General features: G+C 40.1%; 1 protein-coding gene and 1 non-coding gene across 9 annotated transcripts; both read right to left on the bottom strand.

Moving 5' to 3' along the window:
- Nucleotides 1-17657: 17657 nt before the first annotated feature.
- On the bottom strand, nt 17658-17806 carry LOC144700344 (small nucleolar RNA snoR77). Its single transcript, XR_013580718.1, has one exon. It is a non-coding gene; the product is annotated as a small nucleolar RNA snoR77 (small nucleolar RNA).
- An 11551-nt stretch (nt 17807-29357) lies between these two features.
- LOC144716534 (DUF3754 family protein, putative (DUF3754)) lies at nt 29358-60860 on the bottom strand. Of its 8 annotated transcripts, none has more exons than XM_078591671.1 (17): nt 60393-60860; nt 59606-59881; nt 58222-58398; nt 57934-58069; nt 46462-46796; nt 45581-45710; nt 36515-36640; nt 36317-36361; nt 35609-35688; nt 34630-34726; nt 33138-33227; nt 32943-32996; nt 31955-32020; nt 31708-31881; nt 29909-30013; nt 29734-29810; nt 29358-29578 (listed from the first exon to the last, which is right to left on the bottom strand). In XM_078591671.1, the coding sequence occupies exons 1-14, from the start codon at nt 60782-60784 to the stop codon at nt 31729-31731; spliced, it is 2157 nt and encodes a 718-aa protein (XP_078447797.1). In that variant the 5' UTR covers nt 60785-60860; the 3' UTR covers nt 29358-29578; nt 29734-29810; nt 29909-30013; nt 31708-31728. The 8 variants fall into 8 exon arrangements, with proteins under 8 accessions (XP_078447797.1, XP_078447796.1, XP_078447800.1 ...); XM_078591670.1 differs by having other exon boundaries at nt 29358-29566; XM_078591674.1 differs by having other exon boundaries at nt 29358-29566; nt 29734-29806.
- Between the last annotated feature and the right edge of the window lie 11229 nt (nt 60861-72089).

Raw genomic sequence — 72089 nt, 5'->3', positions numbered from 1 at the left:
TCATCAGATGAACTCAAGAACTGGATAAAAATTTGACTTCAAAAGCTTGTGTCCTTCCTAACCAACTAAGGTTGGGAAAAGTTTGAAGTAGTTTTTGCCCTGTTCCGGACATTGTTTTACAAACCCCTCTGTGGATGGAAGGAGAAGGAAAAGATAAACCACCCTCAAAATTTCTGGTCGACCCCACTGTCAGATCTTAAGATATCAAGGTTTGAATTTCCTGAATCATGGCCATCCGATTCCTTTATTTTCTCTCTCCTCCACTTGTCACCAGATCATCTTGCCTTCTACGTTAGGAAAGGAATCTCTTTGTAAATCTGGTGTGGAAAAATGTGAGAAAATTGGAAACATCCAGAAAAATTAGGAAACACCATGAGTAATTTCACTAAATTAGTCTTTTCCTTTCAAAATTAATTTTGTCATGAAAATCTATAAAAATCATAAATTCACACGAAAGGCAATTTTAATCAGTTTAAAGAATGATGACATGCAAATATGGACATTTAGATGTAGATATTTATGATTATGTATGATACCTCTTCAGTAATATGCATGTTAACAAATGTTGTGAACAAACTCACCCATGCCAGAATAGTTCAGCTGCCTTCCCCTTCTTCTCCCTTCTCGCCATAGCTCTAGTCCAATCCTAATGTGATTGGAACGGTGTAACAATGACGATGGAGTAGGAGTGGAGCTCGTCAAGATGAAAGAGTAGACTCCACATGATGAGGATTGTGTTGATGCATCTGAAGTTAGCACACATGAACAGCTCCACTTGACTTGCTTAAGGATCGAAGGAATCACGGATGCAACTCATGCCAGGTGATTCCTTTTATGGTTTTTGTTAATTCCTTTGTGGTTCTGTTTAGGTCTTATACTTTGAATAGTTCTTAGGTTTCATCCAGATCAAGGCCCTTAGAACACAACACAAACACTTGCAGCTAATCTTCAAGGAGTGGCTGATTGTGGGTTGAGTAGTGAAGGGCATGGTATGAATAGTTCGGATGCATACGGTGGAATAGGTACGCTTTTGAATGGAAAATACCATGTAAATCTCAGAACATCCAATGGGAGAGGTGACATAAACCTTATTCTCATGCCATTACTAGCTTAAGTCATGTACTACTCCATAACCCTTGATCAGTCTCAAGAAAACTCCTCCAAGGCTCTTTAAAACATTATGTATCATATCAAATGGTTCTACCCAATGCTAGCCAACTCTAGGGGAAAATCCAAATATATTTACATAATTAATAATAATTAAAATAAAGTCTTTCAACTCCTCCTAATTGCTCATGGTTTCATCACTTAAGAATGGATTATAAGGATGTTTCCTTCTGCTATATTGAACACCCTCACTTGGTGAAGATATGAAAACTAGGTACCAAATCTGATTTAGACCAGTTCCACTAATGTAGAAGTATTTTTACCAAGGCATGGAGACCTGGTCGTTGAATCTTGGCCGGATCCAGAAAATGTAAACTATTTTGACCAAGGCATGGGCATCTAGTTAATAAAGTTAGGACAGATCAACCAAATGTGGAACTATTTTGATCAAGGCATGGGTGCATAGTGCATCATGGTTTGGGCCTTGAATATTCTTTTCTCAAGCATGAGCTTAAACTCCTGAATTGTTAATTATCTTAAATTGATTCCATAAATGCTCACTCAACTCAACTTCTTCTACCATTACAACATCATCTAAAATTTTAGATGCATATTTCATCATCCCAGTCTGCGACTCGTCCCTCCTTTTTCTCAAGTATTGACCCATTGCAAACCTCTCAACCTTCTTCTTCTATTATTGACTCGGAGGCACGTAACCAAATGTCTGTTATATACACTACATAGTGAAATTTCCCATCTAATCAGAGACCCTCATCAATAACCATTATTGATTTTCTTTTTTTAGGCTTTTGATTTATATAAGAGTATTTTAAAATGTTCAATATTAGCATAGATAAGTGTCAAATCCACACGGAGGAAGTGTTCAATAAATGAATTTTAACTTTAATTTCTACTTTTTAGGATTGTATCTCTATTTGAAGGAATTTAAATATAACTTTATTATTAGGAAACTATATAAAATTAATTTTAAAAATATAGTAAACAGAGGGGGAAAACTTCCTAATGAACCTAAATTATCTAAATAAATACAGTAATGTTGGGAATTTTCTAGTGAGAAAAACTAATTGATTACCTTAGCTGGTACTTTAATAACAACATATGACAGTTGATACCAATGTCATGAATGAAGGGGAGCCTTTGAAGAATGTACCACCAGTAATTTTGAGGTAGGTGCATATACATGCTAACGAGTGATGAAGTGGGGGTAAGTAAAAACCTATGCTATTCGACATGATACCCTTGGAAAAAGGATGAGGACATGAGTTTAAAAAAGACAAATATCATAATAAAATCATCATCATGTGGCCAACATGAGGAGTTTTATTTTCTGTTCATGAGTCCTCATCAGAAATTCATTCATTCAATCCTTTATCTTGAAATTTCATTATTGCACGCATACATGATGATATTTTACTCTTGTCATATGTTTTCTGATATTTATATCCATCCTTCTAAGAAAGTTTTCATTCTTCTAGATACATTCATTCAAAAAGTGATAATTGATCCTGAACTTTCTCTAACTGGATAGATACTATGTTTTTGCCCTCTTAAATAGAAATTATGGATTATGACACAGCGTGTGATGTGGTTGTGGATTATGGTTTCGTACACCACAAGAGTAGTGCTTTTCCCATGGTCGAATGAATTTTGATGTGACTGTGTGGTTCACTGCCAATTTCAAACTGCACATCGCGCACCATCTACAGGAACCGCACCATCACAATGTTATTTTTAGCATTAAAAATATACGTCTTAGAAATTATATACATCATTTAATTAATTTTATCTTTATTTTACAATAAATTCCCCTTCCTTGCATTAATTATTGAAAATCTTCAACACGACCATTTCTTCTCACCAAAATTATATCTAGCACTTGAAGGTCATTTTTTATCTCATTTAGAAAAAAATTTGGAATTATTATGGCATTAAATCAAGAAAAAAATGAAAACAAGAATAACAAAAAAGGTTTTAAGTGGCCAGCTAAAGGAGGAGCAGGCAGCACTCAAGCCAGCCACCAGCTAGTGAGCACAGAGCACTCAAGCTAGCCAGCAGGTGGCGAGCACCATGGCATAAGTACCCCAGACTGCTGGCCCACACGAAGGCCCACACAGAAGCCCATAGCAGGCCCACAAAGGCCCATTGAGAGGTATGGGCATGCACAGGAGAGATGTTAAGTAATTTCATAAGTTAGAGAAACATGACATTTATATAGTACATCTTATTTTTATTTCTCTGATACGGGATCAATGATATTGTTTCAGTTTCAGCTCTGTGCTGGGCTGGACCAAGAAATAACAATAGAAACAATAGAAGAGTTTCTGACTAGGCTTCAAGCCGACGCGGCCCAAAGCCCGTGTCATTTTGAGTCATTTTAAGTAAACGGACACGATCTGAACCATCCAATCTTCTTAAGGAACATTGGACGGTGAGCTTCGTTTGTAATATTTAATCACTTTTATTTCTTTTTTCCAACCTTCTGATTGGATGCAGCTAATGATGTGGATAGCGGGCCAAGTGTGGAGTGAATCATATGGAAAGGGTCTGGGCAGCTGACAGGGCCTAACGTGGAAAAAAAAGGGGTACACCATAATAACGGGTCCATGACTGCAATTTTTCGCAGCCCTTGAACCCATTAAAAAGGGGATTAGACGAGGGTAACCCATCCTTCTCTACCCTGCCCTTGGCGTCCTCGTCAGTCGGCTGATGTAGGCCAGAGACGAGGGGACCACAACCTGCTCCAATGGCCCTTGGAGATATATTGGATCCAATCTGATCCCTTGGAGGATTGAGAGAACCTCATTCAACCCCTTAAAGGAAGAATTTGAACGCCAAGATTGCATCTCTCGTGGTAGGAAGAAATTACGATGGCGGAGGTCCCTTTAAAAGTTTGGAGTGCTCGTTAGCATCATGACAGCTCCATCGGTGTACAGACATCTCATGGAGGCCTTAGGGAAGGTCGAGGAAGTGAGGAATGTGCACCAACAATAAAGAGAGGAAGGGGGGAAACAGCACACCAGAGTTAGGGGGTGTTGATTGGCCTCCCACCCCCATTCCTCAATTCAGAGTGGATCTGGTAAGTTCTTGAGCTCCACCTGAATGAGAATCATTCAGTTAGCATCATACATTACTCAAATTCGATTTTATTTAGAAAAGGCACTTTGTGGATCGTATTCTTGGCTTTTGGCTTCATTGAGACATTCTGTCGAACATCTGAAATATGTATGTATTTCCTGAGATTTTTTTCTATTAAAAAATACTATAAAACATATTTCCTAGATATATTTGCTATCTAGACTATATAACTATCTACCTAGGATAATTATAAATAAAAAATTGTAAAAACACCTTAATATCCCTTTCTCTTACATCTTAATCTTTCTACATTTTTCTCCCTTTGTATCTACCTATCTAATTAACACTTTAAGTCTCTTCTGAATTAGATAACCCTTCCTATTTCTCTCTCCTCTTATTATTTTATTCTTTTACATATGTTCTTATAAAGTCAAACAAGAATTTAATGTCTCTACGTATTTAGTCAAATATCTTACACATTCTTCTTCTTTATCTACTTAACTCTCTTACCGATCAAATAATACATATACCTCTTCTCATTTACTCCAATCCATCACTTAACTTATAATAGTCTCTTTCCCCATCTTTATAATACTTCTTCTCTCTATTTTATTCTTCTTCCTACCTCTTACTAAACTAAATATCTCTTTGAATTAACTACTTACATCTTATTAATATAACATCTTATTCCCTATCTAACTAAAATCTTAATATCATTATTTTTATACCCTCATTTTATTTTTGATATAGCTTACCACTAATTAATAAAATAACCTCCTACCCTTTTCATAGTATCTTACTATTGTGTATATCTTATCAATCTTATCTACTTCTTCCACTATCTGCATTAACATTACCCCTAATTATAATATTATTACTTCTTTTCAATTATCTTTCTTATTTATTACCTCTAGTATCTATAAAAAGATATAAATAATATATTATATTTATCCCATCAATTACAATTCATTAGTATTTAATATTATCTTAAATTCTCTAATTCATTAGATACTATTCCCTACCTACTAATTACTTATATTCTAATATATTCATTATCTTTATTATTATTACCCCTTAAATAGTCAACTATTAAATGCACCTCTAAATGCCATTCCCTGTGGAGACGACCGTTCTCCCACAATACATTTGTGTGAGCTTCCATTTTATCAAATTTATTTGGTTTTACGCAAACTAAAATTACAACGACATTAAAAATTAATACGCAATTTGCCTACATCACAGCGCACTTTACAAAGCCCTTTTTACGGTGTGGATGTGCAAACGTGTGTGAATCGTTTTAATTGAACGACGGGCAGCGGCATTTGAGGGATGCTTTTGGCAGCGGCAGTGAGATTAATGTCAGCGGCATTCCAACATTCGGCAGACTCACCAGCATCCTGGCATTTAGTGGTATTCAGTGGCATTTTGGCACTCAAAGGTGCATCGGTCATTTCAAACCTAGATTCGGGTTTATTCTTTGGCATTGTTTTTACATTTTCCAGTAAATCAAACGATCTATGGCTCTCAGTCATAAAAACAATTGATTAACTTTCCTTTGAATTAGTCCATATATCTTTGACACTCTATTTGTAATTTCCTTTTCAATTACCTAATCTCGATATCTTCATTTCTTCCTCTTACTCTACCTCTCTTCTTTTCTTCTCTCAGTCCCCCTCTCTTTTTTCCCATCTCTCCCTCGCTGTGAATCTATTAGTTTTCTTTTCACCATCCCCTGATAATCTGTCTCTATGTTCCTCATTCTCATGATTTCTTCTCCTACCTCTGTCACTCTCTTTCTCAATTTCCTTCCAAATTTCTCAATCTCAACATCTTCATTTATTCCTCTCACTCTACCTTTCTCTTCTTTCCTTCTCTCACTCCTGCTCAGGATTTATCAATCTCTATCTTTTGATTTAAAATTTTATTTATTTTTTTAATAAATTTGAATCATTTTAATTCTTAAATCATGTGGTGGCAGAATAACCCTGGAAAAGTAATGGATCTCTGTACGCAATTTATAACAAAAGATGCATTTATTTGGCTGACATGTATTCTGACATCTATGTACGCCCTAAACTGAATCTCTGTATTGATACCCTAGTCTTTGGCATTGCCTTAAGTGAATAAGCTGACTCTTTTCAAGCCGCCCCATTTCAATTTATTGTCAGACTTACCTGGTGAAAAGAGACGCTGATTTCTCCCTCTCACATTATTAGTTATGTCACACAAAGATTTTATGGTCTTTTTTTATTTACAAGTGTACAAATGGAGCATCGTTTGAAAACCCTTCAAGAGTCCTACACTTTTCACATTCTCTAATAAACTACTTATAAAGCACCTAAACGGTATACCATTCATCTTTATTCCCTTTGTCCTTCCTCTTTTAGCGCTACCCTTTGATAAGAGCCCCACCCCCAAATAGTAACCTTCTTTTTGAACCCCATTGGGCTCATTTTAATCAGTTTTCATCAAAGGTGTATTCCTTTCAAAGAGGGCATCTGATGTGAAATACTTACCATTTCCCTCTTTCTATCCGTTCTCTCACCCTCTTAACTTCCGAATTGACTTTTTTCCAACCTCTCTCCCTTACCTTTCCCCACAACTTCCTCTACATGATTCATCAATCTCTCGACTAGTTTCTCTTAAAACTGTGGACGGTGTATTTATTTGTAACTTCATGTTTTCTTTTCCTTTAAAAGGGCTATGAGCCTACTTGTATGGACATTTTTTCTTGAGAATTAATGTGAAGTTGTTTGTGAGCAAAGAGTGATTCCTTGGTGATTTTGTGGTGATAATGGCAGCCAAATGGCTACGGCAGCTTCTCTTCTTCAACATCGTCAACTCCTCTTGGGTTCCTCCTTTCCCTTTCTCCATACCTTATCATCTCCATCATTTTCCTATCATCTTATCCCACATCATCCTCATCATTGAACACAACCCTTCATCTCACCCCATTATCTCTATCTAGTTCTCATTGTCTCCATTCTTCCTAACTTCATCAATTCCCATGCATTCTCCCATTCAATTTGTAAATCATTTTCCATACTTCATCTCCACCCCTTTCACATTACACATGAACATCTTCTTGTGCCAATCAAATCTCACACTCCCTTTTATCCGCTTCCCCACCTTTCTCTTCTCATTATCCACATCTGCTTGTGGAGCTGCAAACCAACATCAATCAAGGCCATTCAACATCAGAACATTCAAGCTATTGGCTCGCATCTATGAGGTACCTTAGGACACCTTAACTTTGAGATAATTGTGGTTCATGATAATGGTTAATTTTCTCCGAGTGATTGATTAGTTTAGAATTTTTGTGTGCTAAACTTTGGTCATTCATTTCAAATCTCCTATTTCCATTAAGTTAGGAATATCATAAGTATTACCAAAGTGTCTTTGTTAAATCCTTGCTCCAATGACTTAGTCCCCTTCTATAGGATTAAACCAAATTTGGATCACCCTCAAGGAACATGTGATTAACAATATATTTGTATTAATTCATTAATTTCATGAATTCCATTTTCGTGTCCCACATCAGCATCCCTTCAATATAGGGGCAGGAAACAATCAAGAACTTAGGATTTTTATCAGTTAGCTTCTCTTATTAGCAATTATTTTAGATTTGGTACTTCTCTTTCGTCCAATTCCTCTCAAGACTCCCTAATCCTCTTATGGTAGCTCGGAGAGCCCTATCACCCTAATCTTCTTATGGTCTCTTAATTTTTTGATATTCTACTGTATCACCTATCCTGACACTCGATTCATTTTGTCAAACTGAAATTTTGTAGGATGGAAGATGGTGCATCTTCACATGGACCGAATATTACAGAAATGTATACAGAAGATGAATTGCATGACAATAGAACAAACATCAGACAGGAAAAAAACTCGCCTTAATGCATGTGATGCGTTCAAATGCAACTTGTGTGGTATCATTGTAGGCCGTAACAAATATTAATGCAGTACTCCAACGTGGAGACATTTGGAAAGGTTCCTACATAAAGCCTTTGTTACCTCGAAGGCAAAAGTGGGTCGAGTTCTAAAAGAGAGGTCAATAGCAGACTTGTTTGATACAGTAGATAGTATGAAACAGTATTATACCAGTCGTACAACATAGAAGACTAAAGAATAACCGGTGCGCTTCATATATCTTTCCTATTCGTCGTGGGCTATTGTTAGGAAGTACTTTATAAGACTTCTCCATACATTGTACAAGAAGAAATATCAGTCCCATCATTGAGGACTTTCAAGTCAAAAGTGCATTCAATCTACAAAGATATGAAGAAGAGCATACGCAAAAAATTGGTCGAGGCTGCTCGCGTGTCATTAACACTTGAAGTATGGACTTCGGAAAACAAAATTGCATTCTTAGATCTGATTTGCATTGGGTAACTCTGAATGGGAATTGGGTGAGCGTGTATTGGGCATAGCCCACTTGACAGGCCCCCACACTAGGGAAAACATGATTGCGCACATCTTTCAAATTTTGGAGTTTGAGTCAATGTCCAAGGTAAGTGTGACTTCGTTATGAATGATATCACTAATTTTTTCTATGAAAAATTTATCAATATGAAAATTTTAATATGAAAATTTTATGCAGGTCTGAACAGTGACTGCAGACAATGGATCAAATGACAAAAAGATGATAAGTGTTCTAGATGATAAATTGATGTCAGTGAACCCTCAATGTAGTGCAAGAAAATATGTCCTTTGCTTGCGCACATCATCAACCTTGTAGTCCAGGCCAGGCTGAGCTCCCTACGTGTGACAGAGGCACCATCAGATACACTCATTATAGACGATGATGATATGGTTGGGTTGACTGATAGTGAACAACACAATGTATGTTTGATGACTTTGGTACATCTACATTGGGTGATGACATGCTTCTACTCAAAGAGATAGTCATTGCAATATGTGGTTCAACACAAAGTGAAGACCACTCTGTAGTGTTATGCAAACAGTTTGGCCTACTTGACCAAAGAAAGTTCCCTTGAACTGCCCAACAAGGTGGAATTCTACGTACGCCATGCTGATAGCTTGCGTTGACAAGAGGGATGTTCTATAAATCATTTCATTGAAGGTGTTAAAGAAACAAGTCTTAGTAGATGAAGAATGGGAAATGATTAAGGATTTTTCAGGTATAATGCAACCCCTTGATATGACTACGCCCTTGCATCCCAATCAAAGGTGTCAACACCAAATGAAGTCATTTTCATCATCAAAGCAATAACAAGACATTTAGATAGTGTCATGTGCGGTATCAGAGATGTAAGGATGTTTTGATTCATCAGCGTTATATTGACTCGACAATAGAGATCCATCTACAAGGCTTGTGAGGCAATGAAGACCAACATGACAAAATATGCACAAATCCTCACTCATGACCAGGCCTTCACCGTTGGTTCACTCATTGATCCCTCCATGAAGCTATGGTTAGTTGACCATGACCACCTGGATGAAGTAATAGCATATGTGCAAACCTTATTACATATGCTTTAAGTCACCAATGATGCAAGCATAATTTGTACAGTTTCTTCTAGATGTTTTCGACCAGCATGGACACTTCCAGCTTTCTTTAGTGAAGCACTGGATGAGTTATTACCAAACAGTGAGCAGACACCAACCATTGATCCAAGGCACGAGCTAGATGTGTACATTTGCTCACCTCCTCTTAAGGGGATAGAAACATTGCACCGGTGGAGAGTAATAGGTGAACACTAATATCCAAGGTTAGCAATGGTTGCAAAGTAATTCCTATAGATCTCAATGATGAGTGCACCCTTTGAAAGACTCTTCTTTTCCAATTGTGTCGCAATCAACTACAAGCGATCCATATTAACAGCAGAGAGCATCGAGTTACTAATGACACTCTAGTGTTGGTGGCGAGCAGAAGACGATGTCAAATATAATACAAGCAAAAAAACAAAGATAAGGATGAAGACCCCAGTGTTGATTAGGTTCATTTCTTTTTGCTTCAACCTGCTGAACCATTTAGACATTTGTTTATGAATTGATACTAGTTGTGGCATTCCATATTTTTTTATATTTCATCAATATCTTAACATATTTGTTTAAGCTAATTAGTTAAATTATGAGGCTATCATCCACCGTTCTTGTAAAATGTATAAGAAACTTGTTGTCTAAGGACTGCCTAACTTAAAAGTTCATTTTAAAATTTTAATGTTAATTTCATACTTATAAATAATCTACAGCAACAAAAATGTCGACTAGATATCTAATGATGATAAACTATTATAATTATGTAATTGATTAAATTTTAATTTCATACTTATAACTAATTTATTCAAATGAATGTCGACTAGATATCTAATGATGATAAACTATTATTATTACGTAGTTACTTAAATGTTATTTTCATACATATAGCTAATTTGTTCGTAATGAATGTCTACTAGATATCTAATAAAAATAAACTATTGCGCTAAAACTTTAATGTTCTCTATGGTGAGAACGTAAAATATTTAATGTAAAAAACAAAAATGTCTAATGATATGTGTGAAGTTGTACAAGGTGTGATGCAAATTCCCGCACAAATTTGCACTGAACATCATACATAGGGGTTTGTGTGAAAGAAAATTTGCACAAGCGGTGCAAATTTTTGCACCGCACCGCACGACCTACATGCAGTGCCACACTACATTATGTACCACATAATGTACACCCTATAGACCACACTACCCAATGGCTTGTCCAGTGTGTGTGATGGGTGTGCCAAATCGAGTCAGGAAACATCTACCTCATATATTTCCAAACTCTACAATCATTCTCACACTCATATTCCTGCCTACTACTGATTTTAGGATTCTCATGCGTTTGGCATTTGGTTAACAATTATGCTTACCTTTAATGGTCAGAATTTTTTTTACTTCACCCTCTACTAATCCCAAAAAGGATTCCCCACCATTTTTTAAAAATCCCTAGTTTTGGCATTCATTCAAGTGTAAATGATTAGTACGTCTTCCCTTATTTTGTCACATTCTTTAAGTGTTTTCTTCCTATTCACTTTGATGGATGTATTCCTCTTTCAAACATATGTTAAGGTGTCTAATGCACACCATTTTCCTAGGGGAGTTCTCTAAAAACATTATTGACTCTTTCCTTTGATGTCAAGTGTCTTGATCCAACAACTTCATTAAATATTGTGATGTCTCTATCTTGGTTTTTTTCTCTCCTGTTTATTTTCTCAATTTTCTGCCATTTTAACAGTACCCCACCTTTCTCTCTCACTCACCTGTTGCACTAGTTTTCCGCTTTATTTCTTTATCTACTGTCCATCTCTTTTCTCGCTCTTTGGTTAAAATCTTATTTCTAAATTTACTCTCAAAATTTTCATCTACCACTCACCTGTGAATATATTTTCTTTGTCTCTATCTTTCTCATTATTCCCCACTCTTCTTTTAGTATGTCTTTCACTTCCTTATCGATCTCATTCTAACAATGTTCTTTCAATCTCCTTGTGTCTGCGAGCTAATTAAGGTCACCAGCTCACTATAATATTTCTCCTTCACTCCATTGAATTAGTTGAATGAGAGGGATGAAATGATTAACAAAGAGATGAATAAGCAACCCTTGTTTCAATTCATAGAGATATGAACTCTAGTGTATCGCTTCTTGAAATAATGATCACTCGACTCATAGTCCAAATAAGTTGGACTCATTGTACAATGCCAAGGAGATTGTTCACTCAGAAAATGTTTGTTTACATTAATTATGATCTGCGAACTCTAAAGTGATGGATCACTTCTTCAAAAGTAGCACAAATATATCTTCAAGAAGAATAAACATATATTGAGAAGTATATCTGAAATGAAAAATATGGTATGTACGAAATGTGGCACAGATATAGCATCAAGAAGAAAAAACTTGCAAGCACCATGTCCTTCTAGAGACGTGTAAATAACTGACATCCTATATTTTACAAATAGTTGGATTTCATATACACTATCCACGGATCAATGGATAAATTTTGAAAGGCTTCTAAATATTGAATATTATTAAGGAATAAATTATTTATTTACATCTTACTTAAGAATATCGTGGAAAAAATTATTTCATTTGATTATTGGGATAAACTAGGAAAAAGGGCATTAACTTGCCCACTTTGAATATGCTGAGAAAAAAATAATTAGACATTTGTTATCTCGTAAAATTGACTCAATGACAGCTGAAATGATGTCATTTTTGGCTTAAAATCTCATTAGATTGATAGACACTCAACTATCATATTCCTTACATTTAATATTATGTATGTTCATTCTTTTGTAGTTGTGTGTAAAAATAATGAAAAATATTTCAAACTCTAAGATCAATATACTACACTGCACTAAAAACATTGAGGATGTCAACCCCAATTCAGCAAATAATCCCATGAGATTGCTTCTCATATACCACCAACTTAGTTTTTATGGCACAATTAAAAAAGCTTCATGTGATGCACCTACCATACATTATGAACTTAGTTGTAAATGAAATTGAACCCGTAGAGATATGCATTACCCTTTTATTACATTTCGTAACACAATGCATTATTTTGAGGAAGAATCATTGCCTGAAGTAGGATACTTATCACTTTCATCCAAGGTGAGGAAAGTGATCTGAGATCTACATTTACATTTGCAAGTTGTCCAAGTTTTTGTCTAGCAAGAAGTTGTGGGACTGCACAACATGGTGAAACTCCACGTGAGCCATGGTTGCTTCTTGAATGAAATGAGAGAAGTTAAGATGTAGTATCCAGTGAAATTTGGGAAATTATAGATTTTTACTTCACTTAATGAGTGGTAAATTTTGGAGGAATTTTGAATGATCTTATGACAAATCCACACAGGTATCAGCTTTGGTTGAAATTAAAAGTATACTTGGTGCCTGGGCTTATTACAATGGTGAAAGTAACAAAAGTGAAGGTTCATTCTATGATCAGCCGACAAGGGCCTGATATAGACATATTTTACAATGTATTTTGTATTGCAATTACGATGAGGATGATAAATTCTTCCTTGCTTCTCAGTGACCAAATTAAATGCATACAATTAATAGTAATTATTTAAAAGTATCATATATTATTTCTAGATAGAGTTAACTTATACCTTTTTAAGAATTAGCATCCATGCGTGAATTAGTTATATTTGTCTTTTTTTATAAAATGAGAATTTTTTGTCTTTTCATTAATATTCCATCCTTTGCTTCCCTGGAAAATTCAAACATATATATAACTTACCTTTTTCATAAGTCTCATTAATTTTAGGAATAAAAAAAGGAAACAGGTTTTTGAAGGAGTAAAAGAAGAGGGAAGAACAAAAAGTATATTATGTAAGCATGAAGAAGTCAAGCAACAGCAGTTGGTGTCCCTCTCCCTTTGTCAACAAAATAAGGGTACTCTAGCCTCTTCTAAACTTCTTATGGTTGAAATATATTTGTCATTTTACTTGATTGAGATCAAGTTATCCTGTACAAAATTTGAGCTGAAGAATTAAGATAGAATAATTGAGGCATCTATTCAAACACCTTGTAGTTAATCTGGAATTATAAGATTTATTTCATAATTTATCCTTAATTTTATATTTAAAATACCATAAATAGCTCCAACATTTAAATCCATCCACATTCTCACTTTTTTCAAATAATTACCCATCTTTTGCCATTAGTCACATCATTGTTCTTTTAAATTTCTCTTATTACTCATCATTTCTAATCCTCTATTATTTTACCTTATTCTTATAAAAATTATATTCTTCTTTGTAATTTTTACTTATTCTTATCAAAATTAAAAACACATATTCAACGTAGGAATCTATTTGGATGGACTTCATCACCCGTGTGGATGGGCATGATGCTATTTTGGTGGTCGTAGATTGTTTTTCCAACTTCGCAACCTTCATCCCTACCACGGAGGCAATGCACGCTAATGGTGTTGCCCGGCTTTTCATGTTGCATGTGGTGAAGCATTGGGGGCTTCCACTCAACATCATTTGCAACTGTGATACAAGATTCACGGGCTGTTTCTGGGAGTCATTGTTCAAATACAAGCTCAAAATCTCAATGAGCTTCCACCCCCAGATCGATGGTCAAACAAAATGTGTGCACATAATGGTTGAAGAATATTTGCGACACTACATCTCGGCCAAACCAAGAGAACTGGGTGGAACTGATGGATGCAACCCAATTTGCACACAACATCGATATGAGCTTAGCTACAAGGCATTTGTCGTTCAATATTGCAACGGGAAGGCAGCTGTTAACCCCTCTAGAAGTGGTGAAGATAAAAGGGAATGGTCATTTCCCTATGACTTTCTACTTTGGGTTCGATTATCACGCCCGCATTAAGGAAGCGAGCAAGGCGCTGGGGCGCGCAGTTCAGCTCATGAGGAAGAGTGTGGATCGACACTAGCGAAATGTAGAATTTCAGTTAGGTGATCTAGTCTTATTGAAGACAAACACCTAGATCTTGAAGACATAGCGGGCGAAGCAGCGACACAAAGGACTTGTATTGCGTTATGATGGTCTATTTGAGGTGGTAGCACGAGTCTAATGAGTTACCTAACGGCTCAACATATCATGACGGATGGATGTTCATCCAGTCTTTCATGTCTTGGTCATTAAGAAGTAAGAACTAGACCCTGCATGTGTTATTAATGTGCGGGCATAGTTCAACCAGGAGGCAGAGGTGATCCTAGCGAAAAGGAAAATCGACCGGGGAGGACACCACGACTGCTACCACAAGATTGAGTACCTAATGCAGTGGAAGAACTGGCCAGTGGAAGCAATGACATAGGAGTGTGATTCTGACCGGTGGCATTCGAGCACTTGTTGTGGTCTAATAAGGTGCAACAGGCGTCAACAAGGGCGTCGACAAGTTCATGTGGTTGATGTGTGTAAGGCCCCAAAGCATGTGACATTTCCTACAGAGAGGCACGCGTGTCTATTGTGAGGAGATGTCCATGTACTTGGACTCAGAATAGGGAACCAAGTCCTTAAAGGTGAACACCACACACGTCTACAGTGGTGACAACGCTCGATAGGTGTTCGTGCTTGTCGGCGTGCAAGCACAGCAGATCAGGGCAGGCTACCACGAGTATGCTTGTGTGTGGGGCACACACAGTCTGGGGCATGGTCTGCGAGAACTGCGCATGTGCAGGCATTGAACAACACACGCACTGCATGTGTGCAGCACGAGTCGGAGGACATCCTGCCTGGAGACAAGGGCGGTAGCGCACAGAGAGTGTACAGACGACGGTGGGGAGTGTGGGGTCCCTCCAAGTAGTGCTAGGCGCGCAGCACCTAGCTTGAGGCACCGTGCACAGTAACTTCTATGTGGTACACGCGCATGGTCTCAGCACGAGTGCTGGTAATGCGTGGACTGTGAAGGATGGGATAAACTGGCAGGTGGGGCATGTATGTAGCTGCAGTGTATGCAGGCATGCAGGCGGGGCTCCAAGCATAAAGGCATAGGAGCTTTACGATATTTCTATTAAAATATATATCTTTCTCATAATCCTAGAACTATTTCTTCCCTCCATAAACCATCTACATAGCCTAAAGATATTTATCCTATTATTCTCTATAAATTTTGACCTGTCGCTAAAAACCACACCCTAAGGAGAAAACCTTACTGGCCAGTAAACATCCCAAATCAGCTTTAAAAAATAAGTTATTACTGATTAAGCGTATTGAAATCACAAGGGCAAAATTATTCACCTTAATTTTCTCAATCACTTGTGCACACAAGATCTGTCCAGTTGCATTTGCGTCAGATCGAATGATGTAGATCATAAAATGACCCAGTTGAATTTTTCAGTGCTTTTATAATTTGAAGTAGCATGCACTATCTGCTTTAAATTAGAAAGCACTTGGGAGCAAGTGAAGGTTGAGTTTAAGAGGGAGGGGGGGGGGGGACAGCACTTGGGAGCGAGGTTACGAAGTCAATGAAAACCTAGGGTACTATATTATTTGTTAGCTAGTCCATCTAACATAAAGAAGGATGATGCAAACATAAAGGATAATAATCATGGAAACATAAAGAATGACTAGAAAAATTACAAAGAAAAGGAAACGCAAAGAATGGGTCACAGAAAAGGTAACAAAAAGAACAAGTTTTGCGGAAAAGAGGTAGATAGAGGGGTATACTTATACCTACTGGACCAACTTCATAGAGGATTGCTAATTGAGACACAGAATGAATTAATCAAAGAAATCTGGGGATAGAAAAAGGAAGAGCAGAAGAGAGAAACCCACAATGAATTGATCGTGAGACTAATTGACAGTTTGACGTCCAAAATGAGTAGGGTTGTGAGAGAAATAGAAAGGTGGAAAAAAAGCAAGTTATATGGAAGAACTGCAGATCGGGGGGTGTAATTAATCATGTTTATAGAAGACGGATAATAATCATGTTCACTGGACTGGATTCATTGAATAAGAAGAATGATAATCATGTTCATAAAAATCTGAGGACAGATCAATGCGGAATAGAAGGAGACACGGAAAAACAATATCATTGCATCGACATGGAGACCATATGTATAGATTCTTAAGAAGAAAGTGAGTGGGTCGCGGAAATATAATGACAAATGAAAAAAAACAAGATCATAATTTGGAAGAATGGCAGATGGGTGTGAACTTAACCTGCTGGAACAACTTTAATTAAAAGAAAGCTAATTTAATTAACTTGTCCAAATAAATCTGAGTATAGAACAATGGGGAGCGGGATAGGGAGTCCGAGGAAAAACCCAGAATACCACGGAAAATTACAAATACGGAGATGAATAGACAGTTTTACGTTGAAAGTAAAATGGATCGTGGAGAAGTGGACAGAAAAATGTAAAAGCAAGAATGTTGGGGAAAGGAAGGTAGATCGGTGGTGTACTTACGTCTACTGGATCGGCTTCGTTGAAGAAGAATGAAGATTAAAAAGGAGTCAAAGGAAAAAACCCAGAACAGCGTGGAGATTACTTGGTCATGGAGATTAAAATGACAGTTTTTACGTAGAAGAATGAATGGCTCGTGCAGAAATGGACAGAAAAACTGGGAAAAAAAAAGTTTGGCGGAAAAGTGGTAGATCGGTGGTGTACTGACGCCTACCGGACCGGCTTCATAGAATAAATCTTAAGATAGAATAGGGAACAGAAAAGGGAGACCCAGAGAAAAACCCTGAATGGCTAGAAAGGTAACGAAGACAAGAAGATAAAAAGACAGATTCTACGTAGAAAAATGAAATGGGGGTGGAGAAATAGGGATGATTAACCAGTTCAAATAAATCTTAAGACAGAATAGAGAACAGAAAAGGGAGACCCAGAGAAAAACCCTGAATGGCTAGAAAGGTAACAAAGACAAGAAGATAAAAAGACAGATTCCACGTAGAAAAATGAAATGGGCGTGGAGAAATGGACAGAAAAATCAAAAAAAAAGAAAGTTTGCCGGTAAAGTGGTAGATCGGTGGTGTACTGACGCCTACTGGACCGGCTTCATAGAAGAAGAAGGTTGATAAACCTCCAAAATCTCAGCGAATCTGAAGAGCGCAAGCTGGTTCTTTGATATTCGAGCGAAGCAACGCCTCCGATGCAAGATAGAGGCAAGGAGGCTGCCTGAAATTTCGCTCAAAAAAGCTGAAAGATTTGATGTCAGAAAAGAAATCTACCACTAAACGAAGGACGATATCTTTTCAATCGACTCTATCGTATTTATAGGCACAACGAGGAAAGATAAACCCTAAAATCTACCTTTCCAAAAAGGGGTACTCTTTCTCTAACGCTTCATTTGGACAAAATTGTTAAAGAGATTAGAACTAAGTTTCCTATACTGTTCATTATATTAATTTTCCGTGTTTTGTAGAGTTTAGTTTTTAGAGTTTATAAACATTCTTTTCTTGTCTACCCAGAAACATACAAAAATTAATATCTTGCGATTAAATAAGGAACTTAGTTTTACTTTGTTTATCTATTGCATAAAAGAACTGAGTCTATTGTATTTATTGACAGGGCTCAACCGCACTAAGGAACCCTAAAACCCGAAAATCCTTGTGTAACAGTTTGTAAGGCCCCAAAGTATGTGGCATACCTGCACAGAGGTATGTGTGCTAACTTTGGGGACATGTTCGTGTATTGGACTCATAATTGGAGACTAAGTCCTTAAGTGAGACACTACTAACACGCACTGCACGTGGTGAAGCCCGACCCTGATCTTTAAAGCCATCGCCCTTATGGTGTGCGTGCTCGTCGGCGCTCAAGCATGGGGGATTAGGGGAGGCTTGCGTGTGTTGGGCACGCGTGCATGGGCGCCAAGAATAATGCAATGACCCTATTCCTGTACGGGGCTATGTCCCCGCCTTCTCTCCTAACCCTTTCTAATCATTCTTAATCTATTTCAAATACTTCCGCTGCAACAAAGCAAGGCTTCTTAGTGTTCTGCTCCAAGCATTGAGGTCGGCACGCGTCAGATTTGAGCACTGTTCCTAGCTCGGGATTTGACCACATAACACAGTTGAATAGCCGTAATTGAAAACCTATTCTTATCGTAGTGAGAAAATATGTGAATTGTATTTGTATAGAAGAGGGAACTCTAGTCCAACTTGCAGTCAGTTTTACTTCATAAACCCAAATGGTTGATAAACCAGAATTCAAAAATGTTAATTTTTACCTAAAAATGAAAGTTTAATATCTTACATTGAATATGGTACCCAAATATTTCACTATATTGCTCATATTTTATATCAGTTAAAATAACTTTGTATTGTTGAATTAAACCAAAACTCAACTCATGTTACTCTTTACCCAGAAGACATGGAAATATTGATATATTGCAAATACTAAGCAACCTGAACCCAACTCTCCATCACCCATTTTCTTAAAATAGCCAAATTATTTTTGCAAGTGTTGTTAAACCACCAATGGAAACTTATTAATCTTATACACAATTAGTGACATATTTCATATAGTGAGTACCATTATGTAAAATCCAAATTTGTATCTGTAACAAAATTGAAAACATGTTATTAAACATAGAGGCAACCAAATATTGACATATTGTCTATAAATAATAATATTGATTATTATTCCTTGTGATTATGCTAATTTGATCTTAAATAGATTTTGAGATTTACCTCTTTTTCTTCTACATATTCCTTGTGATTGTTTGTGTTTCATCATCATAGGTGATGCTTGATGATATTGACAATATCCCCCATAGCCCATGCATGTATCTACCACTACATCTTCCTATGTCTATCACTACATCACCCAATATCCTTCTCATTCAGCCTACCTTGACGTGGTATATGTTTGTCATGAAAAAGGCCCTTTTCACCCATGAAATTATCAATTTAGCTACTTTTTGTCTACATTTCCAAAGCCAATGTAGATTTCTCATTTGTAGTCTAACAATCGCCTTTGTAATGGTGAGCTTTAAATTCCACTATATTTTAATCAACTAAATCTTTACACATATATACAATAAATATCATTTGCCAAACTTATGAATCCAGTTCTCTTTGGGAATTATCCTATGTTGACATTGTATCCACTTGATAAGAGTCCAACTCCATGATGTTTCAGATAAAATAAAAAGGTAAATAAAATGAAAATTTGCAAACGTAATGCCAACTTTGATTAAAGGTTTGTGTTAGATCAATTCAAAAGGGGATTGCCCAAAATGATGTTTCCAGTTTATTTCTGTGAGTTTTATATTTTATATATTCTCTCATCCAAAATAGATACATCTAACAATTATGAAAAATTAATCCCACTTAATCATTATAAAAATACACATAGCCTGGTGGTAGAGGGCCTTGCCCACCGACCACCAGATCTAGCGTTCGAATCCCCTTGGGTGCAGTTATTAAAAAAAAATTCACACTATCGAAGGAAGGCCCGCAGGAGTGGCGGATAGCATGGAGAGCTTGAGGAGGGAGAGCTCACCCTCTCGCCTAATAGTTTGTCAAGTCGCGCACCTCGATGATGACATCTGTGAACGGCGGGGCAGACTACGCGCTCCACACTTTTGCATCGCGATGAGGGCTCCCCCAACTCCTGCTGGCACGAGTGACCATCTCTCGGCCTTCACTAGGTAACACCTATGTACCTTTCCCTTCCTGCAACATGGGCATGGGTGAGTAGGGTCCGTGTGCAATTGGGACATGTAAGCTCCCTCCGCGCCCAAAAACGATGAAAAACACTACACTTTATCAATATAACACCCCTTGGGTGGCATCCAGGGAACGGATGGCTCGGTCTACAGGCACAACCACAAGGTTGGATGTACCTGGCACCGTGATTTTGCCAATAAAAAAATAACAATAATCCCACTTAATCATTAAAAACAAACAACAAATCAAGACTTTAAAAATAAGGTAAAGTTTGATAAATTATGAACTTTAGACTTGCACAGTTAAATAGTGCTTCAAATTTTATGCCAGATCCCCCTAAATATATCCCATTTTCTCTAGATTGAAAGATTCACGCACTAACTTTAAAACAAAAAACCCTTAGTTTCGCCTTCTAAATATTTCATCTAGTCAAATCTAGATTCACCTCATATATATTTTAGTTCATTTGTCCCATGCATTGTATTAGTACACTTATCCTTTTGGGTTACATTATCTTGGGTTACATATCTTTATATACTTACTCTTGAACAGTAGTTTCCTTAGTCCCTTTTAAAGGTTTCATCTTGCCCATTCTAGATTCACATTCTACATATATTTGTTCTTGTGTGCTATGTACCTTCTTGGGCCTTTGTAGTTTAGGGCTACATTATCTATGTTACTGAGCTTCTTGAATATGATTGGGGCTCTTTGGCAGAGTCTTCCTCACTGATAGAATACCTGAAATAGTCTATGTTTTGACCTAATCTATGGCAGAATATATTATCTGATATAACCATGGATAGAATATTTGCCAAGATATAGTTGTAGTTTTCTAAGATATCATAAAACTTCATTTTTTCAATTTCAAGACAAGTCAAGTCTTCCAAGGGGCATGGTTATCACTTTTGTCCTTTTTAAGACTTTTCAGTCCAGAAAAAATATATTGATCTCCTTTTGTCAGTTCCAATATCTTCCCTTGTTACTAGATACACACATGATGTGAAATAAACTGTCATATCCATTTTTCATACCTTTGAACTCATTCTCTATTTTATGCCCCCATGTACTGCCTAATGATTATTCAATGCATTTTCACCACAATAGGGAGTTATTTCCTCCTGTGAACACTTTACTTTCCACAAGAGCTCCGTAGAGATGTTCGCAGACTCAAGTGCACATCCTCGTGGACTATAGGTGCCTCCAGATCTTTGTGATACACAGGTTGATTCACACTCTTAGCCACTCTTTAATATCATGCCTTTGATAATTTGAGCTAATATCTACTTCAGGTTGTCATAGAAGTTCTCTTAATATTCAACTAGCCATCTAGGATAGTGGCTTTGGAAAAAATTAAACTATCATTGTATATCCTTTCAGCCACATCACCCTTGGAGCCTTATGAATATGGTTTCGACCACTCCTTATCTTTTGCTAGCCATCCAATTTACTTGATTTTCAGTGCCTCTAAGTTGTAGAGATGATTGGTTTGAGAGGCCATTTGATCTCTGGGACTCCACTCTTGTCCTGACCCACTATGACCTGCACTCTTAAACCTGTTTTGCAATACAACCAATGTTTTTCAGCCAGACCTATATGTACTGTATTCTAAAACCTGTTTAGACTTGATATCATATCCTGCAAATACATTGAAAAAACTAGCATCCATAAATTTGGAATTCTACATCTTTCCAAGTACAAATCTCCTATTGGACCGGACCAATGACTCGTCTGAAGGATTCATTGTGAGGCCTATTATGTTGTATTAATAGTGTTGGATTATGTGCCTTGGTCCAACCATGGAATATATAATTTCCATGATGCAGAGGCATATGAATCAATTCATAATCGATCTTTAAAAGCATACATCAAATGTACCTTGTGGGGAACTAATTCCACCCTTGACATGCTCACTTTGAGATCGTTCTGAAGCCATTCACGTGCCCAACCTCTCAAAGTATCCACGCAATTATGTTGGCCTTGGATCTCCACTTCTCCAACTCTCCTTAAAGACGCTCTCCTTGGTTGAGTAGAGATGAGAGTGGAAAAGAAGGGGGGGGGGGCTCTCAATTCTGGTTGGCTTGGGTGTTATGAGCGCCCTTTTCCTATTTATTTACTTAAGTTTTTCTCATAAACCCCATGAGTAAAATATATCCACCAATGCCCTTATGATCTTATGCGTGTGACCCTTTAGGCCTATATATCATTCTAGTTAATAATTATTGACTAGAATTATTGACCAACCTTATTAATTTATTATATCAACTTATAGATTAATTAACTAAGGATCGATTTAACCTAATCAATAGGTTAAGATTTCAGCCCGTGGGGTGCCAAGCTACACCTCGTGTTCTAGAAGATATTGAGTAGTGTTTGAATTCTCTCATGGAACCTTTACCGTCATTCGTTACCGTATAGGTATAATCCATCATTTGCACAAGTCTCCTGAATGCTTAGGGTATGGTTGATCGTCAAACCCTAATCCATCATTCGATTAGTTCTAATGCATAACGGGGATCATTGAAGAACGCCTTCTCTAATATCATCACTATCCTGGTCAGGGATTTACTACATCGTCTTCCTTAAGTCAATCTCCTCTTATACCTAGGGCGGATGATATCGTTTTAACAACTCAATCACCTCCGTGAGCTTCTCACTACATCCGCACTATGACTTGTTCGAATCACATGATTAAAGGCTCATAAGTCGTAGTCAAAATCTAGTCGTCGATCCACAAGATGTCCTTGGTGTCTCAAGTTGGTGGATCACTTATACAATCGTGACATGAATCAACCTAATTGACGTTTAGGTTTAATACCATTCAGGGATTCATATATATCAATTCATTGAACTCTTTCTCTAAAGAGCACCCACTATCTGTCCTTAGGGTGGCCACAATAGCCATATGATCAATACACTTATCATATACGTAGGATTAGATAGTGTTATTCTATTTGGATAATTTGATATCCGTCTCAATTATCCACTGAATAAGAATATTTAGAATACATGTTTAAACATTAACGACCATTGTATTATGATCTCGTCAAAATTCACTATATCATTGCACATATTCATGGAATTCATTATAAATATCACACTAGAATAATAATGAATGTAATATTTGATTCAATGAAGTTAAATTAACATGATGGTGTGATTGACTTGACGACCACATAATATCCATCAAATAGATGTCTATGTAGACATGATTGTTTTGTTCTGTTTGTTTGAAACGAACAAACAATTCCCACAAAAGAACCGCACATTGCCTTACTATTTGTTGTCCCTTTTTTGAGCAAAAATTAGAGCAGCTTTTCGCACAATTAGAATAATTCAAACAAAATTCGCACAATTCGAACAAAATTTGCACAAATTGTAAAATTTGCGCAAATTGCTACAAATTCGCACATTCCGAACAAAATTCACACAGATTGCTACAAATTCGCACAAAAGTTGCACAATTCAAACAAATTCACTGAAAAAAATGTTTAGAGTATTTTTCTTACTAAGTGTGGATGTATTATTAAAGAAATAGTCTTAGTTCAAATGATCATAATAACAAGATTTTAATGGGCCTGTATAGTCTATCTGATAATGTTATGGTTGACTTATGTGCATGTTTTTGAATCCCTGCTTATCAATTGTTGGGTATCCTGATGAGATTGACTTAAAATTTAAAATTGACTTGTTGAGGAAGCATAGAGTTAGAGCCTTGATCATCAAAGGCCAGTGGAATAATGTTGTCTTACAAGGACCTATAATAACTTTACCCTATATGTATTAAAGTAACAGTTGATTTGGTGAATAAAGGTCCCAATTAATGACTTATGATGATTCAATCTAGAGAGAGAATCCGACAATTGGACACTATGTTCACCTAAAAATCCCATGTGTTATCAAAGTTATCTGCTAATGCCTTGATAATAATTTTCCATACATGATAGAACCATTAATTTGGAAATATTTCCATCCCACTACTTCTCAATATTTACATTTGACATGATTTTAAAAGTTTCATTAAATAATAAAACATTTTCGTTTATTTTTCCTCACAGACATAATCTGAAGAAACTCTTCTACTCGTAAAAAATAGGAAGAGTTTCATGTCATCCAATATTCACAGCAGTAAAATAAAAGAAATACTTTAGAATTTATAATATTCTAATTATTACACAACTATCTTATCACAACCATCAATTTAAGAGGAACAAATCATTCGTCTTCCCCAGAACTACTTTAAAAATTTGATCATCATATAGAAAACATACATTTATTAGAAATTTTATAAGACATTCATACCATTGTTAATATTTGTAATATAATAGGTAATAGATTTTCATAAAAAAATTCATATTTTTTGAAAATGGGATATCAAGTTGCTGGATTTCACTCTAGATATATTTTAAAATCAAAATAAGTTAATTTTATGTCCTATGATTGATCTCAAACTCACTGATTGCCCAATTTATTTAAGAAAATATTATCAACACTATTAGAATATCTGGTAAAATCTCAGATATTTCTTTTTCTTCATAATAAAATCTCATCAACCTGTTCTTTTCCTCCACCGGAGAGATATAGAAGCAAAATAAAAGAAACATATAAGAATAAAAAACACAAAAGAATAAATAACACAAAATTTCAGATGAGAATCCTATCCATGTCTCATTTTTCCCCTTCACGGGACAGATATAGAATCCAAATACAGATGGAAGATAGAATGAAAGATACAAAATACATAAACAAGAATGCAAGCATGCCAAATAATAATGAAAATGTTATAAATTTATTTCTTTAATTACTACCATTGGAGAGATAGAGAAGCAAAGGACAGATGTAGGAGAGATAGATAATTGTAAAATGCATAGAACTAATGTATAACGTATACGTTATACGTTAACGTATAACGTATAACGTATAACTGAAAAAGATCCCTCTTGTTCCTTTCTAGAATCCAATCCATTTCTTATTTTCTCCTTTAGATGACTGAAAAAGAAGCAAAATACAGATAATGCGTCCTGATAACAACAAGACATTTTTATGATTCCAATCGATTTCTTCTGTTTTCCCTTCACTGAATCGAAGAAAGATACACAGATGAGCAATACAAAAAAAAGAATGCAAGATGATAAATAACAAACAGAAATCTCTCATCTTTCTTCGAAGAATTCGATCAATTTCTTCCCGGTCATCCATCACCGGATGAATAGAATGCACTGATCAACCAAGACACCACCACCGATATTCTTCTGATTCCGACCCTTTGGAGCAAATCTGGAAAACAATAAATTCCCCTGAAGTTTTTCTCATACGGGATAAATTCCAAGGAATGAAAATTGGAGTATAGGTGTAGATTAAAATCTAACACATGAGACGAGAAACTCACAATACTGAGTGAACACAAGGCAAGAAATAGCTACTCACGATAAATACTGGTTGGAGATATTGCACTGCCTGAGAAGCGGTCTCACTCAAGAGGACGATGACCATGAAAACGATGAAGATCACCGAGAGATTAGGGTGCCGAGGGACTGAGGGAGAGTGCTCAAGGACTAGGGAGAGCGCAAACTCGTGTCATTTTTTTAAAAAAATATGCACAAAGTGAACAATCCGAACTGCAGACGAGACTGCAAATTTATGATTGTTCTGTTCAGAAAACCAAACAGAACGGACAAATCGCACAGATTCGCACAAAACGAACCGTACAACCATGTCTATGTCTAGGTAGTCCAATAGAAACATATGGGTACCCAGCTATTTTATTTAATTTGTCTTTCTCGTATCATTATCTTTTCAGAGTAAAATCATAAAGAACTGATTACAATTTTAATTTATATATTTATAATTAATTAATTTACAATTGTTCTTAGTCTTTTCTTTACAGCTTGCCTCCACTTTATCAGTAAAATCACAACATAAATTCTCAATAATTTATATATAAACTCTAGAATAATCAATAACACACCTTTTTCATTAATTAGTTCACTAAACCATACAACCTTTGACATGCATTCATGATGAAATGCCAATTACAAATGAGAAATTTATGTCATTTTTGTTGATTTTATCCTGTTAAGTTGGGTAGGTCACACAAAAGCCGTCTTACCTTGTTCTGAAGGTGTTTTTATTGAATACACTCAAAACAAGGCGAATTTAAGTGCGCAAAGTGATAAATTGCAAGTGGTCTATAATTGAGCATATCAGTCCTAAATGTATTAATGTTTTCATTTCATGATAAAGCTGCAATGTCTTAACCTTAATGGTTGTCCTTTATGTTTGGTTTCTGGTCTCCCAACTGACTGAGACATCCAATTAATTAACAAGCTATTCCTATTTAGTTATAAATTGGATCTTAATTCTATTTCCTTTCACCGTCATTCATATCTAGTTTATTAGACACATATTATCTGCTAATTATCATCCAAGAAAAAACTTTAAGCATATTAAAGATAATAGTTCCGACGCTAGAACCTGGAATAGTATTGCTTTGTCTGCCTGACAAAAATTCCATATTAATTTTGATTATAATATCAGAACACAGCTTTTAACGCTCTCTAGTATAGCTCATCTAACTGGAAAGGCCGTGAAAAGCAAGTCTTGTTCCAGGTGCTGCTCTACCATTATTGAAAATTTGGGGCACATCTACAGATTATGCTGAACCTCCGGAAGAGGTTCTTGCTCTTCCTTGATCGGTTGATTCCCTAATAAGAATAAGCTTCATTACAGTCATCTTCAGAACCTGGCTTGAAGAAGAATAAGAAGTCATTCCAGATTCTGAATAACTGGAATTGTGATCTCCACTCCCTTGGGGGAACAGCCTTGATCTGCCATTGTATACCTTTATTGTATAATAATTTGAAAGGTGATTCCTGCTTTAGTTTCACAGCCTTCCCCTTCTTTCCTCATGGATTCACCTAAAATATCAAGGGTGACTAGGGCCATCACACCTTTTGATATTCACTAGGTATTGGTTGATGTGATTTCATTTATAGGAGAAAAGGTACAATATTGATTTTCTAACTGTTGACATGATACATGGTGTTTTTTTCTTCACTGTGTCAGTTTATGAATGAAACAGTTTATTAATAAGGCATTTGTTCTTCATGGATGGCCATAGTGGTGAATTAAATAGCAGTTGAGGAAAGAAACACGTCAATGTTAACATCTGTCTTGCCCTAATTCATGGAGACATCTTCAAAAGGCCAATCATAACTTTCTTGATAAATTTAGGGCACAGACCTTATCAATATGTTTCACAATACCTCATTGATCAAACAAAATCTCACAAGCTTGAAGCCTGAACTATAAATTTGTTTGTAACATATGCCTAAAAAAAATCACCCTAAAGCATCATCAACAAAAAGACCATCAGGATATAATGGAAATAAGGAATAATCTAAGAAATAAATATCTATGGGCCGAACATGGCGGATTATGCTGCAAAGTTGCTAACATTGAAAATACTGCGGACGATTGACGCGTGGACTGCAGAACACAGTTGTGTCATACTTGGCATCACAGTGCATTGGATGGATACCCAATGAAAATTATGCTATTGACTTATGTTCTCAAGCTCAAAGACACAAGATAGTGAAGGCATGAACAATTCATACTCGAGGCATTAGAAAAGTTTGATATGCAATCAAAAGTTAAACACCGCAAGATGTTAACATATTTTTCAAAGCTATCATATTGCTGACAGAAATTGATTCTTCTTTTTGTAAGTACTATTATTCTTTAATCTACTTGTTTATTCACAAACAAACAATAATTCTCATAGTGAAACAATTATAAGCACTTTAACAGAGAACCTAAAGGACTTCTCATTTCACTCCTCCCCTTCTATGATGATATGAATACATTTATCGAGATCTGGAATCCTCTCTGTTGGAATTGCTTAACTACTGTGCTAAAAGATATAGCTGATAACAGGGGCACTACTTTCCATCTTTAAGCAGGATCTTGTTCATCTACACTCTCCTTACGCAATGTCTGACTTCTGAAATCTCATACTCAGGCCCAAGACCCTTGATGAAGTTATACATTTTTTCCATGGAGGAACTATACATTCACATCTTCCGGGTGTACATCCTCTTGGGCAGATTTAATTGATCTCTCTCCGCACCATTTCACCCTCATACATACATCGTAGTTTTATCACCTTGAACAAGCTGTTCTGACCTGACTGGTAGTTAATATACAACCCAAGAATCATACTTCTTTGTGCTGCTTGTCTGAATCTGGTTCGACAAAGCCTTGAAAGAGTTCATGCATAATAAATTTTCATACATTTTGAATGACACAGTATTGAGTAGACATCCAGGAATAAGGGTTTCCTCCTATCGCTTGTAATACGGTGGGCTGATCAGTCATTTTCTCACTAAGGAGGTCGGCCAGACCCTGTCCCATAAGAATTGATTCAACTGAGATAGCTACTGTCCTATAACTTCAGTTTCTCAGGAATACCAGGAAGGTAATGAAATGCTCTTTCTTTACTTGTCGCATCGGGAGAGATGAAAAAAGTAAAATCTGACAGTATTCTAGTCAGACAACCATAGATGGCTCGTTGGAGATCTGTCGAGAATCAAGAGAAGAACTAGTTGAGAAGATAAAATTTCCTAAGCCTCAAGACTTTCCTAATCTGGAAGCTCTTGCCCCCACCATTGCGAACACAGCTCACTCACGCCCAGAAAAATCCCAAATGGTCATCCCAACCTTTCGTTGTTTGATACATTATTCGTATTTATGACCGTGTCCTGGGCCTGACAGATATGAACGTTCCCGAGGAATTATTGAATGTCCCAGTTTATGCCCTCTTTGATGAGTGCTTAACAGGAATCTATCGAGGATCTATAATAACAATTGGCTTCTCCTTCCCTCTCCACGAACTAAGTTAGGCCCCACGAGGCTCGGATACCATGTTAGAGTTCTAGCCTGCAGCCACTCTCTCGCCCTCTCTGTGTTACAGTTGGTCTGGGGTTTTGCAAAAAAAGGTCAATTATTCATTGGTTAACATCTTGTATAAATAACAAAGGTGCGGGTTTAAAGAAATTTGATATGGGAAACAGGGACTTATTTAACAATTACAAGAAAACATGACACACCGTCTAAGAATTCTATGATTAACAGTCTGGAAGATTAAATTACTTACTTGAAGCCTGTAAGAGATGGAGCATAAAGATATAATGAACAGATGGCAACAGACCTGAATTGCTGTATGGGCCCATTTGGGAGGAGATTATCTCTTTTTATGTGTGACTTTAATCGCTGGAAACAGATCTGAATCACTGTCAGGTAACTTTTGGAAGGAGATTATCATTATTTTTACGGCGAAACTATATAAACTATTTGACAAATCAATATTTTTATACATTGGGGTTCTTCTACGATGAGTTCAATTTATTATGATTACAAGAGATTGGGGGAAAAAATACCTTCACAATGCCCTCGAAGGCCCCGGAGTATAAGGGAGTTTTTCGGAGGTCATCTTCATAGTCTGTTCTACAGCTTTCTTGTGAAGGCAGATCAAGACACATTCGAAGAGAATTCCATCATCAGGATAATATTAACGAGAACTTGGTAAATAAATCAGGTTTGAAGGGTGCACACCTAGCTTTATGATACAACCGATTTATTTCTGGGGTTTTGCAGTGTGACCATGACGTTCTTGTATGGTAAATCAACCTCGCAGCAAAAAAAAAATGATACATCAACCTGGAAGAAAGGGAACGTTTATCTGTTAAGATACCAAAATAAAAAGTACATTGAGACAAAAAAATTGGTACAGAACAATTTAGATCAGGATTTTTCCATAATTATTTTATTAATCAATATATTTTGATTCATCTGAGTGGACTATAAAATACCTCTCCCCTTTTCCATTGTTCATTTACAGTTTTGAGGGATTCGGTGACCACTGGAAACAACAACACAAAATGGGTGGTAGCATATTTGATGTTCTCAATTTAATTGAATTTCACTGAAAGCTAATGTCTTCAGTGCTTTAATTAAAGCAAAAACAATGCAGTAAAGTAATGGAATGTAATTATCTCCAGAAATTCTCTTATTTTAATATTTACATGGATGAACTAAGACACTATATATGAGGGGGGAAATGAGTTGTGTCGCAAAGAAATTTCCTAGACCCTTCTGACACCTTGTTCTCTATTTTAATTTAGTCGACTACTTCTGACAATTGTCCTCCCAGATTTTAAATACAATTGGCAGATACCTTTAACCACCTTCCTTAGGTAAAAGGGATTTCGGCATGACGGGGAGAGGCGATTAAAGTAAAAAGAAAACAGGATATCATGTACAGGAGGAAACATTTTAGGCTAAGAGCTTCAAGGGAGGTTCTACTACTTAGAAGGTGAAAGATTTCTGATGTTAAGCATTTTTATATGGGCGTAGTCCCAAATCGATAACGTCCTATATGAAACCTGGATATAACCTCAGAAATTAGGTTTCATATGGAATAGGCACGTCATTCTGGTATGATTTTAAACCAGTGTCTGCTCACGATGATGAAATCATCATCATCATCATCCAAAAATTGTCATTGTTAACAGCTTGAGTGACGATGCGATTCAGTCATGGTCATTGTCATCCTAGAAGCAGAGATATGTTGATGACAATGATGGTTTTGTCACCCTCTCTTGTCATCTGCATGAGGTTTGCAGGGAAAGAGTAAGGGAGGGGATGATGGAACAAAAATCATCATACCCATTATACCAGCCGATGCGAGAGGATGCTAATGATAATTTCAGCATTAACAGCACCATCCTGGCGGGGATGAATGGCTGGGATGATGACTTTTCGTTGCCATTCTCTCATTATCATAATTGGTAATGGTGAAGACTTCCCAACCCATAACTGGGATATTTTTTTCATTTTCCATTTTGAGTAGTTTTCCCCTTCAAATACATGTAGCCCTCCCTAAGAAGCTCAGTCAAGAACTCAATGAACTGCGCAAGGAACGGTGTGCCAACTTTGGCTTGTAGCCATTGCCATCTTCCTATCCTACTTTCTTAATTTGCCCTTCCCTTTAAGGGACCATCATCGATAGAGATCTATAACAATCGCTATCGCATGAAGAACCACACGAGACAACTGACTCTGTTCTCTTGATGAAGAAAGTTTAGATGAAAGTCGTACAACTCTCCATGGTTACCAACCCAATTGCAATTATTAATTTATATAGAAAGGTGCCATTTTTTTCACATCTTTACTATATAGGGGTTTGAAATATCCGAGGAAACACAATATCCACGAAAACATCAGATGTTCTGAGTAGACAAGCATGACTTCGGCAACAGAAAACCAGAATCTATGTATACTATATATATATATATATATTTTGAACAATAAAGCCAGAATCTATATATAATTTTATAAAGATTAGTGAGTACCCGAGGAGGTGTTTTAGTCAGTCAAGATATCAAATCGTCCCAGCGGCCTTTAAGGCAATCATATGCTTTGACTGGTACAAGAGCCTTCAGGCCAGAAGCTCCATTAACATTAACTTCTCTCACAATGCCCAACCTAATTAATGTATTAATAGCATCCTCAATCGGCATTTCAACCTGCACTTTTTCACGATGTCTCTACAGTAAATTCACAAGAAAGACAGTAGGCACATGGCAATATGTAACTCACCTTTGTGTGGAACTTGTTGTATAAGAACATAGCACATGCTTCTGCAAGGCACTGTCGGGTGGACATCTAAAAATGCAAAATTAAGTTTGGGAATAAAAAATGTGCGGTCTCAGAAAAGATACTTTCATGTTCTTAATGAAGGAACACTTAAATTAAACGGCACCTATATTCTGCCATTTCTGAGTTTGGAGACTTGAATCTAATGATGCTAAAAAAGGGAATAAAGTTAAATGTAGGAAAAGGGAAGGACGTGAAATCCCACAGGACAGGCTAATTATCTCGGTGTTTTCCATTCTTCAATCTCTCCTTTTCGTATATAGTATTTGTATCCGTAGTAGCCAAGATGCATAACTGGTCAACAGTTTTTACATCTTCCTTTACTCCACATGGGACAATCGCTCAATTGGGCCCAGCCCACTAAATTGTAACTGGGTAGCTGGAAAAGGTGTCGACTGCTTGAGAGGGAGTGTAAAAGGGTTTTAAGTTTTGCTGATGGAAGTTTTGGATTTCGAAAAATCCAGTCAGCAGCACAGGGCGCCGTAGAGACAATGATGACAAGTATGTTTCACGAATCAACATAGAAAAATGTCCCTGAGCTTTATTCAAATAATATTAGTCGACTTCATGATATGTTGATAAAACATCATCAATCTAAAGAGATATGTAGCTTTTATCACATTATGGACATTGAATTTAAGAATACAATAAGGGGAATTAAAGAAAGAGATCTGAAAACAAAGCTAAAATGTGCACGGATGAGGAATTCAAGTGACCATTCTTTCCGTAGGTTACCAAAGTTTAACGTTAAATTAGGTGGGACTCCAAAGGTGACGTGATATTATTATATTTATGAATAGAACAAGAGCAGCCATAGAGAGAAGCCCAAAATAAGTCAGGACAATTAAAAAGAACATCCACCATCTGTTAGAATTAGGTAGGCATTGAGACCAATCACTTAAAAAATCCATGAAATTACTATAGGAAAAACCTGAAACTTATCAGTAGAAAGCAAGATCCCGTATGCCAAAATTGCCTCTTTGTACTGCAAGTAAAATAAAACTTTCATGAAAAAGATGGCACCTCAAAATGGAAAATTTAGCTTCGATTGAAAAATCCTCAGTGTACCAAAGATAAGAAGGTTATCAGCTCTGAACATCAAAAAGTAAAAATGTTCAATGCCCACCTGTTGCTGCTCAGAAGCATCCAGAAGAAAATGAACAGAACCAAAGCCACTGGCTAAAGTTTTTTCATACAATGTCTTGTTGACCAGAAGCTGAAATAAAAATGTTATTCAAAAAAGTTACTTCTCATTGTGCAAGTTTTCTACAGTCAGAAACGTTAAGAAAAGACAAGCTACATTCAAACGACAAAACTGGTAAGGCTTAAGAAAGAAACAGTCAACAACTTTAAGAGCTGTAAACAGTCTCAATGATGAAACATAACAGTAGGTCGGTACATGAGGGCAATCTATACCAATGGTGAAAAAATAACACCAGACAGTTGATCAGAAAAAAATATTTCCTTCTGTTAATTGCTGTGAATGGGATAAGTGGTTTTAGTAGCCCACGGCCATTTATTTTATTTGAAGACACTGACAGTGGGCCATGCATTGGGAACTTCCATGTCACGATCACAAGAGTAACGTGAAAAAGAGAATTAGGTGTGTGGGTGGAAAAGAAGGAAAGTAGAAGAGGAGCAACTTGTGACAGCATGTTGGGGTTCAAGTGAGTCTAGTAATGGTTCAGGACTAACAGTGGCAGGATGATATGCAATTATTATTCTCCAAGCGTTACCAAAGGAGCAAATCGAAGCTCAACAAGTAAGAAGATCACGTGCTGACTAATACAGCACGTGTGAAAGCCTATAAATAAGGACAACAGGGAAAGGAGGGGCATTGGAGTCTTTTTAAAGAAACGGTTGCAAGGAACAACCACAAGGCTGGGAGCAGAATCAGGCCTGATTCAAAATCCAGAAGAGGTGTTCTCATCTCAGATCTCCATTTGCTTCCACATCCGAACTCTGAATTCTATCTCTTCCTTTCTCCACATTATCGTGTCTTTCCACAGCTCTTGAGTGATTGTTGTCCATCAGACTTATTCTTCAATAGATCAGTCGGGATCGTCGCCTCGTCTGGAGATTTTCCTTATAAATTCGCCGAGGTTGATATCACAGGACTTATTGATTCTTTAAAGAGATATTGACCAAAATGGAGGGAGGATCTGACATTTGGTTGGAATTTCTAAACAGGAAGCGTCTTTGAGCGCATGAGCTGTATTCAGCTGTGGGAGCTCAATCACTGAAAGTCAGTAGACCTGAGAGAATCAGCATCTACACTCTGCATTGTGAGTTTTACTATTGCGATAAATTTTCTCTAAACTGTGAAAAACCATATCAATATTATCATCTTTTGCATAGCTCTAATATTTATCCAGAATTCTTCATGCCGTTCCCGAAACAAAAAGTCAAGAAGCCACAACAGCAGGAGACATAAATGTCTTCCAAATCTCAGAATTGAGGAGCGCTTAATAGTTAAAACTCCATTGAAATTTCTTAGCAGAGAAAATAAGAGCACCTCGTCGGAGGTGAAATAAGAGCACGTACTGTGACAATACAATGGAGAAGATGTAGTAATAATAAATTTAACAACAAACAGATAAAATATTCAGAGAGCTTACTTGGTATCGATCCCATGTTTGTTTATAGCCCAATCCCACTCGAGTGATAAATAATATGAGCGCACTGATAGCCACTACGTCAAGTAAAAATGCTGACCTGAAATGCGCTATAGTAAGACAAATGAAGATAGAGAGGAAGCCAAAATCAGAGACAAGATGCAAAAAAGAGGGAAAAGCTGACTGCATTATTTTCTGCTTACACGATAGGAACAGAACATAGTTTAATCACATTTTGGTAATGACCCACTATAATTTGATGAAAGATAGAAGACAAAGAATCAACATAGATCACAGAAAAAAAGGGAGGATACTCAACACATTTGATTTCAGAACAAGATAGTAATCCAGAAAGTGGACTGCAGAATCAAGCAAGACAAAGAAAAACTAGAATTTTATCTCAACCCAGTTCCACTGGTCCATATCTTTTATAATCACTGAATGATATGTGATTCATGAAATCATTCTGCACGTCCCCAATATATTTTGATCATTTTGGGAGACTAGATATGCTACCCAGGTTACATTAATTAAGTATTACTGATCGCTCTTCATCAATGTATACTATTTATTTCTTTAAAACAATACTATAAGAAGTATTTCCAAAAAAATAAATCATAAGATTTATAACTTCAAAAAATACTAGATTTATTTCCTAAAAGATATATTATAAGCTTTATTTCTTCAAAAAAATATTAAAAGGTTTATTTCTTCAAGAAACTATTATATGATTTATTTCTTCTAAATATTTTTTGAACAAAACTTCTAAATAATTATTATACGATTTATCTCTTAAAAAATATATTATTATTAGATTTATTTCTTCAAAAAAATATACTATACGATTTACTTATACAAAAGATTCTCCAGATCAACTATTGTCTCTTTATTACAATGAACACTACATTCTGTACTTCTGAGGTCATTTTGAAGTTTTGGCTTGATGATATAAATAAATGATAACAAAAGGCTACTGCCGTACGGAGATGAGACGATATTCTCGAACTTGTAGTTGACGAAGTAAGCTAAAAGTCCCAATATGCTTGCAATATCCAAACGTATCTACAAAACATGATACAGAGTTAACAATTGACTCAGGTTTGACAAAAGAAATAATGTATATAAAATTTGAATTATAGAACTATCTTTACAGAAAGTCCAAGACAACTGAGATCTTCTAAGTTTTAGGAATAGTTGAAGAAAATGGATCAGCATTGAACATAAGAAACATCAGAATGAATAACAAAAAATTTATTACTAAAATTATGCTTTGTAGAAGAAATATTAAGAGCAATTTTCATTCATCTGGTCAGCAAGCATTTTAGCAACCCAGCACCGACAAAAGGACCACCAATTAAAGCCAATTCAATAGTGCTCGAAGGATCTCATGACTTATGTTGTTTTTATACAACATGAGGTGATTGTTTTACAGTCCAGAACATATTTTCATATTAAATTTTTTCAAAAAAAAATATTTTCATATTAAGGATTCTGAGAAATTGATCACAAGAACAAAAAACTTAATGATCTCTTAAAGTTCAGTAAGCCAAACACACAATAGAAGGATCCAATCAATTTTAAGATGGAATCATCTGACTAGTCATACCAGATGATGCCCAGAAGATATCTAGAAAATCCAAAATAAACAAGAATATGTAAGTACAGTCTGTGAAGATTTGGAAAAACATACCGTGTCTAATATCCGAAATGACAACTTCTTATGCGGGAAAACCACCTGGAAAGAAGAACCAAAATATTTGAGAATGAATAGCGAGTACTTTAGTGTTTCAAAGTAAGTCTTTAAAATGCTAATATCAGTTCACGACAAGGGTTTTTTTGGGTCATCCTACGAACAAATATTTACTCTGCTCAGGATATGCAAACTTACTGGAAGCTGTGGGTAAGGTATCCTCTCGTACACTTTCAGTTGCAACTGCCAGTCTTCCCCTGTCTCAGAATAATCCTGGGCAAGATTCTCCGTGTACAAGAGAATCAACTCTTGAAATGCTGGCTCCTGAGAAGAAATTCAACCGGAAGTTTTGATGATGAGATAGTGGAAAAAGCAAATAAAAATCAATGACAGAAAATAAAAATCAAGAATGGTTAAAAAGAAAAGACGGTGACGGAAAATAAGGAAAGTAAGAGATTCCATGTATTAGAAAAGCTCCGCATAACAGGACTGATAAATAAATTTGACAGCCTCCCAGCTAGAAGAATTCTCCCAGAAGAAATCCAGAATGAAAAGAGGCTCAACCCTCTTAATTATGTTTTGGAGTTCTTCATTGTGCTTCATAAGCTTACCTTTCAAGGAAATTTGAACATACTGATGCCATTGACGAAGGGTCAACCATGTAAAAAAATAAAATTCAGCGCAATGCAGAGGATAGTGCCAATGACTCAATTCTCGTGTTGAGAGAGTAGGCATACCCGACAGCAAATTGGCAGCGGATGTGGATGAGTTGTTAGTAGCCAGGATATAACCCAGCAGAAGATCACAACTGATTAAATGCAAGATCTGAATGTGTAGCAGTAGGGTTGGTGCTGGTTCAATAAAGTGAGCCAGCAGAGGTGCAGCCCAAGCGAGAGCCGAGTTGGGGGCCAAGTTGGCTCGAATGAGCATGAACTGAAACAAACAACAGTAGAGATGGAACAAGCAGGGATGGAGACGGAGCTGGAGCGAATGGCAGGAGCTGGAGTTAACAGATCGGCAAACAAAATTGGAGGAAAAATCCAAGATATGGCTCTGATACCATGAAGAAATATAGAATGAAAAGAGGCTCAACCCTCATATTATTTTTTAAGGTTCATAACATGGTACTTATAGTAGAGAGGAGAGAGAGTCCGAGATGGGCACATGTCAATGGACTACGACATAAGAGATATACGAGATAAAGAGAAGTAAGCCAATTCAACACTATCACTTGTATTTTTTGAGGATGTGTGAGAATTGCTCAAACTATATTATCGAATAGCAATAGGATGAGAACTAACTCTCATGTCAATGGGTAAGGTAGACCATATCAGCTAGACCATACTAATTAATCGAAGAGAATTACAAAAACCGTTGGAAAATTCTCAACCAATGAAGGATATTTCTGTGGATTTCATTGCCCAACCATGGTCTTCAGGAATTTGATATTACACTTTTAACGGCGCATTGGATTAATGTATATGCACACTTCTTTGATTGGAGACACACATCTTTACTTGGGAGGTGATTCACATTTTCACATGGGAGATTACCCCACTTCATGGAATCCCTACTTGATAATATTTTATTAGTACCTTATGGCTGGATCTTTTTGTTCTATAGGGCAAACAAAACTTGTATTCTGACATGGAATTTCCAAAAATCTGATCAAACGACGCCAAAGGATAAGTAGAACCAAGAAAACACCAAGAAAATCCAGTAGGACTGAGTCTGTGCACTGAGGTAAATTCTGAGAATGGCAAGGTGAGAAGTTTAGAAGAACGATAGAGAAAACAATAGGCGAGTGACACAAATACTGCCAGATCAGCTGTGTCCTCTTCTGGAGAGTTCACCGGATCAGCCCTCTGCTAGTTCTTTGATAAGCTACCTTCTTTAGTTTGCTCCACCCCAATCAGGTTGTAATTTCCCCTATAATCTGCGAGGGTTATTTTCCCCCTTATTTATAAGATTGGTATTCAGCCCTTTATAGGGTCCCTCGGTGCCTCTTTTCTGACACACAACCTCCTCAAATATTTCTTGGGAAGGTTTGTATCATATTGACATCCTCGTAAATTTTCAGCAAAATTTGTCAAAACAGGGAGCTTTTTAAAGTTCTTGTCTCACAGTTCAACTGAGCTTAGGGTCTGCGAGAAAAGCCTTTAGCCAATCATTTGAATACCTTTGATATGCTGGAAGGGCAGGTATCACTAGAAGCATTTTTATGCATGAGCACTAATTCCAACAGGTCCAGAACTTCTGATCAGAAGGAAGATTATACCCATGTTGAATGTTCAATGGGAGTCAGCAAAGCGCATCAAGAGATAATTTCCCAAATTCCACCTTGAGAACATGCTTAAAAAGGCATATTATTGTTAAGATTATACCCACTTGTAGGCTAAGAGGGGCATATTATTGTTATAGCAAAATATAGATGGGTAAGTCAGGAAAGATGGGTACAGATCCCCAGTATTAATATCCTCATTGGAGAGGAATATGATAGCATAACACCACTGGTAAACATCAGAATATTCAATGTTATCTGAGAGAGAGAACCTCATTTAGTAAATGGTTCTACTTCCAGTTGACCAAAGAGAGGGATACAGAATAGCAGGATCAATGGGGCTCTCTAATCCTTTTGCTTCATGCGAAATAATTTCTCCTGATTCAGAATTTATCTCAACTATCAAGGTGTTTTGAAATACCCTGGCAGACCTCCTTCCGAGCTTTAGTAAGAGGCAGAAGTTGAGCCTCTTCCACCAGCGTCTAGTGCCAACATTTGCTGGAAAGAACTTTGGGGACAAACGAATTGGAATCCAGCATGTATGAAGCTTAATCTTCACTAAATCCAGGCTAGAACACTTTGAACAATTCGAAGTTCTTGGGTAAATTATAACAAGAATATTCTTCCAACAAAGAAAAAATAGTTTAAAATGCCTCTTGATGAAGCCGACGAGTGGTTGAAGCCATCCATAATTTTAGGTCGGTCTTTGAAAAAAACATTTTGAGTCTATGACACAAACTTAGGATTTTTTTGACTGCCTAGACTTCTTATTGAAGATCTCCACAGAGGTGAAGATAGCTGATGGACGCGAGAGATAAGAGAGGGGTGAGAAAGCAGGGCGATGGGGTCCCTCCCGCTGATGTGGAAGACATCAACCAAACTCAATTTACAATGACGTAAACCAAACTCGATTTACAAAGAGGGCTTCCTGCCCTTGTACAGGAGTAGGGATCCTAAAAGAAACTTACATATAAGTTTTTTATATTCAATACATAACTTTTTTGTGTATAATTTCGCTTCATGTTGCTTGGTCCATAAAAACTTCAGCCTTACATATCTCAAAAAAAAACTAACATGTATCACATCAGTTGCACGTCAAAAGACAATTTCCATGAGTTAGAATTTTTAAAGATTCATCAATACAGATATCCTTCGAGTGTTTTTCAAGAAGGCATAACCAGAGAAGCCGTGGCGTGTCACAGAGACTTGTTAGTGAGATAGGTCTCTTATATGGCTAATGGGCCTTGTTCTATTAGCCCATTAGCCACTTACTCTCTTTCTCTCTCCTAGGGTATAAATATCCTTCTATTGTAACTTATGAAGTATGAGACTATTCTTCCTTTTCCTTACCTCATCGACTCCTCTTCTCCTCCTAACCCCAACCTAGATTGGGTTTAACATGGTATCAGAGCAGTGCTCTTGATCCATTGCTGTGCCCTAGTCCCTGGCCCTCTGCTGCCACTGTCTGCTGGCCAGACTCACCAGCTTCGCCAGTGGACCTCTGGCCCAGCCAGCTGCAGCTAACCCCTCGGCCAGCCGCAGCCAGCCAAGCCAGCCGCAGCAAGCCAAGCCAGCCGCAGCCCGCCCAGCCAGCTGCAACTAGCCCTCGGCCAGCCGCAGCCCGCCAAGCCAGCCGCAGCCCGCCCAGCCAGCTGTAGCTAGCCCTTCGGCCAGCCGCAGCAAGCCAAGCCAGCCGCAGCCCACCCAGCCAGCTGCAGCTAGCCCTCGGCCAGCCGCAGCCAGCCGCAGCTGGCCATCGGCCAGCTGCAGCAAGCCAAGCCAGCCGCAGCTCGCCATCGGCCAGCTGCAGCAAGCCAAGCCACCCGCAGCTCGCCATCGGCCAGCTGCAGCAAGCCAAGCCAGCCGCAGCCCGCCCAGCCAGCTGCAGCTAGCCCTCGGCCAGCCGCAGCAAGCCAAGCCAGCTGCAGCCCGCCCAGCCAGCTGCAACTAGCCCTCGGCCAGCCGCAGCCCGCCCAACCAGCTGCAGCTAGCCCTCGGCCAGCCGCAGCCAGCCAGCCAGCCAGCCGCAGCTAGCCCTCGGCCAGCCGCAGCCAGCCCTCGGCCAGCCGCAGCCAGTCAAGCCAGCCGCAGCCCGCCCAGCTAGCCGCAGCTAGCCCTTGGCCAACCGCAGCCAACCAAGCCAGCCGCAGCCCGCCCAGCTAGCCGCAGCTAGCCCACGGCCAGCCGCAGCCAGCCACGCCCGCCGCAGCCCGCCTAGCCTTCGTCTCCTACTATGACGACCGACTCTACCCTCTACTCAGGGAATCTTCCCCCTGAAGCCAACCCGGCGCCGTCTCCCGTCTTCACGGCCGCCGACTTTGGGAGAGATCTCCCATCCCCTAAGATTGGTCTACCTCTACCGCCTGCCCCAGACTGCTGTCGGTTTAATGCTCCGCAACTCCTCGCCTGGATCAAGTTTGTCGAGTCTACGCTGAAGGGCTGTCTCCTCCACAAACACCTGATATGTCCGCCCTTGCCGTCGACCGATCCGCACTATGTTGCCTTTGACGCCGAACAGAACTTTGTCCATTCCTGGCTGCTGAACCACACGCTCTCCCCTTCGGTCTACGACAAGTTTCTACATCTGACTACTCCGAAGGAAATTTGAGATCATGCCCACAAGTACTGTGGTCACGATGCCGACCATTGGAGGATCTTCTCTCTAGTGGAGCGAGCTGGTGCCCTCCGCCAAGGAACCATGTCCATCATGGACTATAGTTTGGCCCACACTGCACTATGGCGGGAAGTTGACTACTATATGCCCGTTGACAATCCGAACGGCGTTGACCGTCGTCACACACTTCGTCTTCGTTTTCTGTCCTTTCTTGACCGCCTCAACGCCGAGTATGCCGAGGTTCGGCGACGAACACTGCACACCAAGGGTACTCTCCCGGATTTCGAAGCAGTGGTCAAGGAATTGATAGAGCTGGAGAGCAGTCTCCGTCCTGACCGCTCTGAGGTGGAGACTCCTGCTGAATCGACTGCCCTGCTGTCCCGTCCTGGTGACTCTTCTGGTCTGCTGCCCCGTCCGACTGAGCAACCCAAACCCCTTGCCCCGGACCCGGCCCCGGACCCGGCCCCGGACCCACAGGACAAGCTGCTTTGCACCTACTGTGGCAAGCGCCGTCATACGGCGAAGCGCTGCAGGAAGAAGCAGCTTGACCTTCAGGCCGCCAAAGATGCTAAAGCACATGTCCCTGCAGCCCAATACGCGTCCCCTTCTCCGTCCAGCAGCTCTGTGGTGACCATGGAACAGTTGCAGACCGACCTTGCCCGTTTGACTGCTCAGTTGACTGCCCTGCAGACCCAGCCTATGGCCTCCTTCGGGACGTTTGGTGCGTTACTTGCCTCTTCTCCAGATCAGTGGTACTGTGGACATACGGCTCTCACAGCCCCTCTCGTGTCGGATACCACTTGGGTACTTGATACGGGGGCCACGGAACACATGACCCCGTTCAATCACCGCTTCGTATCCTATGAGCGGCATGTTGGGACTCGTGCTGTCCTCACCGCCGGAGGTGGACGTCTTCAAGTGGCCGGCATTGGGGCTATCCACGTGGATGGTCTCGGTCTCATTCGAAACGTCCTCCATGTTCCGTCTCTCCATGCCCTGCTTATGTCTCCGCAGCGACTTGTCGATGCGGTTCAGTGTTGTATTCAACCTGACGGGATCTTTTTGTCTAACAAGGTGCGGAAGACTACACTGATTAGGCGGGACCGGGGGCTGCTGCTGTTCGATGATGGGGGCAGATCGTGCTTCATGGTGCAGCAAAGTCTTCGACCAGCAGCTGATCCTCGCCAAGACCGCCTCCAGCTTGCTCATCAGCGCCTCAGGCATCCACCGTTCTCGACTTTACAGCGTCTGTTTCCGTCTTTATGTATGGACCTGGACCTTAAGACAGTTGTTTGTGAGGCGTGCCAGTTAGCCAAACATCGACGCTCGTCTTTTCCCCCATCTGTTTCTCATACGACAGTGCCGCTGTATCGTATTCACAGTGATGTCTGGGGCCCGGCTCCGCAGCCCAGTCTGAAGGGGCACCGCTGGTTTTTGATCTTCGTCGACGAGGCCACCCGCTACACGTGGACTTGCTTCCAGCTAAGTCGGCTGTAGCAGCCACTGTTTGGCAGTTTTGTGAGATGGTTCAGACCTAGTTTGACCGTCCCATTCAGCGTTTCCGCTCGGACAACGCTCGAGACTACGTCAACCAGCAGTTGGAGTCTTACTTTGCCGGGCAGGGTGTTCTCCATGAGACGTCGTGCGTTGCCACCCCGGAGCAAAATGGCAAGGCAGAACGTCGCATTGGCTATGTGACGTCTACTGCCCGCACCCTACTGCTGAATTATTGCGTCCCCTGGACGTATTGGGGCGAAGCCGTCTTAACGGCCACTCACCTCATCAACCGTCTGCCCTCTCAGCCTCTTCGGTTCAGCAGTCCGATTGATCGGATGTCTACTGCCTTTCCCGCCGTGACATTGCGTACCAACCTTCTTCCTTGTGTCTTCGGTTGCACTGCGTATGTTCATGACACGGCACCCACCTTGACGAAGCTCGATGCCCGGGCCCTCAAGTGCATCTTCGTCGGCTACTCGTCACTCCAAAAAGGGTACAAATGCTATCACCCGTCCACTAGACGGTTCTTTATTTCTGTGAATGTCACCTTCGCCGAATTTCAACCCTTCTTTGGCTCTTCCTCCTCGTCCGGTCTTTTGCCGGGCGAGACTTCTTCGGCTCCCCCCTTGGAGCCCTTCCTTGTCGTGGAGCCCGCTGCTCCTTTTCCTCCCACGGATGTCGCTCTTGCTCCTCCACTCGATTCTCATGCTTTTCCTCCTGCGGTGGCCTCCGACCCACTTCCTCCGACGGTGTCTCCCCTGGAGTTTTCCTCTACTCATCCTGGGCTCACCCCTACTGTTCCTTCGTCTCCGTCATCACCTCCGTCCGAGCCCTCTGCCCGTGCTGCGACATCCTCTCCCTCCACTGCTTCCGCTCCTTCCCTGTCTGGCCATCCCTCTCCTTCGCCTTCCTCCGAGGATGATGATGCCTCTCTTGGCTGGCCAATTGCTCTTCGCAAAGGGGTCCGTCAGTGCACTCGCACAACCCTTTACCCACTTTCTCACTACCTTTCCTATGACCAACTGAGTCCTCCCTACCGTCTGTTTTTGACCCGCATTGCTTCGGTTTCTGTCCCACGCCGCCTTGCCGATGCTATCGCTTGTCCTCATTAGAAAGCGGCGATGGACGAAGAAATGCACGCCTTGATCAAAAACCACACGTGGGATGTGGTTCCTCTTCCGCCTAGTAAGAAGGCCGTGGGCTGCAAGTGGGTTCATACCCCGAAGCACTGTGTTGACGGGTCCCTTGAGCGTCGCAAGTCCTACGGTGTTGATTATTTCGAGACCTTTTCTCCCGTGGCGAAGATGGAATCTGTCCGTCTACTCTTGGCTCTTGCTGCTCATCATGGGTGGTTGATTCGGCAATTTGATGTCAAGAACGCCTTTCTCCACGACGATCTTGAGGAAGAGGTCTACATGAGCCATCCTCCCGGGTACCCTCTTGGTCCTCGGGGCACCGTCTGTCGATTGCGGAAGTCCTTGTATGGACTGAAGCAGTCTCCGCGGATGTGGTTAGGTCGCTTCTCTTCCGTCATGTGTGCTGAAGGCTACACCCAGAGCAACGGCGATGCTACCATCTTCTTTCGTCATAGCCCGACCGGGGTCGCTATCCTGGTGGTCTATGTCGACGATATCCTGATTACCGGTTCGGATACTGTTGAAGCTTCTCGTCTTGGACTCGCTCTTGCTCAGGAATTTGAGATTAAGGCACTCGGCCCCCTTCGTAATTTTTTGGGCCTTGAGGTCGCCTACTCGTCTCGCGGCATCTTCGTCTCCCAGCAGAAGTACACCGTCGACCTGCTGACACTGACTGGCATGACCGATTGCTCTCCCCGCCGGACGCCTATTGATCCCAACGTGAAGTTGGGTGAAGGGGGCGACTCCCCGCCGGTCAACCACTATTAGTATCAGCAGCTGGTAGGGAAGCTCCTGTATTTGACCCACACTCGCCCGACATCAGCTTCGCCGTCAACCTCCTCACTCTCCGCATGAGATCCATCGCCAGTCAGCCAATCGGGTCCTTGCCTACCTGAAAGGCTGCCCCGGGAAGGGACTCCTCTTCCCACGGAGCTCCGACACGACTGTGAAGGTATATACGGATGCTGACTTTGTCGGGTCCGTTGTCGACTATCGTTCCACCACCGGGTACTGCGCCTTCGTGTTCGGTGGCCTTGTCAGCTGGAAAAACAGTAAGCATGACAAAGTGTCCCGCTCTAGTACCGAGGCGGAATTTCGGGCCCTTGCTGATGGGGCTTCTGAAGCCCAGTGGATCCACGGGATTTTGCACGAAGTTCGTGTCAAGTATTCCGGCCCAATCCACTTCTACTGCGACAACAAGTCAGCTATTGCTCTGGCCAAAAATCCTGGCCAGACCGGCCGGATCAAGCACATGGAGCGAGACCGCTACTTCTTCAAGGAGCGGATGGACGAGGGCATCTTCGACCTCCATTTTGTGTCTTCCTCCGACCAGGCCGCCGATGTCCTGACCAAGGGCCTGTCTAATCCCGTCCTGGTGCGTGCTGTATCCAAGCTCGGCACGGATGACATCCATACCTCGCTTGCGGGGGGCTGTTGGTGAGATAGGTCTCTTATATGGCTAATGGGCCTTGTTCTATTAGCCCATTAGCCACTTACTCTCTTTCTCTCTCCTAGGGTATAAATATCCTTCTATTGTAACTTATCAAGTATGAGAGTATTCTTCCTCTTCCGTACCTCATCGACTCCTCTTCTCCTCCTAACCCCAACCTAGATTGGGTTTAACAAGACTCATCCTTCTACAGTTAAAAACATAATATAGTCCATCAGGAGATTATGTTCATTTTCATCACCACCGAGAACACGAAGTCACTAGGAGATAAAGCATGATATCAAACCTGGAGAACTGATCTCGAGAAAATAACAGATATTCCCGTTTTAAGCATCTTCCAAACGTTACCCCCACAAGATTCAAAAGATGCCCGTTTCCATATGTCACTCAGGGTAATTCGTGGCAAAAAAATTGGCCTGCCAATACCAAATGGAGTAAGTAATTCCGGATATCTCATTGCACTGGGAAGACTGTAAACAGCCCAAGATAATGTTTCGCCGAAATAGAGGAAAGAAAGACAGTGGACTTTGAAAAAAAAATGGTTGAGCACTCGGAATATAAGTTCAGCATGAATAATGAAAACAAAACAGTTTTTTGAATAAATGAAAACAATCTTGCAAGATATTTTTTAGTCGCTACTAAACAGAAGAAGCAGAGATCCAGGTTTACTTGAACAAATGATTTTAAACTATTGTTCAAAGAATTCCTAAAAATAAATTTGGATTTCTAGTGCTCCAAAGTATCTGATGCATATCACGAAGACTGCCATTTCAAAACTTCCATTAATCAACTCTAATGTAGTCTTCCAGATAAAACAGTTTGACGGGAAACGTGAAAAAAAAAACCAGGTTTTAACGTCCAAGGACTCCCAGAAACAGATGCAACATATCAGAAACCAATATTTAATAAGATTGACTGGTGTGACGGCCACAGGGAGCTGTGGATTCTGACAATGTGTCAGACCAAACTTCAAAATCGAGGGATTCATTGACCTAAAAATAGAAAAACAATCCGTGACATAGGATAGAAAAAACTGAGAAAAAAATGAATATAATAGTGGCAAATTTTGAATCTAAATTTAGGAGAATATGTGCAAAAAATGTATAAACTAAGTAAATTTTCTGTGGAAAGTAAGCACATTTTAATAAGGTATGAACGGATAAAAACCTCATATTGGTCTCAGAAGTTTGACTTTCTGCGTCATAATCTACTGAGGCTTCCGGAATAGAGGGGATGAATCCAATCCAGGCAAAAAATTTCCTCACAAGCCTCTCTCGAGGTCCGGTAGATGAAAAAAATCCCTGATAACGAAGTGCTGCCCTTTGTGAAGCCAGCCAAATTGGAAGTTCTCCAGCCTCAGGCTGAGAATATTCCGGCAGATCGGTAAAGGGAACCTGAGTCTGGGCGTTAAGAGCATTTGGATACGCCTGATCCTCAAGCCACTTCTTAAAATTTTTTATCAAAGCTTTGAAATCATCCATTTGAGTGGATTTTTGTAAAGCCTAAGAAATATGGAAAAAGCAACAACGACAAAACCAGTTAACAATTAATAAACTTCAAGGTAGCCGTCCAAATTGGTAAAATGTATAATTCACTAAGAAAATTACTTTTTTTTTTTGAAAAATAATTCACTAAGAAAATTACAACTTGAATTTATGGAAAGTATGCCAACACTTACGGTGAACGTGAAAGTATTTTATGACAGAAGAGTCTGTGTCTGAGGAATAATCAGCAAAAATGAACTTTCTTTTATTCCGAATGGGAAAACACCACATGGACTTTGACTTTACCCCTAGTATGGGCCATTAGGGAATCCACATGACCACAGGATAAGTAAAATAATTTTTTTTTGAATGAAGAATGAGTAAAATAAGGGTAGCTTATCACTACATAATCTTACCCTAATGTTTCAGATCCTCCACTTTGTTATATAACTATAACTTTACCCACGTTAGTACATACACTGGCACATGAGCCAAAAATATAACCCTTAAATATAAGATCTCAAGCCCCTTTCTTCTCACTGTTTCCCCTTGCTGAGTCTCCCGAAGCATTAAAAATGAATTCTTTTGCCAAAATGCTTCATTGACTTGAATGATGTCATTAAGTGGACATCAAAATGCTACACCTGCCATCCCTCTATCACTCCACGATCAAGAGAAATCATTTAGCTTCAGCGAGCAATCAAAGGAACAGGATCAAGAAGATGAGGAAAGGGATGGCTGGGAAAGTGAGTCTTCACCTTGATCACTTCTTGCTTTGTCAGCTCCCTCTCAATGATGTTAAGGTTCTGAGAACAGAAAATGGCTGGCTTAAATACCTGCAACTCATTCCATGGTCGGAAGCTGATTGGAGGAGGAAGACCTTCCTGGAGGCAGAGGCTGGATGCAGAGGGAGTATTTGATAGAGACCTTGAAGTAGGTCCAAGTAGGTCTCTATTGAAGGAGGAAATACTTGAAGAAAAGGAAGAACTACATATGGATTGGTTGAGAACACATTTGACACAGTGGCAGTAGAGGCCCCATAGCCGTCTGTACACTTCCTGGGGAGCGTCTCCAGTACCAACTTGGCCCTTGCATAAGGACCATCTCCCATATGAGTCCGCCTCTCCACTATCTCTCCTGCTTCCACCATTCTTCACCCTTCTAGCCTTCTCATTTTGGGGGCAAAATGTATTTATGGAGCACTAACCATAGAACAAAAGGCGGAACAAACCTGGGAAGGGTTGGATATCATATCAGTATTCTTCTTGTCAAGACATAACACGTCAAGTTCATGTGCTACATTTCTCTAGATGATGACTAGCTGTTATAACGGGTCTTGTAATCACCATCTATATATACGTGCACGTTCCACCATTTTAGAAATCAATCTTTTTGGCTTGTTTCCTTGAAGGTGGTCGAGCATTTTCCCTAAGAGTCTCTTCATCTTCTATCTTCATCCGCGTGGGCTCGTCGGCTCAAGCACAAACTTGGCATGGTATCAGAGTAACCAGAGCACAATCACCTTGCTGACAATCGAGGCCTAGAGGCAGCAAAGGACAAGGTGATGGTGGAGTTTCCAATGAGATCCACAGTCTTCATTACCCCATCATTCTCCTTTTACAACTCTCTCCCAACTGAGCGGGATTGAGTCTGTGACTTGGCTATTTGTGGAGCTACTCCTCGTCAGCAACTAAGCAGGAGCTACTCCTTGTCAGTGAGAGATGAGCATCCTGCCAACTTATTTGGAGGGTGTCTGTCATCTAATGGCAGCAGCCGAAATCTTCTTTTCTCTCTATTCGTGCCATAAGAGCTTCTTGCCAAGATCGTGAACCCTGACGATGATACACTACTTTCTCAGCAGCCTGCACACATGCGGCATGCACATGCAGTTTTTCCTCCAAACTGTTAGGGACAGTATCCTTGATCAGAAAGACTGCTTGAATGCACCTTGCTGACTCATACGCATCTGCTTTGTCATCTGACTGACTGGGACAGCAAACGAGTACAATATCGGACTACGACTGCCAAATACTCCCAAGTGTGGGACGCCATATCTTCGAGGTGTGATCATTCCTGGCCCCCTTATTCTCTTCGTCAAGTCTGGTGCTTTCATTGAAATTGTTCCTTCCTCTCTCATTCTCTTCATCAAGTTCATTATCAATATGTGATCATTTAGCTTAGCCAATTTCATTTTGCTTATATGAAGAAAGAAGAGGTTACGCTTCAGATGAATACCAACCAGAGTATTAGACAACTTCATCTTGGGGACAAATGTTATTCAAACCTTCCCATCACCGCACTCCACAACCTATTTACAGGGGAAAACCTATATCACTTGACAATTTTTTTTTTTTGTGAAAACATATGAGACGGTCACCCGAACAAATCGGTAACCACCTGATAAGTACATGGTTAGAGCCCTAGGGCTCTATTACATGTATACATTTTCCTCTTCCCTCTTCATCCCTGTCATGAGGAAAACCATTATTATTATTTTTTTTTGAACAATAAAGAAGATCACCCAGCTTGGTGATCCTCTGTACACGTGGACAGGAGGGATCTAGGCCAAAAACAAATGGCCCATCATGCCCCCCATACCCTCCACCTCATCCAGGACCAAACCAACAAAACACAAGTCTCTCCACTTCATTAATAGCCCTGTCCACCGACATTGCCCAACTATATCGCCCAAAGCACCGCGAATCTCAGCCCCCGCTCCTTGTCAAACCCATGTTGACGCTACGGCAGTGTGGCCCATAAGACCGAGCTCGACGTAATCTCTGCTAGTCCCTGGCTAGCTCATATCGCACGAGTGAGCCGACATTGGAAAAAAAGATGCTCGCACTCCTCTTCCTCCTCCGTATACAGAAGGCATAATGATGATTCTGCTGGGAAAAACCTTCAACGTCTCACGCGGGTCATTGTCCGCTTCCTGGCGAGCATCCAGGCAAACACCCTAACCTTTAGAGGTATCTTTTGCCTCCAAATTGAGTGACATGCCCCTAAGATGATTGGGTCCTCATTGTGGTGTGTTCTCAACCTCTGGTATACTCCTCGGCTGGAGAACGGACCCGATGCCCATACCCACCCATCTGTCATCCCCTCCATTGGCCTCCAGTTGCTCAGTGTTTGCATAAGGCTTAAGAAATCCTCCACCTGCTGATTAGATAAGATGGTCGCAAAAGTTGGACACCATACACCAACCCAACACTCTTCTACCAAAGCTTGCCGATGACGGGCTAGGGCATACAGACGAGGGAACAGGTCTCGAAATCGTCCATGCGATATCCAATTATCCATTCAAACCCTAAAGCCGGCGCCATTCCCCAATTGGGCCCAGAAAAACTCCCTGACCAAGGGAAACACCTTCCTCATCCCTCTCCAAAAGGCCGACTCCCCCCTCACCTTGTCCATCAAATTCTCCCAACCCAAATTGGAGCCGTATCTGTCCCTCACTACATCCTTAATCAAGTCATCCTCTGGTCCCAAGATCCGTCTAACCCATTTCGTCAGTAGAGCCACATTCAGTGTATCTAGGTCAGGTACTCCAAGTCCACCCTGTTTAGGTCAGGTACGCCATGCCACGCCCCTCCCCTGCATTTTCCCCCTTCCAAAAGAATCTCCGCATGAGCCCGCTCAGGCGTTTCTTAACACCCACCGGAATTTTAAACACGAATAGATAATAGGTTGGTATTGCTGATAATACAGATCGCAATAGCACTAGTCTATCCCCTCGCGACAGAACTCTCTGTTTCCATCCTTCCAAGCTTCTTTCCACCTTCTCCACCATTGGTTGCCAATCTGTTTTTTGTAGGTTACTGAGAGATAGGGGTAGCCCCAGGTATCTCATAGGCAGTGATCCCACTGGCGTTTCAAGCACACTGGCACACTGGGTCTCCTCCTTCGGCGATAGACCAAAACCCGCAAATCCCGAACAATCCGCGAACACCCGCAGGAGTGCCACCAAATTCTTGGCCTCCTCCACCGATCCCTCGATGAAGAACAATGTATCATTGGCATACTGTAACAGAGGGATGCCCAATGGTTGGCTCGGCGTCTGGAAACCTCTAATACGACCCCTCCCACATACCAAGGATGTACTTATGGTTAATACATCAGCTGCCAGAACAAAAAGCATCGGTGCTAGAGGACACCCTTGTCTCATCCCTCTCTGCGGTCTAATCCACCCCCCTTTTGGGCGTCCATTTACCAACACCGCAAAAGACTGAGACGTCACGCATCGCTTCACCCATTTGATCCATTCCTCCGGGAAACCCCTCCTTCGTAACGATGCCCATAGGAATCACCAATCCAAAGAGTCTTATGCCTTCGCAAAATCTACCTTCCACATGAACCCCTTGGTCCCATTCTCCTTCCACAAAGCAATAATCTCCCCTGCCAAGACCTTCTATCTCCTGGGAGAGCCCGTCTGTAGAGGCCTTCCCCTCGGAAGATCACCTCATTTCTGTGTAGCCAGATTCCCCAGAGCACTGTCAGAGTCGGCCCCCCACTTCTCTAAGTCTGGGACCGGTCCTCTGCATGGACTCCCAAAAGGCCTCCTCTGATGACGCGTTCACCGCCAAGTGTGCTTGGGTGGCCCAAATTGTGCGAAAGGGCATCCAAAAAATAAATGATTGCAATGCTCGTCATCTCTTGTGCACAACACGCATACCGTCGGGACATCTAGATACATCCTCTTGAGAAAGATGCAGGGCATCAGTCTCTTTCGGAGTAAGAGCCACCCAAAAATCTTGACCTTAAGCGGAACCTTAAGATGCTAGATGGCTCGACGCACCTGGATCATATTTTTGTCTTCCTCGTTGCCCAGATGGCTTTCCCCACTGAGAAAGGAGATTTTGTCTAATCCCAACCATCTGATTCCCCCAGGTTAGGCAGATCTGATTTAGAGCTTGTTGCAAGCCCAAGAATAGAGCGGCAATGTCTCTTGCTGTAAAAGGATGATGAACTGGAATGTAGTGGCTGTACTTACTCAACCGATCGACCACGACCATGATGGAATTGAACCCCCCCAAACAGGGTAGGCCTTCTATGAAATCCATGGAGAGATCCTCCCAAACCTGATTGGGGATGGATAGCAGTTGCAGGAATCCCCAAGGGTCAGAAGAGATGATTTGTTCAGGAGACACCTGTGGCACTGGTTAACGTGCCCTTTGACATCTCTCTTCATGCCCCGCCAGTAGAATTGCTGCTTTCGTCGTTGATACGTGCACAAAAACCTTGCATGTCCCCCGTCCGCCTGAGAATGAAATGCCGCCAAGATTGCTGGGATGAGTTTGGATGAAGATGATAAGACAATACATCCCTTGAATAGCAGTAATCCATCTCTAGTATTGTAGCCTTGAGTGATGTGGCTCCCATCATTGATATCAGCCACAAGTTTCTGAAGAGCAATGTCTTGCTCTAGCTCGCTGCGAATGGTGTCGACATCTTGCCAAATAGGTGCTGATATTGAGCACAGGGTAGCTTCTTCCATGGCGGGAAAATGTGACAATGCATCAGCCACCTTGTTTAATCTGCCTCCCTTGTAACAGATATCAAACGAGAACCCATCAACTTTAAAACCCACTTATGAAAGGGACCTGGTATCTCTCGTTGTTCAAATAAGTACTTCAAGCTGTATTGATCTGTGCCGATAGTAAAACGCCAAAATAGAAGATAGTGCTGCCACTTCTGGACTGCCCACACAATGGGAATGAGCTCTCTCGTAGGTGGAGCATGCCTGTACGGTGAGGGGGAACGCCTTGCTGAAGTAGGCGATCGGACGTCCCTGCTGCATGAGGACTGCACACACGCGGAGCTCGGAAGCATCAGTTTCAATGCAGAAGTGCTGGGAAAAGTCAGCCAGGGTCAAGACAGGGGCTGCCGAGAGTGCTGTCTGGAGTGTGACGAAAGCGTGTTGACTCTCCTCATCCCACTTGAAGGCGTCTTTCTTTAGCAGTTGTGAGAGAGGCTAAGCCAAAGATGCATAATTAGCACAAACCACCCGCCGATAATAGCTGGTTAAGCCCAAGAAGCCCTGCAGCTGGTGCACATTGGGGGGAATCCGCCATTCCAGAATAGCCGCCACCTTGTTGGGATCCGTGGTGACCCCTTGAGCGGATACCACGTGACCCAAATACTCCAGCTGGCCTTGGGCAAAGTGACATTTCTTTGCATTCACATGGAGTTGGTAGTCCGATAGGACCTTGAAGACGGTGTGGAGGTGGTGCCTGTGCGAAGCGAGATCCCTGCTGTACACCAAAATGTCATAAAAAAAACCAGTACAAATCTGCGCAGGAAGGGCTAGAGGATGTTGTTCATGAGGGCTTGGAAGGTAGCCGTCTTGGGAATGTCTTCCTCGTGCATGCGTATTTGATGATAGCCTGATTTTAAATCCAGTTAAGAGAAAACAGCCATCCCATGCAACTCCTCCAACAGTTCTTCCACCACGGGAATCTGAAATTTGTCAGGGGTTGTGAATTTGTTCGGGGCCCGATAATCCACACAACAACGCCACTGGCCATCCTTCTTCAGCACCAACAGCACCGGGCTAGAGTAAAGGCTGGAGGAGTGGCGGATTATCCCCTGAGTGAGTTGCTCTTGAATGACACGCTCCAACTCATTTTTTTTAGCATTGGAATAGCGGCAAGGCCGTACATTGACTTGAGCCACTCTGGGCTGTAGTACGATGCAATGATCCACCTCCCGTGAGGGTGGCAGACCCATCATCTCTTGAAAAACGCCGGGAAAAGCGCCTCTTATTGCGACCTCGATGGGATCTGTGGAGTGCTGCAAAAGGGCAAGAGAAACTCGGGCTGTTAGGTGGAACTCTGCCGAATGTTCCCCCCCCCCCCATTGGCTTCTCCTGCAGTTTGACATCGCTGACGATCCCTCATGATCCCCACGCAGCGTATGGAGTAAACAATCGATGCTAAAACGCAGCATCAATAAATCATAATTTGCTTCCATCCATCCCAATGTCCGCAGCCATTGGATTCCCAGAATGACTTCGACCCCGATTCTTTCAAGCGACAAAAAGACTTTAACAATGGTAAGGCCTTAAACCAAGATCTGCAGACCCTGACACATCTGATGGCCTTGTAGTCAATGAGCATCATCCATGATAAGATGTGCATCACATCTGATCACATATGTCATATGGAGGAAAGTCCATTAACGGTGTGCCGAGATCCCGCAACAATTGCCGGCAAATCAAGTTGTGGGTCGCACGACTGTCAATCAAAATCGCAACCTGTCGCTTCTGAATGGTCCCCACTCTCAAAGTGCCCTGAGAGGCTACTCACGACAAGACATTTAGCCCCGCCTTAGCCCTGTGGAGTCTCGACGTCATCCGAAGAAGGGCGGAAGTCCTCTCCTTGAACCAGGTAAAGTCTCAGTTCTCGTTTACAACAGTGACCCGGTGTAAATTTGTCATCACAATGGAAACAAAGACCCTTCTCCTTGCGACTCTTCCATTCATCTTCAATAAGTCCCACATATGACTTGCGGATTCTCCCTGTGTGTACCGCCGCTGCAGCGGATGGGAAGGTGCGGTCGCCTTGGTTGGTCATTGGGGGTCGTTCCCGGCTGCCACCCTTCTGAGCCATGGGCAGCTTCTTGTGGATGCTCTTCATAACCGCTGCCAATTGGTGTTCTGCTTCGAGGGCCAAATCATGCAATTCATCCAGGTTCTGTGATTTTGCATGCTGCACCTCAGTGAGGATCTCGGGGAGGAGGGCCAACACAAATGCCTTCGCGAGGACACCTTGGGGTACAGAATGTGCATAGCCAGCTAGTTGCTCAAATTCTGCAATGAGCTCTTCCACCAAGCCCGTTTGCTGAAGTTTGAATAAACGTTGATAAGCCTCGTCCGATGATTAACCAAAGCGCTTGGCAAGGCGGAGGCAAAAGTCGGCCCAACAGCAAAATCCAAACTGGTCATTCCAATAACAAAAACAGTTGAGCGCCTTACCTTCCAGATGCAACGCCACTAGCTGCAGGCATTCTTGCGGACGAGTCTAGTGAAGGTGAAAGTACTGCTCCACCCGACATAGCCGCCCTTCCGGGTTCTCCCCATCAAAACAGGGGATATCCCCCTTGCGGTAGAGTCGTTGACGATCTGTGTTGTCGTGTCGGGGGTGGTGACCTCGTCCATCTGCCTCCCACTCGAATGAGGGTTCATCTCCATGCGTCTCCTCATCAGCCACCGCTTGGGCATCCTCAGCCCCTCCATAATGCGGCAAGATGTGAGGTGGGCATCCCCGGGGGTCACTCCATTCCTCGCCCAAGGGGTTGACCCGGCCTCGAGATCCTCGACCACGTTCATTCTCCATTGGAAAGGGATACCGATGAGCCATTCTGAGCAATTCGGGCAACCAGTTCAAGTGTTGGCGGTCCCCCGCCAGTGGTTCTTGGTCCAGCTCTCTCCGGGTTGGACCCATGGGACATTCCTCTCGACCTCTGTGACGGAGCGCCAGCGAGCGCAGACGAGGATGTGAAGGTAACGGCACCAACGGGGGAATGCGCTCACCTTGCCCCCACCGGATAGGAGGAGACACCCAAGTTTGCTCCCGTGCCCCCCCCCCCCCAAGTACCGTCCCGCCCAAGGGGTGGGCGGAAAGGGTAAGGGCCAGCCACTGGTCGCCCCTATTGTGACAGGATTGGAGTGATGTAGCCCAAAAGCCCATCTTCTGAGGCCCATTAGCAAGCTGTGGCCCAAGAAGGAGATTCTTCCAGAACTGACAGGATCTGCAGAAAGATACCTAGAGCCCCTCAAAATCCTCTGACAGGATTTTCTTTGACAAGATCTTCTGACAGGATTATCTCTGACAGGATTTTCTCTAACAAGATCTTCTGACAGAATCCTCTGCCAGATCCTTCGTCTGCCAGGATCTCTGCTCTAATTTGTCAGATCTGCATATCTTCTGTTTTGTCACATCAGGATCTTCTTGAGCCACACAAATATCTCCTGACAGCTTCTACAAGCCCCACAATCTGCAGGATATCTCTGCTCAGGCCTGGCAGGCTGCTTATCCTCTGTCTTAGTTTGTCAGAATTATTTTTCTCAATGTTTTGACTTGTCTTGTCATGGGTACAGTCATTATGGACGACCCTACACTTCTTGTGGCCTATATACGGCCCCCATGTACCCTTGACTGAGGATTATGGAAATCTATTGTCTTGTTGGAACTGTTGTTTCTCCCCTCTGAGTGTTCTCTTTGTTAGAGAGTGCTTGTGTGCTTGTGGATTCAAGTACAACCCCTTGTGGACTTAAGGGTTGGAGAAGCTAGTTCTGTGGATTCAGGACTTAGCTACTTCAAGTAGAACAAGGCTTGTGGACTCAAGTCGTGTTCCTACACCGTTCGTGTGCTAAGGCTACGTCATGGAGGGCGATGGTTGGGCCAACGATGGCGAATCATTGATCAGGGAGGGCCCTCCCGCAGGTGACCTAGGACCTGTGCAAGGATCCCCGTTGTCTGCTGCCCATTTTCCAGTGAGCATGGCGAAGACGCATGCCAAAGCTTCCTCTGTCAACCTTCGCAATTCGGCCATCTGCGTCAATAATCTGTCAATGACATTGGTGGTGTCACGAATTGAAATGGTCAAACTCTGGATCTGCTCCTCCACTTCTTCAAACCTCGCCATCGTGATCCCCCTCGTCATGGCAGAGTCGTTGGCTCTGATACCAAATTGTTCAGACCCCGTTTCCCGCTTAAGTAGGAGTAGAGGTTTCGGGGCGGATTCAACAAAAACAGTGCATTACCAAACGTAAAGGTCCGAACACGGGAAAGAGAGAAAGAGAGATTCAGCGAGGGGAGGGAGTGAAGCAAGGAGGGACGCCGAGCCCCAGGAAGAGTCCTTCTGTGCAGCTAGCCTTTCGGTTGCTCTGTAGTCTGGAGGAGGGAAAGAGAGAACAAGGGAAGATTAGGTTAGGGTACAATGGATCCGTCAGCAGGAGAAGGGAGAGAAGAAGTGTACCGTTCTTTGCCTGCCTTCTTTTTCTTTGATCCCTCCTTTTACAGTGGGGCTCGATCCCGTGACCTCTGCCCTACTGGGCTCTGTTGTAGGTCGTGGGCCAAACTGTGGCCCACGGCACTCCCTCTGATAGACTCGTAGTGGATTCCTAACACATACCTCCTGGAGAAATTGCAGAGAGTATGGCCTGTGCAGTTAAAATGGCTGCCCCCAAACCTAAGCCTTTGTTCCAAACTCAGACAGGAAAACACCAGAGAAAACAGTCTTCCAGTGATATATGATCGCAGTCAAAGCCTCCATGTGGAGATGACAAAGGATCATCTCTGATGCAGCTATTGTGGGCCCCCCCTCCACACTATGGTAACATGCTGGAAGCTACATGGGCTCCTTGCTTGGGGGATGTCAACCAAGAAAGGTTTAGGTAGGAAAGAGAGTATACATAAAATGAAATGAACACCTGCCGACAGTCAGCTGACCTGATTCTTATTATTACAATCAAACAATTAGAGTTGAAAAAAGGAAAAACTAAAAAGATATAAACATGACTAACAGAGAGAAAAGCGTAACCAGACCTTCCCTTGTTTAAGTTAATATTCTCGGCCTCCCACAGTAAAGCAGGTTTATGGTATCCTAAAAATCTTTAAGCAAACACTAAATAACACAAGTTTTTGGCAAAATGCTCCCCCTTGATGATGAAAATGTTCAAACAACATTCCCTATAAAATAAATATGACGAAAACATGCCAAAGGAGAGGACTACACGGTTGGAGAGAGAGGTGGAGATATAAAAGACAGAAGAGCCACCAAATAGTTAGTTCATTCATAACTAAACACCCAACTATTTACCGAGAACCCTTCTCCATCATTTTTTTCCAGATTACAACCTGACTTCATGATTGGAGCATATCACAACATATCAGGAGAGCACAGCACATCAGGCTCAGGATAAATGGAAAAATTGTGATTAAGAATTGAATGAATCAAAGAGTGAAAAAAAACCCATAGTTTCTGTTGAAAATAAAGGGAATCTATGCAGGAATATGACGTGCTAGGTCATGTCAAAATAGTTAAAAAAAATTGTTAATAAGTCCAACTCCAATGATATTTTTTGCTCTCCGAAATATATAATCTCCAGTATAGAATACTCCACCAAGGAGGCATACAGGAAACTGCAACTGACCTCATTTATCAAAATACCAAGCCTTCTGAGGGGCCTTGAAACACCAAACAATATTTTTTGTAAAAGTCTTGATTGTAGATAATCCAGCTTCTCAATGATAAGAAAACCTTTCTCCCTTTCTGTGGTGTATCCACGCCTATATTACATTCAAATGTCAGAAAAAAAGAACATGAAGCTAAAAAAAAGTACGGAAATGGATTCAAGAGCTTAAAATTTTATCAGAACATGGTAGAACTAAGGAGTTGAATTTCCTCTGCAGATAATGTTTGCTCAATGAACGAAATATACCTGAATATTATCGCATTGGACTCAGAAGCCTTTTTCCAGTCAACATATATAGGCAAGGTCAACAGGTAGTCTGTATTCAATGCATCAGTTAAGAGCAAGTCCTGAGCTGATAACTCTTCGAATTGAGCATTCCTTAGCAATTTCATGAAGACATGCTGAAAGTGTTGAGGAACAACGCTGAAAGCAGAATATCTACCGATGAAAACATTGTCACTATGTACGAAATATTTATTTATAACTCGTTTATTCTTTGAGGATGGCCAACAGACGAATAAATGAGGTGGCAAACAAGGAGGCAGATTATAATGCCTATGGAGGTCCAAGTTATTAAAAAAATCTTAATTTTTAACCAAAAAAAATCAAAGTTTCAGAGAAAACTAGGGTTTGGCGCGAGTAAACTCAAAATAAGCAGCGTATTATATGGCCAGTGTCTGGATCCTTAACTTTCGTATTCACGTCACAGAAAAGAAATAAAACTTATAATTTTTTAAAGTAAAATCACACAAACTAAAGATAATTTCTTCATAGACTAGAAGACAAACACAAGAAGGGTTTTGTAAATTTTAAATGAGAATGTGGGGCTTGATTAATTCTTCAGTTATAATATTAGTGGCAAGGATGACAAAGATGATGATGGGTCATTAATTGACCTTTCATAATTATTGTCAATTGTACTGATCTCTTGGAAGACGAAGAGACTAGAGATTGAGCAAAAAGAATAAAAGCCAAAAAACATTCATTTCACAAATGCGATATAGGTACATTTAAATAACCTCTCTTACAACGGCTAGTTTAACGGCTAGTTTTACTAGCCATTACTTACCCGATCTGTCATTTGAACAGATTGGTTAATGGGCTTGTTGGCCCAATACAACATAGATTTATTTTGAGCGTGTAAATACCAGGCTTTACACATATATTTTATCTATATCCAACAATTATGTCTATATTTACTCTTTCAGATGATGGGGGATGACGAGCGGTCATCATCCTGGACATACATATGCGGCTAGATAATGGCAATGATGATGATGATTTTGCCCTCGTCACCCTGTTTACAAACAGTAACAATGATGAGAATGATTTCATCATTGTCAACCAAAGATGATGAATTCGCCATGATCCAATAAACCCAATGAAGTTAAAAAGACACTTCTAGAAGCACCCAATCTGTTTCTGCAACTCTAATCACCTGGAGTTTTTATTTTGTAATATGTCACATCCATCAGATAAGGTGGATATAGATAAACCAATATTCCTGATGGTGATTATTGAGCATCATCATTGCAGAAAAATGGCACAACCACAAGGTCAAGAAAATACAGCATATTCACTAATTGTTTCCGCACCACAAAATTTATTTTTAAGATTTATGCATGCTAACCTGGAAGCCTTTTCCTGGAGAGCCCTACTTCTTCCAGCAGAAGAACTAAAAAGGAACTTCATGTCGAAGTTGTCATAGAAATCTCGAAACTTTGAAATGTTTTCTGTCAATTTTCCCGCAGCATTATCTGGCGAGTCCTCTCCGTTGCTCGATATTGAAGTTGATAAATGCAAGGGCGACCTATTTTCACGTTCTTCCGCATGCATTAATGAATGGTACGTTCGCATCTCTTCCAGGACACTCTTGTGCTCAGCATGGAGAATCAAATCCAAACACCTATATTGCATTCAAGTAAGCATAACGAGTTTCAATGGATAAGCCTCATTTTTTAATAAAAAAGAAAAATAAATAAACGGCCTCAGGAGGAAGAGTTTCCCATTTAATTCACACTATACGTTTATTCGTGGAAAAGCCTAAAATGCACAGAATGAAGGACAAAAGATAAGAAAAGAAGAGCATCTTGGAATAGCAGGAAGATTAAACAATTCTACATCCAAATAATGACTAAATATTTTTTTATTCTTGGATCACTCTGTCTAGAACCATGCTTCACAGATGACAAAATCTGTCTACCAGCAACCTGAAAAGACCACAAAAAACCTGAAATCGGGTCCATCATGGTGGTGCGAGGAAGTTTACTAATTTTCCTATTTGAGGAAGATGAATTATGGCCCACAAATACAAGTTCTAGAGAACCATTTGTGCACAGAGAAAGCAATGTCTTTGAAAAATTAAAAAAGAAAACAACCCAGCAGCTCATAACCGCGGAAAACAAAAAAAACCATACTTTGCAAAGCGACGGAATTCTTCTGCTTCCTTCTCCGACGAGAACATGGAGACGACCCCATCAAGAAGATCCTCCTTGGAAACATGGATGTACTTCTGTCTGGGCACATGAATTCCCGAAATATCCCTCTTCTCGTCCACATCCGAATCGCCCTCATCCCCGACGACCGAGCTCCCCGCCGCTTCCGAAATCCCGTCGGCGACCAATTCCTCCTCCTCCGAATGAATTCTCAGCGTCTCCAGCTCCAAAGACCCCGTCGAGGAAGCCGTGGCGCGGCACGCGACGACGGAGACAGCGCGGCGGCGAGGGGGAAAACTGGGCGTGGAAAGCCGCCGCGAGCGCGGAGAAGAGAAGAAGAAGGGGCCGAGGGGGGCGTACAAGGTCCGCGACATGGCTGTAGGCTATGGCGATCGAAGCTCGGGGGGTAATTCAGCCGCGGCGAGCTCCCAGTCCCGCCATAGCCGCGAGCTCGATAGTCTTCTTCTCGCGCTTGTGGCTGAATTTTAAAGCTCCGGCACGGTTGACGATCTTCTCTCCGCTCGTTTCTTACCGTCATCCGTCATCCGTCCCAAACCTCGGACCCAGAAGTGGACCCAAAGTAGGGATCTGTAGCCGTCGTTCGTCAGTCCTACATGCGTCATCCGTCGTCCCCTGTTTGTCTCTCGTCCGTCCATCGTCTATCACCAGTCGTCTGTCGTCATTAAATGCATGTCTCCCATCTGTCGTATGTCATTGTTAAATGGCTATCTCCCATCCATTCCTTACCATCCTCCGTCATCCGTCCCAAACCTCGGAGCCAGAAGTGGACCCAAAGTAGGGATTTGTAGCCGTCGTTCGTCAGTCCTGCATACGTCATCCACCGTCCCCTGTTTGTCTCTCGTCCGTCCATCGAACGTCATCGTTAAATGGTTGTCTCCCATCCAATTCTTACCGTCATCTGTCATCCCTCCCAAACCTTGGAGCTAGAAGTGGACCAAAAGTAGGTATCTGTAGCCATCGTTCGTCAGTCCTACATATGTCATCCGTCGTCTCCTGTTTGTCCCTCGTTCGTCTGCCTTCTGCCGTCCGTCATCATTAAATGCATGTCTCCCATACGTTGTCCGTCATCATTAAATGCATGTCTCCCATCCATCGTCCGTCATTGCTAAATGGATGTCTCCCATCCGTAGTCCGTCTGTCTCTTGTCTGTTATGTGTTTGTTTGTCCCCCCTCTGTCTCTCATCCATCTGTCCGTCTGTCTTTGGTCCATCATCCATCTGTCGTACGTTTGTTTGTCTCCAGTCCGTCATCCATCTGTCGTACATTTGTTTGTTTCCGATCCATCATCTGTCCCTCCGTCCGCCTCCGGTCCGTCGTCCATTTGTCGTAAGTTCGTCTGTCTCCGGTCCATTGTCTGTCCGTTTGTCTATCTCCGGTTTGTTGTCATTCATTCTCTATCTTCCATCATCGGTCATTCATTGTCCGTCAGCTGTTGTCCATTGACCATCATCTGTTGTCCATTGATGTACCACAAATCAGGCTCGCAAGTCAACAGTTTTTAATGGTCTAGGAAGTCATATAATGAAATGAAGATGCATTTTTATGTTAAATTCCATTTTTATGTAATTATTCATTCATTATGTAAAACTTCCTATTTTTAATGAAAATTTGTATGACTCAAAAAATATTATGTAACTCGTTGATTAAGTAGAAAGGAAATAAAAAGAAAATAAATAAATAAAAATTATTACATAAATAAAAAAGAGTTGAGCCCCCAAGGAGCGCAGCCAAGGCTGCGACCATAGGCGCAAGCGGCACACCACAGCTGCAGCCAAGCTGCAACCCCTCAAAGAGGCCCAACAAGAATATTAGAACGCGCTCAAGGTAAATCGATGCATGATATTTCAATTCATATATTAATGAATTTTGGAATTTATATATTGCTTGCGTTTTCTAAAAAAATCAATATGGGATTGTTATAATGCACCACTTTTTAGAGGATTGGGCCAGACCACAAATGGGTAAGCGAGTGATCGTGGCCCATTGGGCTGTGATCTTAAGAAAACTAGAAACAAAACCAGATCGGGCTTCGAGCCAACACGGCCTGAAGCCCATATTGGTTCGGGCTTTTTTCAAGATGATGATATAATCTTGACCATCAATCTTCTTTTTGAAGATCAAACGGTCAAGATCAGCTTCTTATATTCTTTTTTGTTTTTCTTCTATTTCCAAGCGACAACTCAGTAGGGAGAACTGTCATGGACAAATCAGATGTGGGCACATTGACAATCGAGGCTGGCATGGCGAAGCTGACTATGCAGGTTCCACTGAAAATAAAAAGGGTCCACGGTTATGATTTAACAGCCCAACGGGTGGAAAATAAAAAAGACTACGATTTAACAGTTGTTGAATCCCTGACGCGTGGATCTAACAGCCCAAGGGCATCAACGACATTTTCTTCTTCCCCCCACCATTTCCGTCGCCGGAACAATTATTCCAGCGACAAAAAGGCGGATTTCTGCCAATTCGTCGTCGGAGACGGTGGCAGAAAAGTCCCATATCGGTCAGGAAGGTCTATAGACCATTCCCGACCTGTAAAAAGCACTATAAATAACCTGAAACAAATCTTTCGCTGCCAAATTTTAAGACACAAAGTCAGAGTTTCTTTTGACGGAGGAGGGCCATTTCCATCTCCTCTCTGTTCGGTGTTTTCAGTCGTCTGTTGTGACAGAACCGTGGCCTGAAGAACTATATGAGAGAGAGAGATCTTAGAAGAAAGACCAAGAACACTTACCTGAAGGACGATGCGGCCGGAACGGGGGTCAGGAGCTGTCAACGACCCCCACCTGTTGCAGAAATCCGGTAAGTACATTTTAAATTTTCATACATATTATATAATATAAGGATTAAGGAATCATCTCCTCAATCCAACTCCTTGAAATCGAATTAACTCAATTTCGAGCAACAGATAGAAAAAAGAAGAAAAATCTCCATTCAGGCATTTCGACAAACACTGTCGTGCAAATCCTTAAAGACGATATTTTAAAAATCATTTTCAACCCAATTAAAAATCTTAAAAATATATGATAAAATCTAGGAAGTTATAGTTTCTATCCTAAATAGTTCCTAGATAAAAATAACTAAAAAATCGATTTTGTTTCTTACAAAATACCCTATAAATCCATTTCTTCTCCTAGGCGTTCCGTCAAACATGTTTTCTTCAATATTTGAACCTGCATTTTCTCCTATAAATTGACTCATAAAATTTTCCTAAAAATTTCCTAAAATCACTAATCAACCTCTACTACCTTTATATAAAATTTGAGGTCCAAATAACATCTATAGGGTAAATCCTTTTTATAAAGTTAAATATAAGCTTGCTTACTTCTATTAACAATTTCTGAAAACACCTAGAGGTGTGTGATATCTTCACTAAGTACTACCCTCACTTTTAACCACCTCTTGCTTATTAACACTCCTTGAGTTAGTTATCTTCAGAAAATTCATCGCATTCTCCTATCTAGTATTCATATATTAGTAATCACATAAAATCCTTGTCAGTGATTTCATTTAAAAAAATCTTTTCTCTCGAATCACCTACTTAATTGTTAATTCTATCTCTAAGAGCCAATCCATGTGGAGAGGACCTTACTCCACCCTATACATATCTGAGTAAGACTACAAATTAAAATTTTTATTAGGTGAAAATGAAAATAATAACAACAAAAAATTTAACACCCCATTTTCGCTTCGTCATCCATCATCTGTTGTTCATCATCCATCATCCATCACCCATCACCTGTTGTCCATTGATTGACATCTTTCATCAGACAATTGTCACCAATTGTCCATTCTCCATCACCTGACGTCCACTAGTTGTCCTTTGTCATCCCTTGTCAGTCCTCCATGTCTGCCATATATTGCTCATTGTCAGTCACCCATTGCTCACCGTCGGTCAACTGTTGACCATCTTCTACCATCTGGAAATCAACATAGATCACCTGAAGTTTGTCAGCCATTGAGCATCATATGTCGTCCATCATACGTCGACAACATCCATGGTGATGATGATGCTAAGTAGTTTCTCAGATGTCGACCCAGGTACGAGGACGATGATGATGATGACTATGGGTCATAGAGGGCTCCATTGAAACTGTTTAGTTCCCAACTGTTCCCTTTTGATGGATCACTCTTCTGTTCTTCACTCACATACTATGGTTATTGTCAAAACAAAGCCTAGCTAGACTAGATAATATTTAGATTAATGTTGTACATTGACGTCCTTGTCTACTTAATGAAGACAAAATTTTCTGAATCTCTAAATGGTCGACGCCATCATTGACATCTGCGCCCATTGAAATCAATATCATTGGCAATCAATCGATATCAATGCCGACATAACACATCACCATCATCCAGACACTCCAATCCTTAAATGAGAGCCTTTAGTATCAAATTTTAAATTATTCATTTAATTGCTTTAAAATATGCATATCCTAATTTTATGATTATTTTTACAAAGTTCAAATTAAACGCTTCAAATAAAATTATTTCAAATTTGATAGTCTATTTTTATTGATTTTATGTTGAAATAGATATAACTTCAAAAATCATTTGAATATGAGCCAATGGAATTTCAAAATTTGTATTAATTTTCTTTAATTGAACATATGTTTTCAAAAGAGGAAGTGAGCTTGTCGTATCCAATTGTAGTGAGAAGAAGCACATGAGCATAGACAATGTTATGGAACTAGGTCAAGGCATACGAACCATTGACCTAGGCCCAACATGGATTGGGCTACAAGAGTGGGCCAAATATCCACTTCATGATAGGTTTTACCCTAAACAAAAATGCACCAACATTCATGCAGGTCCCATGATTTGGACTAGTTCGTACATGCCTACCCATTGTGACTTGGGTCAAACTGATGGAAATATATGTGGCCAACTAGCCAATTACACTTTTGATATGTTGTTATGTGTTCGTTAATACATTATTATAGTGCACGCGTGATGCTTATAATAAGTCCATGAATACTTGATCAAGCATAGTGAACTATGGTGAGGCCATAATAGAAAGATCTCTTGTCTTGATGCATGTGTACTAAATATTTCTATTTTAAGGACATTGAAGTATCTGGATAAAATCACACTATCTGAGCTCACTCATTTGATGAGTGTAGTCGGTCTCGTAGCCATTAGTGTGGACATACTAAGGATAGATAGTAGGTGCTCTTTAGCAGAAATAGTTCATTTAATTGATCCCCTATGAATTTGAGAATGGTTTCATGCCAAACTATCAATAAGTTGATTCATGACATGATTGTGTAGGTGGTTCATAGACATAAGACACCAAAGATATCTTGTGGATGGATTGCTGTACTTTGAAAATGACCTCCTAATAAAACAATTCAAAACAGTCTAAGTTCGGTTACATCAAGAAGTTCAGGAAGACCTTTGAGTGGCCAAGATGGGATCATCCACCCTTGTTTAGGAGGAGACAACTCAAGGAAAATGCTTTGATGAACTCCTTGGCCTATATACCGAAATATTAGAGAAGAGTTCTTCTATGATTTCCAAACACATTAATGCTAGCTTGGATGACTGACTAGGGTTTGATAATTGAAAATACCTAAGTCATCGTAGGAGCATCAAGTGGATGAGGGAATATATGAACACGGTAACCGATGATGAACATGTTCCATAAGTGAGTCAATATACTATAGAGCACGAGGTGTAGCTTAGTACCCCACAGATTGGGGACTCAACCGATAGATTGGGTTAAATTGATCGGACATTAATTAATCTATATGCTGATATAGTTTATTAATTGGGAAGGCCAATAAAAGTTATTGGGCTGTTGGTGTTGTTAATTCAACGGATACGCAGGCCTAAAGGGTCGCACAGAAAATGGTTGCTTTGATGTTGGAAGATATACTTAAGTTATATGTGTTTTTATAAAAAATACCCACTTAGTATAAATAGAGAAGGCCCTATTTATACTGAGTGGGTATTTATATTAACAAATTTCACCCTCACCAAAACTGTTCAAGGGCCTTTTTCTTCTTTTCCGTTCTCCCCATAGCTCCTCTCCATTCTTGATGTCGTCAGGACAGTGTAATGATGCCGACAAAGGGTGGACGAAGCTTTTCAAGGCAAAGGAGGAGATTTGATGTGCCATGGACTGTGTGGATACATTAGGCTGCACACATGAACAACTCGGTTCATCTCACTTGAGGATACAAGCAATCACAAATGTGATCCAAGCACAAGAGATTCGTTTCATATTTTTATTTATGGTACATGATTCCTTCATAACTCTTTCGCTACAAGGAATCATTATGTTCATCCAGATAATGTAATCTAGAACCCAATAGTGATCACTATGACAAAGAAGAGAACCAGAAGGAAGAATAGGGAAAGACAAGGGGATGTATTTCAAGAGATGTACATATTTAGTTCGTGTATATAATATATAGCTTTATTTGAATTCAGGATTTCAAGAGCATCTCAGATATGAAACAGATATTTGTGTTGGTGTTTTTAAATAATTATTTGAGAAAGCAATGCTCATGAAACATAATCTTGTTTTTCATTTCTAAACATGTATAAGAAAATAACTTTTAGGATTACCAATTAGAAACCTTGTGATATGTTTTAAATATTTATATGAATAATATTTTCTATGATTTTGGAAGCCTATATATATATATATGTGGGTGCCAAACTAGAGAAAGCTTTGATGGCCAGTCCAAAGGAGGTTGTGCGGGTTGACCTGTAGAAGGTGCTTATTTGTGCTTTTGTGTTTCTATTGATATCTATGTCGAATCATCCAATTACCTAGGTATTTATTTTAAGGACTTAAGGAGCATCCCAAGCTTTCATATTTTGGTACCAGTTCATATTTGGGAACCCGAAGCCCATGTAGAGGCACCTACAACTGGATCCATCATCTTGGCAGAAATTTCTTTAAATCGAGTACCCATGAGTTTTTAAGATTTTCAATCCCCATTTTTTACAAAGCGACACTTTGTTCTACTCCTTTAATTTATACTCAAAGTGCAATTGCTATAATATTTACTCTCTTGACCTTTTCAAGACAGATTGATCTTAAGGAGATCATTACCTACTCCCCAGTCTCATTCAAGACAGATCCACCTTACTATAATAGTCACGAAGTGATATTGTGATTATTGTTGATCAGCAAGAAGAATATAGGACTCAGTTTGGAAGCTCAAGCAAGCGAGTCGTTACACCAACAATCTAGACCGTGATTTTGGAAGTGTTTTTTCATTTTTGATTTTTATCTGTAAAGTTATAATTCCAAAATGTTTAACAATGATGTTAACTAATTTATTACAATAAATTGGATTGGATTTTGCAGTCTTTTTCCACAGTACCTCGACGTGACATGAGTGTGCAAGAGGTTCTAGAATCTTTTTATAAGGGCTAAAAATGAATCACTTATTTTGGCTTTTTGACCCCATATTGTCAATTGGATCTTGAAAGATATGAAAGATCTCCCTCCACGCCGTATATACAACTTTCATCAAATACAGCTTTCCACATAATTCTACATGTATCCATGAGATCAGGTATGGAATTCTGTTTAATCACTTTAAACTGAGTATCTGTTTCCCACCATTACCTGCTAGGATTGGAACTCTTGTATTTTCAATATCCATATTGTCGAGTCCTAGGGTTCTGAAATTGTGTAATGTAAAAAGAAGTGCTTTGAATCATTGCTATTTGACTCATACCTGTTTCAAACTGGGAGATAAATATATGTGGAAAGGGATTAAGATATGGTGTAGTTAGAATGAATCATTTCATATACTTTATCATATTCCTCATTTTAGATTGAAAAATCATAGATCAATTAATTACCATGTTAATAATTAACAGAATTCTAACATAACTAATACATCCACATCTCAAATCATAACTATGTAAAGCAATTATTTGTGTGGAGATGTCTTTTTTCACTGAAATTTACCACTAGAAGAATTATGAGAGGTAACCTAGCCTGTCATATAAAAATATAAAGTTGGCACATATTGATGGTTATTTATAATGGATTTTTTATTATCGTCCTTCCTAGAAAACATCCGCATAAAATATTTGCTTTGTGTTCAATTGTTTTATAAATCTTCCATTTGCAATCTCTGCACTTGCTTGCGAGCCTCTAAATTTCATGATTGCCATGAAACCCCTTTGACAACCTACAGCCTTCACCAGACCTAATGAATCCGATTTCATGCATGCAGTCATATATATGTTAGGCTCATTTTTCACACCAATATGTATATTTTAATTGATGGATTAATTGAGACATTATGTTAAATATAATTTTTATTATCAAATTTTCATGACTTACATATTGTATTTTATATCTGGGAATCACGGTTATTTTGATAAAGGACTTTAAGAACTAGCATAATTCTTGTTAAACGTTATATACTTCATGGGTGAAATTGAAATAAAAATAAAAGAGAGAAAACAAGAAACAATAGAAAAATGGGATGTGTTTCAAGCCTTTGCGGCCAAGCCAGGTAGGTGTAGTAGCTGATGAAAAAATATGTGGTCGGCAAGCCAATCATACATTCTTCATCTTGTTTATTATTTAGTAATGCGATGCAATCCTTATAGTGCAGGTGTGATGCTTAGCGAATTATGAAGTGATCGTAATACAAATATCAATATTAGGAAGTGTTTGTGTGTTATATATATTCCTATTTGAAAGATACTCGGGAAGGGCATTGAAGTATCCATATAGAATAATACTATCTACTCTCAGACATAAGATTAGTGGGGGGTTCTGTAACCATTAATGTGGAGACACTAAGGATGGATCGTGGGTGCTCTTTAGAGGAGTTAGTTTATCGAATTGATCAATATGAATAGCAAACTATCAATGAGGTTGATTCGTATCAAGGCTATGTAAGTGATATTGTGAATGGACGGTTGTACTTGGACTATGACCTACAAGCTTGTAATATCAAATTCAAATTATTATTGTTCTGTTGTGACAATAAATTCATAAAGACGATTGAGTGGTTAAGAGTAGACGACTCAAGGTAATGGAATATGTGAGAAGAGTACTCCATAGGTTTCCAATGCATCATTACAAACTTGTATTATCAATTAGGGTTTGATAGTTGACCATACATGTAGTCCAAGAAGCATTAAGCAGACGGAGGACTATATGTACCTTGTAACAGATGACAAACAAGATCCATGACTGAGTCAATGCCCACTTCTTTGTATCTTCTAGAGTATGAGGTGCACCCATGGAGTAGAGTCTCAACCTATCGAGTGTGTTAAATTGACCATCATTATTAAATCTATATGATCATATTGTTAGTTAATTTGAAAGGCCAATAAAGATTATTGGACTATTGTAGTCATTAAATAGTTTTTCATTTGGGCCTAGAGGTCACATGTAAATGGTCTTTTTTATGGCAAAAGATACACCCAAAGTTTGGGGATTTTATGAAATTACCCTCTTAGTGGAATTAAGGGAAGTCCATGAAGCAAATTCAACAACGCTAGAATTATTTGGGGCCCATCCCCTTTTTCTCCCTTCTCCCTTTCACTCATCTCCAATCCAGATGTGATTGGGATGGCATAATGATGACAGTCAAGTGTGAAAATGACTCATCAAGAGGAATGAGTAGAGGTGATGTGCCAGAGATCAAGTGAACATGTTTAACGGTTGCACACTTGGTCACCTCAACACATCTCATTTTGATGATTCAACAGATCACGGATCTACTTTGTGCCCAGGTGATTCAATCACACTTTCCTTTTGCCGTTTTGATTATAGGCATACCACGGCCTTTCTTATTTAGTGTGGCTACATGTGCCTATATCTGCGACGCTTGGGTGAAACATCCTACTTTAGTAAGTTATCTACCCCCTTATTATGATTTCTTATTATCAATCCTTCTCTCTACCTAATTTGTTATTTCTCCTAAAATTTAAAATGAATTTGATTTTTATCTCAAATCCATATCAGATATATAGTCTAGTTTCACTCCATTTATCTATCTCAAATCCATATCACTTTTTTCTCAATGTATTTTTTATATTACATTAAAAATGAATACGAATAGTCATTATCTCTCAAACCTTAATCGTCTTCAATTGGTATATATTGTTCTCCTATATTGCATGTAACTTAACTATAGTCTTTACTATTCTATCTCAATGCCTTATTAGTATCATATATTAAATTAAATATTTACAACTACATATCATAGTTTCTCCTATTATTATTATTATTATTATATTATATATGTTTCATCGTCCTACATATTCACTGCCTCAAATATCTATAAAAATAAAATGAAAATATCTTATCTTAGATATATTAATATTACCCTATGATCTTGCTTCTATTATCTATTTATTATTTTTCATTATTGTATGATCCTAATTTATACCAAACTCTAATTATCCATTTCTTATTTCTAGTCATTGTATAACTTTTTTACCCTCTTTTTTATTACTTCATCCTTTCTATTTTATAATATAACTTATTCCTCTTATTTTCCATATTAGAATCTTATTCTTCCTGATCCTAACTAAGCATTAGTCAAGGGGAATCCTCATTCAGTGTTAAGCTAAAAAATTTGGATCTTAAAATAGTGAATATTGTGGTGGAATGAGATACATATAAAATATGGACTCGAGTGGCCATCAAATGTGAGGAAGATAATGATAATTAGTAATATAATTAAGATGATAATAGGACTTAGTAGATGGTAAAAAATACAATTTAAGAAGATCGAGCAAGTGGGAGGATGAAATGATGAGAAAGCGAGGAGCAAGGTAAGAACGAGTCATATGACAAGTAAGTAAATGAATAGACAGTGATGTGAAGGTGTTAGGATGTGATTAGAGAGTGTAAAGGAGTGACATGATGGTAAGATGTGATAGTGAAATCAATCCAACCTAACAATCATGTCGAAAAAGAACAACATAAGGCGACGATACTCACTGTAGAGCCTTATGTTTTGACATGATCAAAATGATTTGTGAGTTGAGGTACGTTCACCCTCTTCTCTATTGCCTCTTCCCACTCCCATGACACCAAGAGGAAACTTGATGGATATCACTAACTCAATATCCTTCACTCAGCCCACATGAGTTGGAAGCAAGTTTAAGGATGAATTTGATAGTGATCCACGCCTCTTGTTTATAGATCAGAGGGAATGGATAGAAAGAAGGGGTGAAGAAGAATCATCCCAACAAATTTCAGCTCCATCAAAGCTTTGGATCGGTAGATATCAAGCTTTGGCATTGGAGCAACCTAGCCCATTTTTCTCTCTCCTCATAATCAGCGTTGACGCTTCCTTGTTTTCTATGGGCAATCTAGTGGATGACACGCTGACGTCAAAAAAGGGAAAGACTCCCCAATGATTGCTTGATGTGGTACACATTTCTGCATACAACATCAGGCCATATCTTTTTTTTCATCTATTGTTGTGGTACACCTGTACGTCACGTGTACCTCTGGAATTATTGAATTTTTCTCTTTCTCTCTTTTTTTATTTTCTCTCTTGTTTATCACATAACATTTATTGTGATTTAGATTTCGTCTTTTTTTTCATTGGTTCATGTTGTACCAGCAAATATACATTTCAAACCTGTCACTTAATGGTTGGTGACATCACAATTCACAATGCCATAATTCCACCAATTCTCAAAGATTAG

Source organism: Wolffia australiana, chromosome 2, assembly GCF_029677425.1.
Source record: "Wolffia australiana isolate 7733 chromosome 2, ASM2967742v1".
NCBI classification, from domain to species: Eukaryota; Viridiplantae; Streptophyta; class Magnoliopsida; order Alismatales; family Araceae; genus Wolffia; species Wolffia australiana.
This window is presented reverse-complemented; position numbering and strand designations above follow the sequence as displayed.

Coding starts and splice junctions, on each gene's coding strand:
- LOC144716534 (XM_078591671.1), bottom strand. CDS start 60,784: ATGTCGCGGACCTTGTACGCCCCCCTCGGCCCCTTCTTCTTCTCTTCT. Junction 59,882..60,392: donor GAATTCCGTCGCTTTGCAAA/GTATGGTTTTTT, acceptor AATGCAATATAG/GTGTTTGGATTTGATTCTCC. Junction 32,021..32,942: donor TTTCTACTGATAAGTTTCAG/GTTTTTCCTATA, acceptor TTGCATTTTTAG/ATGTCCACCCGACAGTGCCT.